This window comes from Spea bombifrons, chromosome 7 (genome assembly GCF_027358695.1).
Source record: "Spea bombifrons isolate aSpeBom1 chromosome 7, aSpeBom1.2.pri, whole genome shotgun sequence".
Classification (NCBI taxonomy): Eukaryota; Metazoa; Chordata; class Amphibia; order Anura; family Pelobatidae; genus Spea; species Spea bombifrons.
Window position 1 is genome coordinate 2,871,801 of NC_071093.1, and position 60,948 is coordinate 2,932,748.

General features: G+C 45.7%; 6 protein-coding genes, 2 long non-coding RNA genes and 3 other non-coding genes across 11 annotated transcripts in view; 4 read left to right on the forward strand and 7 right to left on the reverse strand.

Annotated features, from left to right (window-relative positions):
- LOC128501634 (probable hydrolase PNKD) overlaps positions 1-15,037 on the forward strand; it is a 24,392-nt gene extending 9,355 nt beyond the window's left edge. The window contains exons 2-9 of the mRNA XM_053471187.1: positions 1,633-1,748; positions 2,944-3,056; positions 6,397-6,455; positions 7,813-7,905; positions 8,767-8,930; positions 11,059-11,145; positions 13,720-13,835; positions 14,108-15,037. Of these exons, the coding sequence (XP_053327162.1) occupies positions 1,633-1,748; positions 2,944-3,056; positions 6,397-6,455; positions 7,813-7,905; positions 8,767-8,930; positions 11,059-11,145; positions 13,720-13,835; positions 14,108-14,281 (922 nt within the window). The 3' untranslated portion in view covers positions 14,282-15,037. The remainder of the gene's footprint in view (positions 1-1,632; positions 1,749-2,943; positions 3,057-6,396; positions 6,456-7,812; positions 7,906-8,766; positions 8,931-11,058; positions 11,146-13,719; positions 13,836-14,107) is intronic.
- Positions 15,038-20,507: 5,470 nt separating this feature from the next.
- CATIP (ciliogenesis associated TTC17 interacting protein) lies at positions 20,508-25,898 on the forward strand. Its single transcript, XM_053471498.1, has 10 exons — positions 20,508-20,532; positions 21,041-21,112; positions 21,663-21,863; positions 22,097-22,152; positions 22,350-22,436; positions 23,516-23,680; positions 24,721-24,842; positions 24,977-25,053; positions 25,282-25,370; positions 25,456-25,898. Exons 1-10 carry the CDS (start codon positions 20,520-20,522, stop codon positions 25,666-25,668), a joined length of 1,095 nt encoding a protein of 364 aa, XP_053327473.1. The 5' UTR covers positions 20,508-20,519; the 3' UTR covers positions 25,669-25,898.
- Positions 25,899-26,666: 768 nt separating this feature from the next.
- LOC128501126 (uncharacterized) lies at positions 26,667-27,438 on the reverse strand. Its single transcript, XR_008355022.1, has 3 exons — positions 27,414-27,438; positions 27,011-27,123; positions 26,667-26,729 (listed from the first exon to the last, which is right to left on the reverse strand). It is a non-coding gene; the product is annotated as an uncharacterized LOC128501126 (long non-coding RNA).
- On the reverse strand, positions 27,212-27,324 carry LOC128502505 (small nucleolar RNA SNORD89). The gene has a single exon (XR_008355136.1). It is a non-coding gene; the product is annotated as a small nucleolar RNA SNORD89 (small nucleolar RNA).
- Positions 27,439-28,043: 605 nt separating the features above from the next.
- LOC128502020 (uncharacterized) lies at positions 28,044-28,629 on the reverse strand. Its single transcript, XR_008355080.1, has 2 exons — positions 28,460-28,629; positions 28,044-28,155 (listed from the first exon to the last, which is right to left on the reverse strand). It is a non-coding gene; the product is annotated as an uncharacterized LOC128502020 (long non-coding RNA).
- LOC128502506 (small nucleolar RNA SNORD89) lies at positions 28,259-28,370 on the reverse strand. Its single transcript, XR_008355137.1, has one exon. It is a non-coding gene; the product is annotated as a small nucleolar RNA SNORD89 (small nucleolar RNA).
- Positions 28,630-29,101: 472 nt separating the features above from the next.
- LOC128502508 (small nucleolar RNA SNORD89) lies at positions 29,102-29,214 on the reverse strand. Its single transcript, XR_008355138.1, has one exon. It is a non-coding gene; the product is annotated as a small nucleolar RNA SNORD89 (small nucleolar RNA).
- A 371-nt stretch (positions 29,215-29,585) lies between these two features.
- On the reverse strand, positions 29,586-30,431 carry LOC128502325 (histone H2B 1/2-like). The gene is made up of 2 exons (XM_053472088.1): positions 30,209-30,431; positions 29,586-29,879 (listed from the first exon to the last, which is right to left on the reverse strand). The coding sequence occupies exons 1-2, from the start codon at positions 30,311-30,313 to the stop codon at positions 29,697-29,699; spliced, it is 288 nt and encodes a 95-aa protein (XP_053328063.1). The 5' UTR covers positions 30,314-30,431; the 3' UTR covers positions 29,586-29,696.
- A 1,990-nt stretch (positions 30,432-32,421) lies between these two features.
- LOC128502150 (histone H2B 1-like) lies at positions 32,422-33,584 on the reverse strand. The gene is made up of 2 exons (XM_053471882.1): positions 33,453-33,584; positions 32,422-32,694 (listed from the first exon to the last, which is right to left on the reverse strand). The coding sequence occupies exons 1-2, from the start codon at positions 33,570-33,572 to the stop codon at positions 32,488-32,490; spliced, it is 327 nt and encodes a 108-aa protein (XP_053327857.1). The 5' UTR covers positions 33,573-33,584; the 3' UTR covers positions 32,422-32,487.
- Positions 33,585-36,388: 2,804 nt separating this feature from the next.
- On the forward strand, positions 36,389-45,859 carry SLC11A1 (solute carrier family 11 member 1). The gene is made up of 15 exons (XM_053471340.1): positions 36,389-36,517; positions 37,640-37,740; positions 39,026-39,148; positions 39,406-39,525; positions 39,701-39,807; positions 40,254-40,324; positions 40,815-40,882; positions 42,321-42,476; positions 42,798-42,956; positions 43,159-43,245; positions 43,577-43,696; positions 44,389-44,538; positions 44,680-44,753; positions 45,097-45,250; positions 45,625-45,859. Exons 1-15 carry the CDS (start codon positions 36,496-36,498, stop codon positions 45,745-45,747), a joined length of 1,635 nt encoding a protein of 544 aa, XP_053327315.1. The 5' UTR covers positions 36,389-36,495; the 3' UTR covers positions 45,748-45,859.
- A 3,859-nt stretch (positions 45,860-49,718) lies between these two features.
- Positions 49,719-60,533, forward strand: CTDSP1 (CTD small phosphatase 1). Its single transcript, XM_053470924.1, has 7 exons — positions 49,719-49,975; positions 56,829-56,974; positions 58,029-58,130; positions 58,491-58,547; positions 59,247-59,339; positions 59,542-59,727; positions 60,393-60,533. The coding sequence occupies exons 1-7, from the start codon at positions 49,909-49,911 to the stop codon at positions 60,519-60,521; spliced, it is 780 nt and encodes a 259-aa protein (XP_053326899.1). The 5' UTR covers positions 49,719-49,908; the 3' UTR covers positions 60,522-60,533.
- The last annotated feature ends 415 nt before the right edge of the window (positions 60,534-60,948 follow it).

Below are 60,948 nucleotides of genomic sequence, written 5' to 3' on the forward strand. Positions count from 1 at the left end.
TTATTACTCTTTATTTATTAAGCGCTAACATATTCCGTGGCGCTGCTTACACATCCAGATAGAGCAGGACTGGAGGATCCCGGCCATAAGCCGCCATCCAGCCTTATGGATTTCTTTCGTGATTAAGGGAATACAGAGGTAGAACATGCAGTAAATGCCCCGGCATCGGCTCATCGCGGCCCCCATAGGAATGCCTCCCCCGGGGTAGTTGCTCTCGGCCGGGTATCCCGCTGCTGGGAGTTAAGATGAAACGTTAATTGAAATTTGATGTTAATTACATCATAGAATAAGGCGAGGGCTCGAGAACCCCAGAGCTGGAGTTACCGCGGCGGGTAGATCGCCTCCTGTGGGTAATAACAGCCGTCTCCGACAGAATTGTCCTCAACGAATGTTAACCCTCCAGCTGCCAGACTATTACAGATGTAGTAATTCAGATCTGCAACTCTCATCACAACTCCCAGCCAGATATCACCTGCATGGCTGAGCATTATAGGAGCTCCCGCTGAGCAAGAACCAAACAGTGATGTGTTGGCCACCTGTATGCAGCTAGTGGCCCAGAGGTTAAAACACTAGCCAAGCAGACCTGGCACTGTAGATAAGAATAGATGGGGACATTTTCCGGACGCTTTGGGGATTATTTCCGTTCATTATAGTGTGGCAAAATCGTGACTGTCCCACTCAAAGCGGGGCAGTTGGAAGGCATGCAGTGTGGATTTATGTGCAATTTTTAACCATAGCATGCTCTTGTATGTATGCCCCGGCCCGCTCATTGGAAAGGTCCAGCCATGGGATTAGACAGGTTTCCTACAGTCGGGGGTTAAATGTTTTAAATGCCCCTTGTCCAGCATCCTAATGGTTAACAGGAAGCTAGTCACACAAATTGTTGTTTTTTTCTGTTAAACCGCTGCGCATGATTCCAGAATTGGGCACATTGTGAACTATTTTGTGGGAAAGGAACGGCCGGCTTCGGTCAAACAATTGAACAATCCCTTACGTAATAAATCACAATGAAGCATTGAAGCTAAAGTCCCCCCCCCCCCGCCCCCCATCACTTCTCTTTCACCCCCTGGAGAATTCAAGAATGAAACCCATAGACCAGAATTATTTAGCGTCGAGTCTTTAAAGATATCCCTTCCAGATGGGAAGAGGTGTGATAATTGTCAGTTTGCGATATGATAGATAAATGGAACAGCCTCCCAGCAGAAGAGGTAGAGGGTAATACAGTGAGGGTATTAAACATGCATGGGATAGACATACGGCTCCTGAATCTAAGACGAGACCAACAACTGATTAAGGTTTGAGTCTTTACAGCAGGAGATGTGGGGGGTCTTATAAAATCCCTGTCTCTTTAAAAATTGATTTACTTGGAATTTAAAATATGTAGCTATTTCCTGCTGTTTCTATACACATTATCGGGGCTTTTAGGGTTGTAGAACCCTGCGACCCCCTCATACCCAGCAAACATTCTCACCTCCTAGAAAAGAGGAGCATCAGGGCAGGAAAGAGAGACTGGCCAAACTAAACAGGGACACTTGGGTGGTATGACTGAAAATGTTCTGTTTAAACTGATTATATGTTTTTTAGAAGCTGTTTTGTTTCTCTGTTGCTAATGACCTTCTTTCCGCGTTGCAGTTACAGTCTGTACACGCGGACCAAGCTGGGCTACCTATTCTACAAACGGCAACTGAAGAAGGCCAGAGAGCGGTATCCTCACGGTCACTCGTCCACGCAGGCCATCGTCTTCAGCGGTGAGTGGCTGCATGCGCTGACCGGTCGCTGTCGCTGCGCATGGCATGCACGTCTGCACGTGGAGCCGAGGAACAGGGTTATTCTTATTCTTCCTGCTATAGAGAGAAGACGCGGGGGGTCCTTGGAGGCTCCAGATGTCTTCAGTAGCCGACAGGTGCTTCCCCTGGAAGTGTATGAGCTCAGAGTACACGGACGGCACTATGTCAGGTTCATGGAAATGTAATATACCCCCAGCGCTGTATATAATATTACAACCCCCCAGCGCTGTATACAGTAATATAACCCCCAGTGCTGTATACAGTAATTATAACCCCCAGTGCTGTATACAGTAATATAACCCCCCGCGCTGTATACAGTAATATAACCCCCCAGCGCTGTATACAGTAATATAACCCCCAGCGCTGTATACAGTAATATAACCCCCAGCGCTGTATACAGTAATATAACCCCCAGCGCTGTATACAGTAATATAACCCCCAGCGCTGTATACAGTAATATAACCCCCCGTGCTGTATACAGTAATATAACCCCCCAGCGAAGACCCCCAGTGGGGAGACTCGCACGTTTGCAGCTTTTCGGGGCTGTATTGCAGGCGCAGGTTACGTTGTTAATTCTGTTTTTGCTGCAGCTTGTAAATGTCTTAATCTCTTGTTAGACCTGTTTGGTTCGGGGAGACGTTTTAAATCGCAAGACATGCAAATAATTACTTCTACGGTAACCATGACTTTTGATTAAACCGCAATCAATTCAACATCGAGGCGCGAGAGATCCAAAGGGAGGGGAAAGCCCCGCCGGGTGAAATACTAACGAGTTCTCAGCACTTTGCAAGTTTACTTAAGATAGCGTATTTTTTTTTTACAGCTACTTCCTTGTGTTCTCAATCCCCTTTTGTTCAGTGCGGAATGCGCTGGATCACCGGGAGAGACGGGGGGGGGTGAAATGCACTGAATCACCGGGAGAGCCGGGGGGGGTGAAATGCACTGGATCACCGGGAAAGGCAGGGGGGTGGAGGAATGCGCTGCATGATTATTCCTCCCCATTAAGTTATTTCTCCCCTGATTAATTCAGGTCGCCTGCGAGATATTTCGGGACAGGACATTGATAGGGACAGGACCCCCTGCGCCAAACATCTCCCAGCTGGCGTTATATCTGGACACTAACTCTGTGCTGTGTTATTTTGTGTCTGTGTTTCAGGGGTTAAAGTGGTGCCCATTCCTGTGCTGTCCGATAACTACAGTTACCTGGTTATTGACACGGCGTCCAACGCGGCCGTAGCCGTCGATCCGTCCGATCCTGTCGCGGTTCAGGTGAGATCGTCCGCCTTTCCCCGCATGTCCGGGCTGCGCTTACCGTGTGTGCTTAGCAATGGAGGCGTGATAAAAACATACCCACAAGGCACTGGGGGGGACGTAACGTGTGTCCAATGGTTAAGGTTTGAGTCTTTACAGCAGACTCTTTCGTTAAGAGACGCAGGAAGGCGTCAAGGAGGTCTCAGAATGCAGAAAAATGGAAAAAATTATAATTTCTAGGAAACTTTATTTTTTTTTAAAGCAAAGAGGAAATATGGTGAATAATTGACAAAATAGAGAGCTAACGGCTTTCTTCTGAAGATATCGGGAGTCCCGGGAACTGAATTATTCATAAGCGGAAGCTTCAGCGCGGTCTGAATGGGCTGTAGATGTGGATCGTCACTAATTGACCCAAAAATTGTATTTAATAAAAATAAAGAAAAAATTATTATTCTTATTAGTAGTATTATTAGTGTTATTAGTAGTAGTAGTATGATTATTATTATTATTAGTAGTAGTAGTATTTGGCCAGTTAATAGGCAGTTGCAATAATCCAGATGGTAAATCACAGGGGCAGATTTGTATATTAACTATTATTATTATTAATTATTACTATTATTACTATTATAGTTTTTAGCCCCTAATTGTAAAACTGCTCCACATCGCCCTCCGATCTTCTGGAGAATATAGAACCGGTGATCTCGGTATAAGAGATAATCCGCGATTGGATACCTGGGGGATATTATCCCGAGCTCCGCGCTCTCCCGCTGCCCCATCGAACGCCCCGGGGTTGGGTATCTTCTGCGCGTCGGCTTTGGGAACGGATCCCAGAACGGATCTCGCTACAATATCTGTTTTTAATCCCAGTCTTTAGCGGCTCGGGAAACAATAGAGTTCAAAGCTCAGAGCTCGGAAAATCTCACGCGGCGGCGAGGAGAAAAGGGAAAGCGAGCGGCTCCCGCTGACAAGAATCCTGTTTGCTTTGGCCGATGCATTTAACCCTTTGGGCGCACAACATTCCCCCGTAGGGCCGACGCGGACAACCATTAGCGCTTCAGCCATCGCTTAGACTGCAATTCCCACGATCTGTAATAAGTGTAGCGACGCGGTGCCACATGTATGTTATATGTAAAATAGTAAGGGTTAATATCACTTTAAAGAGACGCCCTCGTGTTCCGGCTGACCGTTTTAGTAGAAGCTGCAGCTCCAGAGCTCCGCAGCCCAGTGATTTTTGTTGGCAACACTCGCTGAGCCAACGCAGAAGTGACCGGCGGTAGAATGCAATGGCAATTAGTTGAGGGGGGGGGGTTGGCAGAAACCCCTCCGTGCATTTATTAAAGGGACACGGTGGAAGTTTAAAGGGGCCTCTCGGCCGTCATGCGCAGTAAAGTGTCCCTTTAAATAGCCGCAGGTTTCATAGTGAGAGCTGCAGGAGGCCAGTGACTCTCCTGAGTATTGTAACCCCATTGGTTGATAGACCCCCCCCCGGGACCCTCTGTAATTGCGGGCGAATGAGGAAGTGGTGACATTGGATCGGATCCCCCCAGTTTCCGGTCCTCTGATCTCCGTTGAGTGACACCCCGGCTGTCTGCGCCTCGTTGTTGTTTTTGGATGGACCCGAGCGATGGTGCCTCCCATCCCGGCTTTGTAGTTTTTATCCAAGAAGTTAAATCAGAATAAACACAAAGCACCGGCCCACGGGAGGCAGGAAGGAGCCCTGCCACCGAGCCGCGCATGAAAGGGAGGCTATGATAAATTAACTGCTGGGGGGACGGGGTGCGGACGGAGATAATGATGAAAGAGAGCAGAGCCTGGGAGCGTAGAAAGGAAAGACCTTAATGAACAATAGCTTAGCCTCCTCCCCTGATGCCCCTCTCTCCTCCCCTGATGCCCCTCTTTTCTAGGAGGTCCGAATGTTTGCTGGGTATGAGGGGATCGCAGGGTTCTATGGCCCTAAAAGCCCCGATAATGTATATAGAAACAGCAGGAATGGCTTTATAAATGAAAGCAGCCTCCTGAGAAAGTACTTTTTTAAGCCTAGCAAATTTTTAAAAAAAACTATAATTAAGGAGAAGCTGCAGCTCCTGAGCTGCACCAGGATGCCTTCCCTTTGGTTTTACATTTTACTCCGAGCCAAATTTTACTCTGAGCCAAATAGCTGAGGGTGGGAAGAGAAGCAAATGCACGTGGGGGGGTTCTGCAGACCCCACAAAAAATGTCAAGGGACCTCTCAGCTGGCCCTTTATCACTCCCATCACTCCTGTGCTCCAATGGCCCTCTATCACTCCCATCACTCCTGTGTTCCAATGGCCCTTTATCACTCCCATCACTCCTGTGTTCCAATAGCCCTTTATCACTCTCATCACTCCTGTGTTCCAATGGCACGTTGTGTTCGCTGATCCAAGTTGAAGTTTAAAAGGCAGATTGATGGTTAGAAAACCCTTTTTGTAATTATGTTACAGACATATATACAGACATGTTACTGAGTGACCCCAAACTTTTGAACAGTAGTGAATATTGGGGGAAGCGGTTAATTTGATGGAAGGGCAGTCATGGTCCACGGTGGGGGGGGAGAAGGAATGTGCGAAGATAATAAAAACATCAATGGTTTGAAAAGACGCTTCTCGGGGAGGAAAGGTTCTTTGTTCCTGGCGGCTGAGACGCGATTAGGAACCCAAGAGCTTCGATCGCTGCAATAAAATTATTTTTAAAAACATAAAATAAAGCGATGAAGCAAACAGTCTGGCCTCGTGGTTCGCTTTGTGACCCCATCCTAGCAGGGAAGGAATCGATAAAAATGGTTTCGCCGACGCGGAGCGGCTGTTTGTGTCGCACGGAGGCCGGCAGATTCTTCCAGTAAATCAATAAAACAAATATTAACTCTTTAATAGCCCAACACTTACAGACTATTGCAGGAACTTACAAATGTCGTCAGCCAAGTGCTTCTAATAAGATCATTGTGGAAACCGTGACTGGTCAGGAGGGAGAGATATTCTGAGCGGAGTCACCTGTATTCAAGCAGGGATTCCAGCTGTGATATAGCAGGGAGATAAGGACCAGTCGGGATGCTAGGATAGCATTAAATCAGAGGGGAATATGGAGGAGTCGTCTCCAGACTCCCAGCATCTGCCCCATTCACCCTGAGAACCTGAAATTGGGGTAAAATCCCTGAAAATCTGCCCATTTACCCCAAGAGCCTGGCAGCAGTTATACGCGCGAGATACAGTTCTTTCTCTCCGCTAATAAGAATGCGTATTAAAGTGTCCCTTTAAGTGAAATAATCTCGTCGTTTTTGGTTTCTTTTCTGCGTAACGTTGTTACTGAGTAACGTGATCATCCGTTTTATCTGCCCCCCCAGAGGTACGTGGACCGGGAAGGAGCGACTCTCGAGGCGATCCTCTGCACTCACAAGCACTGGTAAGCCTCAGCGGTCTCCGGAATTCAGCTCCGTGTCGCTAATTTGCCTGTTTAATGTTTGACTGTTTTGCCCCCGGGGCAGCTCTTACTACACATGTTACTGGCATGAGAAGGTTTAACCTATCGGGCGCTGGCGTGAGAAAGAATTCTTGCAATGAGTTTAAACTCCCCAAGAGAAGGGGGCAGAAATTGCAATTGCCACGGGGCAACTATACATATCCAATCACAAGTAGTAAGTTCTGTTTCCCAGCATGCTGCATTCTGCCCCAGGGCCCCCCAACATGCTGGGGCAGAATGAGGCATCCTGGGAGCTTGTAATTCTTCATTCTACATCCACATTGTTCACAGGTCATAAGATTCCATAAGCAGGACCACCGGAGCTGCCATTGGGGGGATATGGGGCCCTCCCTGATCTGACGAGGGGCCCTCTCATTGGTCCGTTTCTGGACCTTTTTGGGCTTTGGGACCCGGGCAGCCCCTTTAGGTTTGTATCGGCCCCCAAGATTTCTGATGGCATCTCTTAGGGCCACACACCCTTTCAAAAAAGTGTACAACGCTTTAATGTGGGGTAAATTCCTAATAAAAGGTGTTTTTGGGTGTTTTGTGCTGTGTAGCTTATTATTTAAGTCATGGTCGGGTTCTATCGCATCAGAAGAACTGGAAAGTCCTGTAGATCTTCTCGGCTCCGGAAAGACGCTGGAGCTTCGTGGATTGTGGTTGCCGGGAAGGCAAATACACGAGTTCCCGCCGACAATAAATTACAGGGCAGTTCTCCTAAATAAACACATTTGTCAAAACACGTTTCTAAAATGAGATCACATAGTAGCGCGTTTTCTTTTCTCCTATTCACATCCTAAAGTGGAGGCTCAGATCTCATCGAAGAAACCGCTCTGGGATTACAACTCCCATCAGCCCGTTTACAGTTAATGCGAGCCCTGGGTCTGCCCGAAGAGCTTCGCTTGGATCTGAGGATCGCGGAATTTAATAGAAAGAATTTTGTATTTAGAAACAAAGTCTGGTCGCTCATTGCAAGAAACCTTTTAGGTCCAACCTGGTTTGAACAAAAAATACACAAAAATGTAACAAAAAGGGGGGTGTGACCTTTTAAAAATGATAAATAAAATAATTTAAATAATAATTAATAAAATGTAGCAAAATATAAAATTTTTAAATCTATGTATTTTTTTAAATGCCCTTTCTACAGTTTAGAAACCCGGTAGTTGTTATTCATACGCAGCGCTGAAAGATATTCCGGTTTGTACGCAAAACTTTTTTTATTTTTTTTTTCCCTTTTTTGTTTTTTTTAAGCTTAATTTAATAATTACTACAAATTTTCGACTATGTTCTTCTTCTGCAGGGACCACAGCGGTGGCAACAAGGCGCTGAAGAAGCAGTACAAGTCCTGCCGCGTGTACGGGAGCGCCAACGATGACATTCCAGAGCTTACCCAGTGAGTGACACCGGGAACTGGGGCTACAACTAGGGACCCCCCAACCAATGTCTCATTTTAACCCTTACTGGCCCACCCTGAATAATAATTAATATTAGTAAAACATGTGCACTCTATCAGGTCATCTCTTTTGGTTGAGATGGTCCATTTGTCTACCCGTATCCTACCTAGGCAGCTTTATTTTACTGAGAGGGTAGTAGATAAGTGGAACAGCTTCCCAGCAGAAGTGGTAGAGGGCAATACAGTGAGGGGATTAAACATGCATGGGATAGACATACGGCTCCTGAATCTAAGACGAGACCAACGACTGATTAAGGTTTAAGTCTTTACAGCAGGAGAAACGGGTGATTAGACGGGGGCCGGATGGGGCCGATCTGCCGAGTTTCTATGAAAACCCCGAAGCTTTGAGAAAACGTCTGTATTCTGGGAACATAAAACCCAGATATCTGTGATACGATGTAGGCTGACGTCTTGTCATGAAGCAGAAAGGCAAATGATAATAAATTAGTGAAACCCATCATTTGCCGCGGGGTGATGGGAGTTATCTCCATTGAAACGTACAATAGGTTTGCTTCAGTAACGATTCCCGGAGCCTCAGACGCCTGTAATTTACATCTTTCTTTCTTCTCTAGATTCTCTTTATAACAGAATGAATGCCGATGCTCGGCAAGGCGCTAATCTTATACATTTTATCTCAAGGACCCCAAAAAAGTCTCCTTCTCTAAAAGAAAACCCTTTAAAAATAGAAAAAAAAATCATTTTCTACCTTATATTTTCCTTTTTGTCGTCATTGTACAACGCTACGGTATATGGTCTTCCTTTATTATGAATAATAATAATTCCTTTGTCATCTCCTCACAGCCCGCTCTCAGACCGGGAACATATAACCGTCGGGAGGCTCCAGTTCCAGGCTTTTTTTACCCCGGGCCACACCGTGGGGCACATGATTTACGTTTTGGATGGAAAGTCCGGAGACGGACCGGATTGCCTTTTTTCGGGAGATCTGCTCTTTCTTGCCGGTTGTGGTGAGTGACAACTTTTCCTCGTTCTTTTCTTGACACTTTTTTCTGCCCTGCGTTCTATAGAGGACTCTTTTATTTCCCTTTAATTGTCGGGCGTTTGAAGAATTGAATAACTATCTCTAGATTGTAAGCTCCTTTGAGCAGGACCCTCCTGTAAGTCAAATTGTTATGTTATATACTACTTCTTTTTAACCCATTGTACAGCGCTGCGGCATATGATGGCGCTATATAAAACAATAAATAATAATAAAAATAATATATTTTTCTACAAACCAAGTAAAGGAGATAAAGTAGAAATAAAATCGTATACATTTTTTTATTGATCGTTTCTTCCCAGTAAATTACGAACAGCTTCTCCTGCAGAAGATTTTGGGAATAAAGAGAAGTATTTGTAGCATTTGTATTCACCATGCAAACCGATGGAATGTTCCTGTCGATTGGATAATTCCATAGGTTGCTATGGAGATAAGATCTCTTTTTTTTTTTTAACGTTTGCCCCGGGAATTAATCTTTATAAATAATCGGCTTCATTCGGTTTAAGGTGTAAATCTAGTCTAATTTTGTTGCCGGAACCAGTTTGGAAACCAGCATCCTCGTCTTGAAGGAATTTTATTCCTACAAATGGGGGGGGGGGCAACTTGGCTAATACTTGATTAGGCCAGTCAGGGCAAAGGCAAGTAAGCTGGGGTAATTTCCTTCAGCTGCCACATAACTGGAGCAGCCGTCTGCTGGAGGAGACAGTATATAAATAAAATAAAACATAATAAATAATAATAAAAAAATAAATAGAAAATAATAATAAAAAATAAAATGCAAAATAAATCAATAGAAAATAATAATAGAAAAATAGAAAATGAAAAAAAATTTAATAAATAAATAAAAAATAGTATTCATTTAAAATCCTTATATTATAATTAAAATGATCATTTCATGATTTCAGAGGCTTCTGATAGCAGTTTATGATACAATGTTTTTGTTAATGAACCAGCGACAGTCTAAATGCAGAAAGTGTATCGCGATGGGGTTAGGGCTCAATGACCGTCGGCTCACGATATCCCGAACGGAAAGCAGCGTAGGAGGCCATTTATTGTATGTTGGAGCCTCCGTCGTCTATCCGCTGCCCCCCCACCTCGAATCACATAGCGCTTTGCTGATCTGTATTTTTTTCCCTCCTTTATACTGAAATCGCTCGGCTGCTGGAAGGGATCTAAGCCGTTTCTCATCATCTTCCCTCCCGCAGAGGGCCGGCCTCGGCATTCTGCAATAATGAGCATTAAATCAGGGGCTTAGAGTCTTCAGGGTCTGCAGTGAATAATTGAGACGGAACGTCGCGATGTGCGCACGGCTGAGAGCTGCTGAAATATCAGCTCAGACATAGGACTCGGAGTGATAGGACGCTTGCTCCAGAAAGAGCCAGAGAGCCTTACAATCATCTGGTACCCCAAAGACTTCACTTATTTTTCTGGATTAAAAGAAACAATTTGCAAAAAAATGAGATATTTAATAGACACTCGCACTAGGAATCAGGGTTAGGCTTTGCTATTTTGTTTTGCATTAAAAGCCACACATTTGGTTTGATCTGTGTTCGTGTGCATTTGTTAGGGTTAGAGCATGGGGATATTTAGATTTCATGTCTCTCCGTGCCACTGCTGAGAGTCAGCATCGTGGATCCACTACGCCCTTAAAACACAGTGTTCACGCAAAGTCTAGTCCATTTAATATCTAGGTCTGAGCGCCAATAGCTTTGTGTATCTCAGGGGCAAATAGCATTTAGTTGGCTAAATAATTTTGGTTACCATTCCCAACACCACTAACCGCCCAGCCAGCTAAGGTTTTGCAGACCACCAGCAACCAGGCTGCGGATGAGATAGAAACATGGAATTAGACAGCAGATAATAACCGCTCGGCTCTTCCCGTCCGCCCAGAATATCCTCGTTGACAACACAAAAGACGCTGCCCTCCCTCGGCTCTGAGAGCGAACGCATTTGGTTTTGTTGCCATGGCTGCTGCTCATCCACCCCGCTGATGGCTGACCCTGCCGGGCGGTGGTGTCACGCAGAGCGAGCGCGCTCTCTTTGGGCCAGGCTTGCTGGTCTGCGTTCCCTGGGCTCATTGTCTCCTCTCTCTGCAGGGAGGATGTTCGAGGGGTCGGCGGAGACCATGCTGGCGTCGCTGGATACCGTGGCTTCCTTCGGAGACAGCACTTTACTCTGGCCTGGTACGTAAAACGCGAGACGTCTTCTATCGCCTTCATGTCTCGGAACGCTAAGAATGGAGCTTTACTGACCCCTGAAGGAAACCGAGCGAAACGCATCGGAACGTCACGCTTCAGGTGCTGCGACCGCTCTGCAGGGAGTGGGAAATGCCCAATGACCCCCGTTATCTGCACCACGTTGAACGGTTTGGCGTCACTTGTTTCCTTGTTTTTGAAAGAAAAGCACATTTTGTCCATTAAAAGAACATTATTTTTAATAGAATATATTCATAGGTGTACAGAGGCCCTTTATCACTCCCATCACTCCTGTGTTCCAATGGCCCTTTATCACTCCCATCACTCCTGTGTTCCAATGGCCCTTTATCACTCCCATCACTCCTGTGTTCCAATGGCCCTTTATCACTCCCATCACTCCTGTGTTCCAATGGCCCTTTATCACTCCCATCACTCCTGTGTTCCAATGGCACGTTGTGTTTGCTGATCGTGCAGATAAACATAAAAATAACTCAAGCGATGGGGGGTTTCGGTTCTGATTTCAGGAATTGTTTTAGTCCCTCCAGCAGAAAACAGGTTAACACATAAAATGATATAAAATATATATAAATTTGCCTTTCCATATTTTTACATCTATTTTTCTACCTCCATATGGTGTTTTTGCCCTAATACCCCCCCAACAAAAAAATCAGAGATCAGATCACGCTCGTTTGGCATAAAACGTTCATTAAGTGAATCCGGAGGGTTTTCTGCCAGGAAAAGACATCTGTGACTTGGATCGACGAGAAAGATGGGGAACGGTTTCGATTGACACGCCGCAGAGGAAATTATTACTCGTATTCTGGGACTAAAAAAACAAGGGGGTATCAAGGCAGCGCTGCAGGGGCAACTTCTAATATTCCATTCCCCGTTTCGAGACCCGAGGTGCGGTGACATGAGGCCAGACGCAGGAAAGTCGAAGGTCAGGGCAGGAGGACAGACGCAGGAAAGGTCGAAGGTCAGGGCAGGAGGCCAGACGCAGGAAAGTCGAAGGTCAGGGCAGGAGGCGCAGGTTTCAGAAACAAAGGCAGGCGAGGATTTAGGAAAATGGCTATAAGTGCATTTAAAGTGCTGCCCCCTGCAGTCCGTAGGAGGTATAACCTGTGTACAAAACTCATTTCTGGGAGCTCATACCTCTCACATACTGCAGGGGGCAGCACTTCACATGTACCGATAAGCAACATGTGACAAATACGCATGTCCCGGAACAAATGGTTGAAGTCCTGTCTCTGTCCGCTAGCCTCATCTTTCCCCCTGTGGGTCCATGCGCTTGCCCTTTCTGATTAATGCCCCTTTTATATTATATTATTGCCCTTTTACAAATGACACATGCCCCCTAAGATGAAGTATTTCCCCTGTGACATTTACAATGCATTGGCACCTTGTTGTCTTTTTTAATTCCCGTCCTAATTATGGGGAGACGACAATACCTGTGATTTGTATCATTCATAAGAACCTTGTGATATATATAACTTATTAGATGAAGATAAAACACGAGATTGATGTTTCCTCAGCTCATTCAATTAAAGTGAAACAATGTAAGTAATCCTGAATAACGGGAGTCCTAATTGTTTCCGCCTCTGGGTAATCTCGGCGGCCTCGGCAGGAGAGCGGATTTTTCTGGGTGACAGATGGGAATTATCATTATATCCGACGTCTGGGAGATGACTGACAGCTGATTAAATTAATTGTTAATATGCGGGGTTTTTTGTGCCTTCTGGTTTAAAGCTGTGGATAACAAATATGGCTTGAGATTGAGGACCCATAGGCCTATCCCTTTACCACTTCTACTGAGAGGCTGTTCTACTTGTCTCCCACCCTCTCAAGTCTCAAACCCCAGTCCCGAGATTTAATTTGTGCGTATAAAAATCAAACTAATTAATTAAATTGAGCTTATTTAGACTCTACTTAATATACTTCGGGGGATGGTCACATGTGAGATAAAGCAATAATTAAGTCCAGCGCTGAAAACCATCTGCCGCTTGGGTCGTTATCATTTTTAATTAACGATCCATTTTTTATTCAGATTTAAATTTTTCAAAGCAGATGAATAATCTTTTTTATGCAAATTTTCACTTGTTTCCCATGATTCCGCAATGCAGATTGCGTCGGAGTCCTTCCTGTCCAGCAGGAAGTTGTAAGGTGCTTCCTGGGCTCCCCCTGCGTTGTTTTAGGTGACGGCGCATGAGCCTCTAGCGCTAGCAATGTGTCTCATTGATAGCCTAGAACATTACAGATCCCTTTTACTCTCGAGATTGCCAACTGTGCGTGAGCCCCGTGGTTGGCAAAGCGGGTATAGAACCCCCCCACACACACTTATCTCATACATGGTGATAGCACCTGTCTGATACCGCTGCCTAATATAATTATACCAACAGTATTGATCTCTATAGTAAGGGTATAGTGTTAGAGTGGCTGTCTTTATATGTGTGATTGTATGGTGTTAGTGTGTGTGCGTGTGTTTATATGTGTAATTGTATCGTACCCCCACGGCTGACCCGCTTGCACACCGTCCACTGACGCCTGTTTGCTTTTTCTCTCTAGGCCACGAGTATGCGGCGGACAATTTGGCTTTTGCAGCCGCGGTGGAGCCCGAGAACGCTGCTCGGGACAGAAAGTTTCAATGGGTTCTACAGAACAGACAAGCGAAAAAATGCACGGTGAGAAAAAGCAACTTTGGCTTATACCTCCCAAGTGCCTCTGCTTAGGAGAACCAGTCCCTCTGTTATCCAAATGCCTGTGTCCCTATTCCCTTTCCTGATGCCTCTCTCTTCTAGGAGGTCAGAATGTTTGCTGGGTATGAGGGTATCGCAGGGTTCTAAAGCCCTTAAAGCCCCGATAATGTGTATTGAAACAGCAAATTATTTTATAATGGAGCCCGGGTTATCCTATGATCCTTTCCATTCTTTACACGTTACTCTCCTCCTTCCAGTGTCCATCAACCCTCGGAGAAGAGAAGGAATATAACCCGTTCCTGCGGACGCACTGCAGAGACCTGCATCTGGCTATGGACCTCCAGAGAGGCGCCGACGAGGACTGGAGTCACTTCCGCGCCAGAATCCTGGAGGAGGTACGGAGGAGAAAAGACCTCTTCAAAGGAAGATAGTCCTCCCCGCAGCCCGACAATAAACATGGAACCCGTGTCCTGAAACATCCCTCACGGTTTACCCGCCCCGACGTTATTTTTTCGCTTCCATGTGTGTAAAGAGGTGGAAATGGCCGCGTCTCGGTGACGTTCCTCCTGCCCACCACCTTTACACAGTCAATGTACCTCTTAATGCTTCCGGAATCCAGATGTCACCAAGAACGTTTATTGCGGACAATCTGGATAAACTAATTTCTCATGGGAGAGTCCTCCAATTGTCGAGTATTTTTAACCCGCATCGCGCTTGGGTTCAGATGGCACTAAAACGCGGCAATACTGACTCCACTCATGGGTTAAATTCCTGCATAATCCTATAATTCACGCTTACTTCTTCATACATTAAACTGCTGCGTATACAACATACATCATACAGGGCCAAATAAGAGAGCCAATCATCTCAGAGACGGGGCAAGAAGCAAATTTACGTTGTAACACTTAAATGGAATCCTGGTCAAGTGACATGGGAGACAGAATAATCGGGGGCCACTCTATCCACATTAAGGCCCAAAGTCATTACGATTCATATACTAATGGAACAGACCCAAGGATGGCAGCCGCCGGCACGCACCGTCCAAGAACTTTTGGCTCACAGCTCGGACCGTCTTATTTTGCCGTTTATTGAGACTAAAAAGAAATGATCGTGTCGCCTAAATGGCGTTTGGAGTGGGCAGATTTGGCATTAGAACATCTATATAGCAAATGTATAGATCAAAAGAATACTATAAATGTGTGTTTGATCTATACATTTGCTTGGGGTTTTTTATTTAATGGTTCACGTACACAATTAATATAGGTGACTAATTATTCTATCCGCTCTCTCTGGTACACGAACATATACCATCCCCCAAAAATGTGAAGGGGGTCCCTGCGCCTGGGGCTTCCGCAGTCGTCGGGGTAAAACCTTGATGCCGACATTGTATCGCTTGTAGTGTTTGCGTAGCTGCACAGACTCGGTTAGAGCAAGATCTGCTCTTTGGCTGTCAACGGATGGCCGTTATCGCTCGGATGATTGGATCTTAATTATTAAACACCAAAAAACAGTTACCTGCGCACCATCCCAAATCCCAAAGGTTTTCCGTGACGTGGCAGGCGAGCTTCCCCTTTAAATGGCCATTGCAGTGAAACTAAAAACCTCCGTTTGTCTAAATAAGCATAGGGAATTGCGATAGTGTGCAGGTAACTATTTTTTTTGTGTTTATTCTATGTATTTTGGGTTGATGAATACTATAGCGGTTGCTGCCGGCTGAGAGTGATTGGAGTTTGAGTGCAGGGCTTTCTCAAAGTTTGCTGGAGTTACTGAAGAAACCTGATTAATAATTGCCGTATTGTCCTGATTATAGACTCAGAGGCCCTAAGTCTCCTGGCAATACGGTTGTTTCTTCCGCCTCTCGTTTTCTCTCAATGTCTCCCTACCTTCTCCGCCGGCCGCCTCTGTGTTCTGTCTCCTTTCCCGCCGCTCCGCTTCTTCTCTTGCCTCTTTTTGTTCTCCTGTCTTCTTTCTTCGCCCGCTTCTCCCTGGTATCCATGGCTCCCGGAGCGCTTCCTCCAAAGAGGGGAGCCTCCACGCACACGCTCTACCCCTATGGGAGGAGCGGGGGAGAGGCTGTCCGTGATATATGCCCGCCGGACAGCAAAAGGGCCGGAACGGCTTTGCGGAGAAAGAGAAGAGTTTCTGCGCCTCTCTCCGCAATATTCTCGCTGAAAGAGAAACAGAGTGAGCGAGAAAATAACGGTTTTACCCTTCTACTAAAAAGTATTTTTTCTTTAAAAAACTAAAATTTCTTTAAAATGGTACCAAACTATAAGGGTGCCCCTATAATCGGGACAATACGGTACTGTACGGAAACAACATATAAGATACCGTTAAAGCTGGAAGAAAAGGGGTGTTTATGTAACAAGGGGTTAAATGCTTTAGTTCTTAAATCTGCACTAATTGGTATTAATACACTAGTGTTTAATATATCGCCATTACGTGGCGTTATGTCGGCAGCGCGTGGTACTCGCCGTGGTTCTCCCCACTTTTAACACTAAAACAGAACAATACAAGTTAAAATAATATTTGTAGACTTGGTAAAAAACCAACGCAATTTGTGTTATTATTTTTATTTTTGTTTTACAAATAATTCATTTTCTTAACCGGATCAACTGTTTATGAGGAGCTTTCCTTCGAAGGTCGGACGATTCGGCACAGAAATGATCGATAAACAGAATTTCTCAAAACTAGCCTTTTTGCAGTTCTAAATTGGGTGGGAACAGCTTGTTTGAATGAAAATGTTGGGAGCTTTGAATGTGAAATGTTAAAGCGTTTCCCGATTATTACTTAGAAACATGAGTGATAGGAGGGGAAAGTAATGGGTTAATTGCAAAATGCGTGGGGTAAGATATTTTTTTTGCTGCTCCAGCCGCACTCTCCTTAATCTGGGGCCCCTGGTTATGACATCATATCCCAGCGCTCTGCTTTTTAAGGACGTGCGGCGCGGGTGGACTCTGCACGGCCCTCCGTAGTGTTAGCGGGCCGGTTGGGGGGATCGGCGCTCTCTCTTTTAAGCGGCCTATTGAACGACGGCGCTCTAGAGAGACTGATTGCCCAAAAAGCCAACTGGCTCCCTGTTTCGCGGCAGTGGGGCCACCTAGCCCCTGGACCTGCCGTCCGGAATACCCCGCGGCTCGTAGAGGGACGAGTCTCCACTTTTAACGGGAGCCCCGCGGGGTTTGTATGGGGTCGTATCTAACTGGCGGCTAATAAACAGAACAAATCAAGACTATTCATCGTTTACCGAAAGACACTGCTGAGCCCAAACTTTCATCAGGACTCAGAGGAGTGTATAGAGTAACAAGTCTTTGAGGCATCATTTACACGGGCACTGGATCCTTCCTGTGCTCCTTCCATGGGTTCCTTTGCATTGCATCACTGAGCAGTATCCAGTCTAACCTGAGAAGCCCCGTACGGAATACGCTGGGGACGTGTATGGCAAATTATTGTAAATTCTAACAACAGAATATGAATTTAAATAAATGTTAATTAATATTTTAATGAATATTGATTAAATTGGGTGACCATAATATTTCTATTAAAAAAAACGGTGCAAACCCCTTCTCTGTACAAAGACATTCTTTATTTTTATTATTTTTTGAGCTCTGACACTAACCCTTAGTTTTGATGCCTCCGCTGCCCTCCTTCCAAGTCCCCCCCCCCCCAGTTTCCGGAATGGCCTGTGGGGTAGTTTCGAAGGATCGAAGCTCGGTCTCTATATTCGGTTGGGATGTATCGGGTATTTTCTGTGTCTCGTACTTTGTGTATGATTCTGTGCCGTTATACAGGTGTGTACCTGCGCGTACCTGGTCGGAACGTCTGACTTCGTGATGTGCGTCTGCTTAAAGTGCACAAATAAAGAAAAATATTGGTATTCTATGTAAATAAATGTAAAGGTCTGTGTGATTCCCTGATGTTTACATGGAGACTCAATAAAGCTGTGTACTATAACTATGTGGTGCATTGTGACTGGGGTAAATTGGGGTGTCGGGGGGCAGCATTGATCAATGTGGTCACACCTGGGTAGGCAAAAGCAGATTCCTTGCCGCTATTACAACAGTGGGACAGTATAAGGTCTGTCAATACAGAAGGAGAAAAGGGATCTGTTCTCAAGAGCTTACAATCTATTAGGGGTGGAATGAGACAGAAGACGAGGGGCTGGTTGAGAGAGGTTTATGTGTCAGGAGTTTAAATTTAATTTTGGAGATGATGGGAAGCTAGTGAAGAGAGAGACACACAGTTTTTACCCATTTAAAGCAAAATTAAATATATAAAGTACTATATATATTTAAAGCTGGCGTTAAATTAACGTTAAATGTCATCTTTTTTTTTTACAATTTAAGCTTTTGGATAAAAGCAGGCAAAAAAGAGGAATTACAATCAGAAGAGCATTATAAAAGGCAATTATTTTATTTATTATTATTATCATTATTAGAGCAATGTCCAGCTCCCCGTATTCATGAATAGCCAGGGAGCTGCAATATCCAGAGCGGCCACTAGATGGAGTCGCCCGAACATTTTACCAGGTTGCTCTGGAAACGGTTACCATGGAGAGGACGCAGCCTGTAGTTCTGGTATTGGAGAAGGAGCCCGGGCCAGCGACAGGCGGAGGTAAATATGGCTGCCGGGAACCCCAAATAACCCCTTTCATTAAGGTATTATGGGGTACTTTAATACAGAGGGGCTATCAGGAGGCTCACTACAACCCCTATGACGCGCAGTCAGTCAGCATGGAAGTGGCAGGCCCTGGCAAAGAGCTGTGTAATGATAGAGAGTGACGTCACTCGCTCCCTGGAGCCCATTTGAGTTGCCTGAGAGTGATGAGAGTTTGCATTCTTTCTATAATGCCATACATAGGCTGTGATAATCTGGGTTAACCAATTCCTTGCCAAGTGGGAAAGCAATAATTACTCAATCACACGCATGCTATACGGAGCAGCCATTCATCAGGAAATAATCCAAAATGCACACAGATCAGGAGGTTTTAGGTACATAAACAAAATTAATATTTATTTTACTAATAATAATATTAATAACAACCAGAGATTCTGCAATACTTTACAATTCTACAGTCAAACTCCATAAACTTCATTTTTTGTCCTTATCCGCAAAGTAATTTATACTAAATTATAAAAATCATTTAGAATTTAATAATATATCCTGATTCTTAGTATTATTCCTATTAGTCTAATAATTAATTGTATTAAGATGATATTCCTCTTGCAGAATATAACGACGCTATTTATAAATAATAATAATGAGTAATAATAGATATGTTAACCCTATAGGGGTGATATTTATTTGCGCTGACCGATTTTTTTCTTTATCGTGTAATGTATATTTCAGTAATACAATTTAATGATAATAATAATAATAATAATAATAATAATACCTTCATTATGCATAATTATTCTTTTTTTAGTAGCGGAATTATTGTTGTAAAAATGGCCTTTAATGTTTGCGGGGGAGCCGAGTCTGAAATATAAATCTCATTTAGCAGATATTTCTTTAAAAAAATGGAGGCATTTCCTAATACAGAGGGAAAGGAGTCGCCGGCGCCGACGGATATACCGAACGCTGGCCCGGAGGCATCGGAAACTGGATCTGACGCAGGTGAGCGATAACATCGGAAAATAACTCATCCCAACTCCATACTTTAGACATAATTTATCAATCTTAATAAATAAATGAATCAGTTGGTTTTTTTTGTGTAGAGAAAGAAAGTCCGGTCTCCGCAGATGTCCTGACCGGAGTCCTGGAGTCCAGCGATGTTAAAACCACGGCAGGTGAGAGATTTCGCCTCCAATCCCTACAGTTCTGTAAAAAATTAAATAAAAATGATTCACGATGAGTGAAGTGAAACGTCTCGCGTTTAGAAGTCTGTTTGTGAAATCTCTCAACATTTTTTTTTTTTAAAGCAGTTGTAGTTTTTCCCCCCATAATATAATGTTTCTAGGCAGCTGCATATCAGCCATTTGTATGATTCTCGCTCTGTTATCTGATCCCCGATCTACTAAACCCCCCGACTCCTCACGAATGGGGTCTCCAGATAAAGAGAATTTATTGGAACAAATACAGCGCTGGGGGTTATATTACTGTATACAGCGCTGGGGGTTATATTACTGTATACAGCGCTGGGGGGTTATTATTGTATACAGAGCTGGGGATTATTACTGTATACAGCACTGGGGGTTATTACTGTATACAGAGCGGGGGGTTATTAATGTATACAGAGGGGGGGTTATTGTATACAGCGCTGGGGGTTATTACTGTATACAGAGCGGGGGGTTATTAATGTATACAGAGGGGGGGTTATTGTATACAGTGCTGGGGGGTTATTACTGTATACAGAGCGGGGGGTTATTAATGTATACAGAGGGGGGTTATTGTATACAGCGCTGGGGGTTATGCTTATTTCTTTTCATGGGACTTCTGTAGGTAGCTGATTCTCGCTGTCACTGAGCTCCATGTTCGGGTGCAGAGCGTTCAGAGAGTCAGGATTTCTTATGAAATTGCTTATTTTATCTGTAAGCTCCATTATTTCGGTTAGTAGAATTTAGGAACGGTAGTATTTTGAAAAACAATAAATCCACTTTAATAAACAGAATAATAATATGGCATCGGTTTTATTTAGAGACCTCGGTGCTAACAGGAGCCACAAGAGTGATGTTTGAAACAGGTGAGTGATAACTGGAAGGTATTTATTTTAAGACTGATATATATATACATATATGCACTACCTTCAAAAAGTTTGGGATCACTGAGCTGTTTTTGCGTGATGGGAGTGATAAAGGCCCGTTGGAACACAGGAGTGATTTGAGTGATAAAGGGCCGTTGGAACACAGGAGTGATGGGAGTGATAAAGGGCCATTGGAACACAGGAGTGATGGGAGTGATAAAGGGCCATTGGAACACAGGAGTGATGGGAGTGATAAAGGGCCTCTGTACTCCTATGAAGAGATTCCATAAAAAATCTGCCGTTTCCAGCTACAATAGTCATTTACAACATTAACCCCGTCTGCTCTGGATTTCTGATCCATTCCATGTTAATTTTTTGGACAAATTTTCTTTGAAAAACAAGGACATTTCTACGTGACCCCAAACTTTTGATCTGCAGTGTATCTAATTAGTCTTTTGCGTTTGCTTCACACATCATAGAATATTCTTTTTGATATTTTATTTTTCAGGTACAGAGAAACCTTTGCCCAAAAATGTCCCGATGGCCACTCCAGAGGCGATTGAGTTTATGTCCAGCGTGGGTGAGGGATTCACATTTCTTTATGCTATTGAACTGCTTATATGTGATGCTTTTATTCTGGAGCATGAAAATACTTAGCGGGTATCAAATGGAACAACAAGCAGTCCCTGAACCAGGGCCGGACTGGGGATGCATTATTACTATTTTTATCACTGGAGCTAAGTCAGGAATTCTTTATTGTTTCGGGACCCCAGAAGTCCAGATGTGTGACGTGTAGTAATGTACAGTAACCACTAGGCGGCAGTACTGTGAACTACTTTGTTGTAATGCAAAGAATACCATATCTCCCAACTGTCCCTGTTAAGAAGGCCCATTTTCTCTCAGCAAGGAAAGGAAAGAAGGGGCCACATATCTCTTTAGGGAAAGTGGCCCCAGAAGAAGAAAATGGGGGCCCGGTGGTCCAATATCGTCTTACAAAAGGCCAACCTCCTAGCTTCCAAGTTAACTCACATCGATAGCTGCCAACAGGTGACAAAGTCTTGGTGTAGGCTTTCAGGCCCAGCCTTATTGCTTGATGTTGATATATATCATGTTTTTTCTCACCCCAACAGGAGAAGAGGAGCTGGGCCTTTGCCTGTTTGCCGAGTCCTTATACACGGTGTCTGACCTCGGAGAGGAATTGGGGTCCTTCACGGTCAGCGTGCAGCCTGCGTACTACGAGCTGGAAGGATACGAGCATGAGAAGTGCTTCCTTGTTCATGCCTCCAGCCAGGGCTCCGTCGATGGCGTTCCGTGCGGCACCTCGATAGTTGGTAAGTATGCCTTTTAACCCCTCAGCTACTGGACATGGAAACTATGCCCCACACACAGGGCTGGTTTGCGGTGGGGTCAGGCTAGGTCGCCAGCATGGTTTCTTTAAGTGGTTGCAGTTTAGGATATTACTGACTGATACTGAAGCCCAGCTAACGATACATGTGTGTCTCTCAACACGCATCATATGTTTATATCTTCTGTTCTCACTGTTTTTGGGTTTCATTTTTTGCAGGCTACGTTTCGCAGAAATTAGAAACGCTGGAGCAGCATCACCACGAATATATAAAGGTGCAAGCAGCTTTGCTTTTAAAAGCATGGAAACAAAACCTGCCAGCAGGTCGGCCCCATTCGGCCCCCGGCTTCTCCTGCTGTAAAGACTCAAACCTTAATCAGTCGTTGGTCTCGTCTTAGATTCAGGAGCCGTATGTCTATCCCATGCATGTTTAATCCCCTCGCTGTATTACCCTCTACCATAATTTTTACAGGTTCGGGGGCATTGTGTGGATAAGAAGACTCACATGCGGAGGCAAGGAGACCGGCTGGTGATTACGCGAGTTATTACGGAGGGCGAGGTAAGAAGCTGCTACATGGATGTGAAATTTCTGTACATTAACCAAAAAACATCAATAACTCAAAAAGGACACAAAATCAATTAGTAGAAAAAGGTAAAGGAATAAAAATGTGGATCTAGAGTCTGCGGGATTCAGCACTAAACCCCAAAATGCAGAAATTGCAGAAAGTTCCGGCCCCATTCGGCCCCCGTCTAGTCGCCCGTTTCTCCTGCTGTAAAGACTGAAACTTTAATCAGTCGTTGGTCTCGTCTTAGATCCAGGAGCCGTATGTCTATCCCATGCATGTTTAATACCCAGTATCCCATGCATGTTTTATACACAGTATTACCCTCTACCACTTCTGCTGGGAGGCTGTTCCCCTTACCTATCGCCCATTTGGCGTCACTTTTATGAAATAAAATTCCACCATTGTTCTAGACAAAACGTCAGGCTTTTTCAGAGGGGGACGGGTCACGTATTCTATAAGAATATCCATTTTCCATATTACTGACGTGCAGACGTTGATACTTTTTTGAGCCTGAAATAGCTTCTAGCAGCCAAACTCGATCGCAGAGGGACCCTTATAGCGAGTCAATTTTTAGGAGATCTCAACTGCAGATCAGGAGTTTGATTGAGCAAGGACAATAATGTGATTTAACCCTTTGTGCGCCTCTATGTGCGGGTCAGCGTGTGTTATGGGATGACAGCAGCATAAGTTATAAAACATAATTACCGCTGGGTCACATGACATCACATGATGTGACCCTATCGCATTCCCCCCCTCTGCAAGTGGAGTGTTCCAGGTCACGGCAATGTGATGTATGTGCAATTCTGCTATGATGTCACTTTGAAACAAGTTTCATCATCATCATCAAGTTTCAAATCACACGTTGATATCGGTGTAAGTGTCTGTGAACCGAGTGAACGTTCAGCAGCACAATGCGGGATTCCAGTTTTAGCGAAAGCTCTTGAGTCGTTAACCCTTGCCGTGAATGCTGAGTATTAATCACATGACCTTTTCTATTATATGGGAATCTATAGGTTTCTTCCCCGACCCCGAAAAAGCAGCCGGCGGATAACTTGTGGTTTTCTCTCCATAGAAAGTGCGAAATGAAAGTACTTCTCATCCCTCGAGCCTGCTGAGCGGGTGGGTTTCCGAGGCGTCCAGCCTGCTGATTATGCGGATTTTGGCTCGGAGGAAGATATCAGAACGCTTGGTGTTCCTGGCTTTCGACGCGGAGATGAATTTGTGCGCGTCGAGCTATGTGAGTTGACACACGGCGTGACGCGTTAACATCTTGACTCAGCAGCGGTTTCCAGTATATCTCCCCCCATCAACCACATCCTAAAATAACTCGATAATGAACCACATCTTGTATCCTGTATACATGCGCGGCAACGAAACCATTCTTTCAGGCTAGTTACTAACATGAAACCCTCCAGAACAACGCAACAGCAGATGGGTGCACTGTTGCCCGTACCTAGAAGCAAAACGCATAGAGCCCCCCAAGACAAATAATAATTGGAGCCCCCCTTGCATTTATTAAGTAATGGAGGAATACTCCATGGTGGTCTAGGGGAGGGAGCAGAGATAAATGCATCACCAACAAACTTGACCACATTATGGCAGCGTAGCCCACCACACCGCAGGAGCGCAGACCACCCATCCCTAGCGAGCGACATCTTGTGGTTGGCATGACCCCCTAGGCCTTGGCAGTCTAGCTCCGTATGGCAGAATATGGATCCGGTGCATTAGGACAGAGGTGTTATAGCCAGACCAGGATTTTTGGGGTATCCCAGCTTTAGCGCCAGCAGCTGAGTGAAGATCGGTGAAACGGACTAAATCACGTGTTTTGGGAGCAGGGATTTCTTTAAGAAACGGCAAACTTTTTGTTGGTTCTTAAATCAGGGGTCCGAAACGAATCAAGCACGCCGGCATTTGTTTGGCGCTGAATTCTGTGCCAATGGGGACACGCATTTGCAATGAGCTCTCAGTGCCGCGCATGTTCACAGCTTCCCGGGTGATTGGGATCTTCAGCCAGGAGCCAGAGATCAGATTAAAAAACTTTTACAGAGCAGCATGTAGCGTAAACCAGTATGAAAAGTAATCGAGGCCATTCCACCGAAGCTTAAATGCCCCAAATCCCCTCCCCAGGAACCAGATTTAACTCTTTCACGTAAGAAAAGGGTCTTGGGGGCCACACTCAGCCCAGACACGTTATCATCTACTATCAGCCGGGGACCGTAACCTTCTAAATATCTCATAAAAGAATCCATAACATATTTCTTGTTACTTATACCCCAGAGCGAGCTGGGATCGCGCACGCAGCTGATTGGAAGAGACACGGCGGAGGTTTACGGCATAGAGCATACAGTCGATTCCGACGACATCCCCGTCGCGTGGCACTGCCACTTCCTCACAGACGGGTAAAGTTACACGTTAACTCTGTGTGTGCTGGGGCCCCGGGCACATCGTGAGCGTGCGCCGAAAACGTCTTCCCCAACCGTAGGGCAGAAATTCTCAGATAATTTCTTTTAATGCCTATTTTGGTTTCTCCCAGACATTTGACAAGTCGGGTCCAGATAGGATCGCCCGTTTATTTTACGCTCACAAAGATGCCAATATTATCAGAAGCAGGTAAGCCGGATCTTCAAAGCATGGTGATTAAAAATGCTAAATTCTGTTGAATTTAACATGTTTGTAACCGTCTGCAGCATCACAAACAACGTTCCCGGAACAAAGTAACATCCTGCTGTGATCATTTGTCACGTGACAATAGCAGGCACCAATAGGTTATTGCCATAGACACAAGAAAGTTACACGGTGGAAGGAATAATTTCTTTTTTTTTTTTTTTTTTTTTTAAGAGGAAAGTGACCCAAAACCAGTGTTCGAAAAGAAGCCTCTCATTTGGCAGGAGGACATGCAGTTACTTTCTGAATTCCAGGACAGAAAGGTACGTGAGGGTCCGCGACAAACATTTGCCCCACGAATTCCCCAAACCTCGATTCATTCTCACCTCTCAAACTCTGCTCTCGCAGGAGGAGCTCGTGGCCGACCATAACACCTACCTCCGCCGGCACCCCGAAATCAAGATACTCCTCGCAGATTTCATGCAGTTTTTACTCCTGCGGAAGCCTGATGACATCATTACATTCGCAGCAGAGTTTTTTGGACCATTCTCCACAAACCAAAGACGTGGAGACTCTTTCCTGTCATCCCGCATCTCCAACCCGTTCCGGAACGAGAAATAAAAGGAAATAAAGACTTTAAACTAGAGGCGGCTTAACGCTGATGAGACCTTTATCGTTTTACTTAATCTATTTAGCTACGCCTGTAGGTGGAAGCTCATGTAGATCAGACGTTAGCAGCTACACGAAGGACAACTCAGTCTCTTGTTAATGAACCAAAACCTTTATTTTTGAACATTATAGGTTACAGCTGCCCTTTGTTAATAGGAACGTGATACACTTCAGTCATCAATTTATAATAAAAAGTTTGTCAGCATAGGTTTCTTTAGATGGAGATAATCACTAAGCAACAAAGTAGGATTCAGGAATAACCCCCCCCCCCCCCCAAAAGCTGTGCACAAGGTGCAGTCTGACATCACACCGCAGCATTCTTACAACAAACTGATCATTTAAAGTCTAAAACTAACAGTGAAGTCAGATCGTGGGATAACACCACAGAGCAAGTACCGGCTCTTCCTCTGGAATAAGTCGACCCAGCAGGGCTTTGAGGTACAGGGGCTTTTAATCAGTGTCTCGTGGCAGAGGCACAACGTAGAGGCCCTGTCCAGCACCCTTGACTGCCATTTTAATACATAAACAATTCAAGGGCCAGGAAATAAGTTGGCACAGGGCCATAATCTGAACTAAAGGGAACGCAAGACGTTCCCAGCAGAGGTGGTAGAGGGTAATACAGTGAGGGGATTAAACATGCATGGGATAGACATACGGCTCCTGAATCTAAGACGAGACCAACGACTGATTAAGGTTTGAGTCTTTACAGCAGGAGAAACGGGCGACTAGATGGGGGGGGGGGGCGAGCTGCCGGCAGATTCTGTTTCTATGAAGATCTGGCACACTTGTACTGTAAAGATTATATACTTTAGTTACGTAAGCGAGACCCAAATGATTAATTGGAGGAATTAGCAAAACAGAGGTAAAGCTGTAACATTTTCATCTATGATCATTTACAGGTAGTATTTCTCCTCCACTGTCGTCACATGATTCAATAGTCAAAGCAAAGGGCCTCAGGTGGACAGAGTAAGGTAATCCAGCCGCTGTCCCATCTTTAGCTGATCCAGAAGTACCTAGAACAAGGAGAGAAAGTATAAATCATTTACAGAAAAGGAGTGATCAGGAATGGTTTATAAATCCTTGTAAGAGCTAAAATCCCTTTTGCACAGGTGTGAACTGAGGTCAGTTTTGATTTCGCTTCTAGGAGTTGAAGTCATTGCGCCCCAGATGGGGCACTTCGTTCGGCCTTTTGTGTCATCATTCCTCAGGGACCTGCGGCTCGTAGCCTCCCGGCTCGTGTTTGTAACAAACTAGAGGCTTTTACCATTTATGCTCAATTTGACAGATTTTATACCTTTCTCTCGAATCTCTGCTGTGTATCGGAGCGGAGCATCTCCCCGTCTTCCAGAGGACTCTTCCATGCATCAGCCCGACGAGCGATCCATCCTAACGGCAGCCACTGGATCCCTGCGAGAGAATAAGTACAGTCAGGGGGGGGGGGGGGTCTACGACAATAACCAGATCCGGGGTGAAGACCACCTTATCACAGAGAGCTGCTGGGTCAGCCAGGATTTCGCTTCAAGGAGATTTGTCATGGCACCCCTCTGTAGAGAGCAAACTGCCCAGGGGGGTGCTGCAATTCGGCCTTTTTGGTCATCATCCCCAAGCAGCAGAAGGGCATTTAGTGACCCCGAGGGGCCCCGCAGCCTCCCCACCCTCATCAGCCCCTTCTGTGTGAAGAAAGGGATCCTACTCACCACCAGCATGCCGGCTCCCGCCTCAAAAGTGAACCCCAAAATTCAGGGTTCACTTAGCCAAAACTGAAAATGACCCCCCCCCCCCCCCCACACACTTTTAATAAAAGTTACACACCAAAATTGTACAAAAAATTATATATTATGATTGTTAACTGCAATCTCAGGCATACCCAGATTCCAGCATGTACTGGTTGGCTGGGCATTGTACCGGTATTTGTCCAATTTTAGTGTGTAACCATCAATATGACTTGGCATGATAGGAGTGTGATTGCTAACAGCAAACTCTTTTTATACCCAGGCAACCAGTAAATGCTGGAACCTAGGCATGATGGGACTGATTGCTGTTAGCAATCACACCCCTATCATCCCAAGTCAGCCAGTACATGTTGGTACAGGGTGGCTGTGAGTGCAGACCCCATACTGCTGGCAGCATCAATACACAAGGGGGCAGCTAGCCAGGTTTCAGCATGTACTGGCTGACTTGGCATGATAGGAGTGTGATTGCTAACAAACTTTTTATACCCAGACAACCAGTAAATGCTGGAACCTAGGCATGATGGGACTGTGATTGCTGTTATCAATCACACTCCTATCATCCCAAATCAGCCAGTACAATACCAGTACAATACCTTTCTCATGAATCTCTGCCGTGTATCAGAGCGGAGCATCTCCCCGTCTTCCAGAGGACTCTTCCATGCATCAGCCCGACGAGCGATCCATCCTAACGGCAGCCACTGGATCCCTGCGAGAGAATGAGTACAGTCAGGGGGGTCTATGACAACCAGATCCGGGGGTCTATGACAATAACCAGATCCGGGGTGAAGACCACCTTATCACAGAGAGCTGCTGGGTCAGCCAGGATTTCGCTTCAAGGAGATTTGTCATGGCACCCCTCTGTAGAGAGCAAACTGCCCAGGGGGTGCTGCAATTCGGCCTTTTTGGTCATCATCCCCAAGCAGCAGAAGGGCATTTAGTGACCCCGATGGGCCCCGCAGCCTCCCCACCCTCATCAGCCCCTTCTGTGTGAAGAAAGGGATCCTACTCACCACCAGCATGCCGGCTCCCGCCTCAGGGAACGTCCCGGAGATGATGCCCCATCCTTGCAGAGGGAGCACCCGATCCGGTGCGTGGTACCGGCCGAGGGCGACTGATCAAAGAACAGGAAGTCGCAGCGATAAAGCGTCACCCATAACCACGTGCTCTGCCGCACAGCGCCCCTGGATGCCAGTACTGCTGTTTAAAAGAGACGATCTACCCACTCGTGGTGATCAGAGTCAGATCACGTGACTGCAACTGTGTCACGCCCACCAAGAGTCAGCCGAGATACCCCCCTCACACCTTTGAGATGCAGGTCGGGTGGGGGAGGGGAATTTAGCAGTTTCTTTCTGTAAATTATTTGTACAGTCAGCGACTAAAACCCGGTACAGAGAGCAGATACAGACATGGAGCTGAGGCAGTCACTTATTGTACATGGTGGGGAGATTATATAGGGTCTTATATAGCGCCATCATATTCCACAGCGCTGTACAATGCACCAGAAGCTTTGTATAGTTTGTAGTGTGCCAGGCACGGGCGGTAGTCCCATGGCGGTGTCCGGCCCTTCCCAGAAACGGCATGGGGCAACATTCTGCCCCTGCTGGACTGTTTCGGGGTCTATAATAAAAAGCCCCCCCCCATCACAGAGAGCTGCTGGGTCAGCCAGGATTTCGCTTCAAGGAGATTTGTCATGGCACCCCAACCATAGAGAGCAAACTGCCCAGGGGGTGCTGCAATTCGGCCTTTTTGGTCATCATCCCCAAGCAGCAGAAGGGAATTTACTGACCCCGGGGCCCCCGCAGCCTCATCAACCCCCTCTGTGGGAAGAACGAGATCCTACTCACCCGCCTCGGAACCTGCCGGGGGAGATCCTTCTCCATGTAGCGCGGAAGCTCCGCAGACCCGTTCAACAAGCAAGTCGGCTCAGATCGAGCAGTTATTGCCCCTTAAACCGCTGTCAACAGCAACCTCTTTAGGTTTTAATTAAACTGATTCAAATGAATCATTTCAGGATCTCCAGAGGACGCCCAACCAGCTCTGCAACATACTCAACCCCCCCCCCGCACACCTTCCATAAAGATAAAGAAAAGTGTAAAAATACACATTTATTTAATTATAATTTCACAATTTATATTTCAGTTCCTCTAAAAAACCTAAAGTGAAGTCAGCAGAATGAGATACGGGCTTCAAACTGCAAGAGGATGGAACCCCCCCAGAGTCCACGGCACAAGACCCCCCCAAAGTGGTTCACCTGCCGCCCCCCTGCGCTCCGAGGGCAGATTGGATCTCGCAGCTGGTGATGGTCTTTCTCGGGTTGTAATGGGACAGCCTGGCAGCTTCTTCAGCGACACCGGCCAGTCCGTCACCTTTCACCAAGTCTCCATTCAGAAGCTCCACGGCCTTCTGATACCGGCTCTGATCCGGATGGACCTAGAACATCAGACGGTCACCAGCGCACCACCCAGGGGCAACACAGTGGGATTTCCCCCGTTCTGTAGGACCAATTGGCATCCAAGAAAACCTCGCCTTGTGCAGACCCAACTAATCCCTTCTTGCAAGGAAATCACCCCATAATCAGCCATTCAGAACTAATCATTAAGTCAACCCTTTAAATTCTCACAGGACACATGGTTTAGTAGATAATGCCCATAGGGGAATCAGTTGCTACAGATTCAGGATTTTAACCCCCGCACAATCTTATTCTTTTTGAAAGGGTAGTTCCCGGGTTGCCGTCGGCGGCAGCAGTTCCTCCGATTTACCTGCTTTAGGACTCTGTAGACACGTTTAGAATATTCCTTTTTTGATTTCTCTTTACCCGCCGCCTTCAGGGGCCGCTTCTTACCACCAACACCAACCGCTTTCATCTTTAGTGCTCTACCTGGAACAACAAACACACAACACCGAGACCATGAACCGGTAACCCAACCTCTAAAGCACCAGAGAGGTAGAAAGCACCGCTGACCCTCACCAGGGGCATCTCCTCCCCAGTATTTAGATTTCCTGACTCATTAATCTAGGGATTCAAGTCTCTTTGGGTAGAAAAGATCCAAACATCTAGCACTTTTTCTTAGTTTACTAAGAGTGCTATATAAGTGGCACAGTCTGCCAGCAGAAGTGGTAAAGACTGATACAGTAAACATACACGGGACAGACGTTACAGAGACAGCCAAGCTGACTAATGATATATCAGATCAAACTTTCAATTAGGTGGAAAGTTTATTATTGCGACATCAGACTACTACTGGAAGACTCAGCAACACTCTACAAATAACCACTTACCCCAAATCACCAGCAACCGAGCCCAAAAACCACACTGCTGCTTCACCGGATAAAACTACTGCGAGAATAACCCTTATATACCCCCCCCAATCACTCAATCAACGGCACGGGGCAGCTGGGAGCCGTTAAATCAGTGAGACTGCGCATGCCTGATGTGATTGCGTTAACGGTTCACCCTTTGATTACCGGGAGCCCAGAGGGTTAATATAGATCTATATAATCTATGGAGCTTCTTCTATAACAGTAATATATATAATATAATATATAGTCTGGGAGTGGAGATATCCCTGCTTGACAAAAGGTGTAGGGATTACTGGGTAGGTAATTACTCCACCTGTGGAGGTGGAGAAGGAGAGACACTTTTGGAGAAGATGGAGAAGGCGAGACACTTTCCCCCGTGATTGAATTCAGGTGAATCCATGAGATTGTTGGATGTTTATTTGAAACACCATGATTTATAGGTGAGTTTGCATTAACTATACATTATACAGGGGCCGGTCACTGATTTATCTATACATTATACAGGGGCCGGTCACTGATTTAACTGTACATTATACAGGGGCCGGCTCACTGATTTATCTATACATTATACAGGGGCCAGCTCGCTGATTTATCTATACATTATACAGGGGCCGGTCACTGATTTAACTATACATTATACAGGGGCCGGTCACTGATTTATCTATACATTATACAGGGGGGCGGTCGCTGATTTATCTATACATTATACAGGGGCCAGCTCGCTGATTTAACTATACATTATACAGGGGCCGGCTCACTCATTTATCTATACATTATACAGGGGCCGGCTCACTCATTTATCTATATATTATACAGGGGCCGGTCACTGATTTATCTATACATTATACAGGGGCCGGCTCACTGATTTATCTATACATTATACAGGGGCCGGTCACTGATTTATCTATACATAATACGGGGCCGGCTCGCAAACAGCAGAATTCTGGCCCTGGGTTCTGCCCGCCGCGTTCTCTGCGTCATTTAGTACTCCGGGTCCAAACGTCTTCTCTTATTATTAACAGAGAAATGCCAGAGGAAGCCCCCGTACTCCAGGAATTCAGCTCGTGGAGACCGCCGTGTCCTGCTGTGCCCCGAAAAACCCTCCAGGAGAATAAAGTAACAGATCGGATAAGAGTTTGTGTTTATTGTAGATTAATATATATTTAATCCGCACTCTTATTTGGCTCCAACACCAAAGACCCGTTTACCCCTCTGCAGAGACCCAATCCCAGGTGTTAGCTGTTGCCGGATCACCACTCCCATCATGCAGTCCATGTACAGCCAGCAGCAACAGGGCTTACACCTGGCTACAGGTAGAAAGTGATAGACAGCCAAAGAAATTAATGTCATCTACGGGGTAGTAAGCATCGTACTCCCCATACAAAAGTCCCTTCTAAATTGGGAAATGGGGGGGGGGTTGGGGGAGAATTACAGTTACCCCCATCCCACCAGAGGATCCATGTAAGTGGGGTGCATGGTTTTCTTCTACATTCCTTTATACCCCCCGCCAAACCCATGGGGCATATTTGATTTTAATAGCACCATCACAGCGCTGTAAGTGCTTCTGCTGAGCATGGTGACCTGGGGAGACCCTCACCCACTAAAGACCCCAAAGACCACTTCTCCAGAGAGACTCCCCACCCTCCGCTCCGGCAGAGAAACAAACGCAGGATTAAAAAAGAAATACATTAACTTTTATTTAAATACAAGATATAAAACGGCACAAAGTCTGAATTAGTTAGTCGTCCGCCTTCATCTTCTTCGGCCCCTCAGGGCCGCGCAGGTTCAGCAGGACCCGCCTCAGGGCAGATTGCAGCTCCTTGGTGGTAATTGTCCTCCTCGTGTTGTATAGGGACAGTCTGGCGGCTTCAGCGGCCACCCGAGGATAGAGCCCTTTGGCCACCAGATTCTTGGACAGGCGAGACACCCGGACCCCGTGACCGGCCTGCGAAATAAAAGGGATTTAAACCAAGCACACAGAATGGGAGACGGTTTTATGTCGGATTGTTAGGGCTCAATAACTAAACATGAAGTCAAGGAACGGTCACCATTTAACACATTTATATCTCGAAGCCTTTAATCTGCAAAATCATCATTTAAGCGGAGACCACGTGAATTTGTTAACGGGAGGCATCATGAGATCTTACGACAGGTGCGCTGCGGTAGACAGTTTAAGACATTTATTGCTTTCAATCTGTGGCAAACTAGAATGGCTCGGTCTTAATCACCCAGCTGGACAGCAACTAATGAAAAAGGTTTTTACCCATTCAATGGAAATTGGCATAAAAAGACATTAAACGTTCAGATGGGAAATTTATATTCCCCCCCCCCCCACACATTTAAAGTTTGACAGGACTTTGATAGCTCATTCAGTACTAGGAAGTTGATAAAAGTCAATGATCTGAGTGATGGGAGTTACACTCCACGGCACCTGGTGAGCTACGCAAGTCTAATCCCTTTCTGAACTGTGGGAAAGACTCTGCATTCTGGGATTAACGGCTAAAGACCCTCCGTCTGCAGACGCTGAGAGCCAGAAATCCCATGGACACGAGACCTGGGGCAACACGCCAGCTGGGATCTACACACCTCCCGTGTGTCCTGTCCGTGTGTTCTACAGCCCTAAAAGCCCCGATAATGTGTATAGAAACACCTTTATAAAGGTATAAATATCCCCCTCCCCAAAAAACATTTGCAGCCACTCACCTGTTTGGACAGCCTGTAGATAAAGCTGGAGTATTTGCCCTTGGACTTGCGCTTTCTCACCACGATCACCCTGGGTTTGATGATTAATCGCATCTTTTTGGCAGCCGTAGAGCACTTCATCTTTGTTTCTAAGAAAAGAGTTCCAAAAGATTTGGTGATAACAGTGATTGGAGGAAAGTTATATATATTTACACCCCAGGTTATTTTATGGACACATTTCCAGTCCCCCCCCCCCATTTATCTCCATTACTACAGGAGAGAACATTTGCCCACTAAGGACTTAAGAAAACACTCAGACCCTTAAACCAGAGTACACCGGGTCTTAAGCACTTTGGATGGGATTCAAGTCCTTATAAATCGGGCACTCTGGACAAGTTATGCATCAGATCCTCATATAACCCAAAAAGCCAAGAGTTACAAATACATTCTTCACACAAAAAAACCAAAACACAAACCCTGAACCTGACAGAGAGGCACTCCTGTTATTTTATGTCCCATCAACAGGGGGCAGAAGCCCAGAGGGTCACAAGAGCAGCAGCTACAGCACTAGTTACAGAAACCGATACAGTTTCAAAGGTCTTGGTACAAAGTACAGCAAATGTATCAAAGACCGTAAACAAAAAAAACACAGAAAAGTCCCACCAAGTCCCACCAAGTCCCACCAAGTCCCACCAAGTCCCACCAAGTCCCACCAAGTCCCACCAAGTCCCACCAAGCACCTCAATCAGGTTCAATGCACAGGTATCTGCAGCCACCCCCAGAAGGCTGTTATATAGGCAGGTAACGGAGTTAAGCAGGCGTCACCTGGCTGGATGAGCCCCACCTGGTGGATAATTTGCCCTTTCTGGGAGAAAAAGAAAATGCGGATCAGATTACTGATTCTTTAGATCAAAAGTAGGAGAAAAAAACCCAGTTGAGACCGAAGACAAAAATATCGCAGATACGCATCGTTAGTAAAGCAGGGTGATGCGGCTCCCTGACACCCGCGGGCATACCTGGTTTGTTTTGTAAATGGCACAGAATGCACTTTATTAACCCATCGAGAGGATTATTCACTGAGAGGTGATGGCTTTCTCCTGCAAGAAGGGCTGCGGAAGATAGGTTTACACTGGCTACATTTGGTGCTGTCCCTTTTGCATGGTGGGTGGCACTGCAGGACCCCCCATGTGCATTTGCCCCTTTTCCACCCCCTGTCACCTCTAGCCCTGGCTCTGGGAACACCACTGGCGGGGTCTTTGGGGGAGCACTTTACTGTCACTGATTGGTTATCTCTTGGAGCCAATCAGTACCAAGAATCGTCAGACCACGGAGAAGGAGGGCAACCAAAATAAAAGTATCTCGAGTACCTAACAGATAAGTTAATAGTCCAAAGTTATCATGCCAAAAATATATGAATTCATGCAAATCCTAATGTATATCACATAGGGTCAAAAGTATCCAAAATCAGAATATGTCCCTCGAATCATTTCATTCAGAAAATGAGGCTCTCTTGGGAAAGGCTGCCTGCAGAAGAGACACCAAAAGGTTCCACAGGTCGTCTCTTCCACGGGAGCGAGCGGCCACATTAGGCTGCCTTCTCCATCAGCCGATCGTTGACTAAACGTATCAGACGTTACTTTTGAGATACAAGGCTGGCAAATAAAAGATTAAATGTATCCCGTTCTCTGCAAGAATACTTTGTTTAATATTAATAAACATTTTTAGTCTCAAACTCACCAAAATTATTTTATAGTGAAGTAGATGAAATGATCAAACTGTGAGTGATAACCCAACATGGGATGAAGAAATCTCATTGGCAAAAACTCAGAGAAATGACCCAAGGAACTAACGAGTTATACACCCGATCCCTCCAGCAGTCCCCAAAGTTGTCTTTCTCGCATGCTTCTACATGTTGATCCCATTTCATATTGTTGTTGTTGTTGTTGTTGTTGTTGTTGGAGTTCGTTTTCATGGAAACATTGTGTCCATACATAATAAAAGATCTAGATTAGGTCTGGCTGGCCACCTGGCACAGCGGGCGAATGCCCCGCACTCACCTGATCTGAGCCTAAAACCTGCCGTTGGCTGCACCCATCGTGTCATCAGACCCTTCTCCATGACCGAGGTCCCCGGAACGGCCGCTGGGGGGGCGCTGATTTAACAGCCAGACATTCTTTTTACTGAGTCAGACGGAAGATACGGGATCAGCAGAGAGCTGGTACGGCCGGATTTGGCTGACTGCCCCGTGTCAGCTCCTGGCTCTGAGAGGTCACCCTTTACCCCAATTGCCCCAAACCTGGTCATCTGCGCCAGTCCATCCACCCTTAATACAATGACAAGGCTTCCCAAAGCCTCCAAGACACGGTCCTTTCATGCGCTGAGTCTCACCTGGATGGTAAAATCAGATAAATTGAATCTAAAAACCCTCCTGGGGGGTTCCTAGCTGTCAGAAAGAGAAGGGCACGGGGGGGGGGGCTCAATACATAAATATAGCAAGATCTTAATGTGAAAGTTATCATGCACCTAAGGAGTTAATAAAGAATAAACACAATTATCATTTTTTTATAGTCTATTTTTTTATAGAAACAGAACCTGCCGGCAGATCGGCCCCTATCCGGCCCCCATCTAGTCGCCCGATTCTCCTGCTGTGAAGACTCAAACCTTAATCGGTCGTTGGTCTCGTCTTAGATTCAGGAGCCGTATGTCTATCCCATGCATGTTTAATACCCTCACTGTGTTACCCTCTACCACTTCTGCCGGGAGGCTGATCCACTTATCCACCACCGTCTCGGTAAAGTCAACACATAAAGTATTTTTAGTGCATCTCTCGCAGCTGAAGACTTGTCACCCTCCACCTATAAACCTCTGAGATGTCTGTCCCCTTTCTTATAGTGAAAGAGGAAGTAACGTTTCGGAGCTGATATGAGAGACGGGAATTTCCTCATTCAGCCAAACAGCAGATGAGTTACAGACTCCGGGCTACGAGGCTCTAGTATCTGGAATGCATTAATCCTCCCGCCGGCTTTCGCATTTGTGAGCAGAACCCAGCTGGGACACGGCAGGAATGGGATCCCGGGGGGAGGCAGGTGAGTGCCTTATTGCCTCATTGCCTGATAAAATGTAATATCTGGCTGTAAAGGGACTCTCGATTTTATTGTGGGTTATCGGCACTCGCAGGGCCCGCTGTCAGCATCTTTCTGGGAATGCAGGAACATGTTCTTGGTGAGCAGATAAACTCTCGTCAGTATTAATGTGGAATGCTGCTAAACTAGAATGAATGTTCTCAACCTCCCGTCAGCTTCAGGTCTTCCAGGTTTCATTATCTGGATATTATAACAAGTTTTACCGGAGAAGAGATCGGAAAACGTTTCCTTATGAGCCGTTTAAACATTAATCCCCAACTCGATGAACAAACCACTCTGTATAAAGATAATGCGCTGATTTATGTGTTTTTCCCCCACAAATCCATGAGAAAATGGAGGATTTAGTAGAGGTTGATACCTTCCGTTGGACTGATATAGAAAAAGGTGTACGGTTATATAGGCTTTTGTGGTCTCAGAGGTCTCTTCTTCATATCATCTGGAGGGAGGGCGATGTATCTGGTGCCACCCGGCTCGCGGGCTCAGCTTAAATAAACAAATGCAGAATGACAAACAACAGCATACCGTGACAATTTAACTCTTTCAATGCAAGAGGGTGGTAGATACTTGGAACAGCCTCCCAGCAGAAGTGGTAGAGGGTAATACAGAGAGGTAATTTAAACACGCATGGGATAGACATACGGCTCCTGAATTTCTGTTTCTACATCGTGCTGCCCCCGTGAATTAGGAGTTACGTAGATTTATGTCACAGTTACCGGGGGGGGGGTCTTATCGTCGTATGTGAATGAATGTGATTATGTTTTGTTTTAGAACGTTGATACATTTAACAAAAACAAACATAAACAGACATCAAAACAAATATAAGAAAACATAACAAGCACTCGGCGCTGGCCGTGTTATTATCAGCTATAATGAGCTTCTGCCGTGGCAGCAAAATACATGAAAACAAAGCGAGAATTCAGCGAATATTCAAAAAAACAAAACCCCACCTGCGGGATAAAAACCGGGGATTCCGTGACGGCTCCGCAGCATAGGAATGATGTAAATTTGGTGTAAATTTGGTTTTTAGTCTGGATTTCAGAGTTCGATGTTTTTTTTTTTTTGCAGATTTACCAAGAAACAGAAGCTATGGAGCCGTTGAAGCGAAAACTGAGGAGGCCGAAGGAACTTACCTGGAGGAGAAAATCCCCATTCCCAGCGCGGGCAGGGTGAGTGCGAGCAGACAGAGAGACAGAGTGAGTGTGCGATGCAGAGGCTGAGTGTGCGATGCAGAGAGGCTGAGTGTGCGATGCAGAGAGGCTGAGTGTGAGATACAGAGAGGCTGAGTGTGCGATGCAGAGAGGCTGAGTGTGCGATGCAGAGAGGCTGAGTGTGAGATACAGAGAGGCTGAGTGTGCGATGCAGAGGCTGAGTGTGCGATGCAGAGGCTGAGTGTGCGATGCAGAGGCTGAGTGTGAGATACAGAGAGGCTGAGTGTGCGATGTCTGTTGCATTGTCCCTTCCTAAAGTTTTGTTCATTTGGGCAAAGAACCTGGGAGAACAGGTTGGGGTGAAGGACGTCTCCTCCGGTGCGCGGATCATTTAATCCCCTCACTGTATTACCCTCTACCACTTCTGCTAGGAGGCTGTTCCACTAATCTACCACTCACCCAGTAAAGTTAAAGTACGTAATACAGAGCGGATAATGTGTGTTATAAAGGGTAGATTAATGTTATACAGAAGAAGTTAAGGGAAGGGTGGGGGTTAAAGGGGGTTGGTGGGGGTTTTATGTAAAACTGACAATGAAACAATAACCACCAATAGTGGGAAATAAATGATGTGAAAACCTTGCGCATTCCTCATTGGCTGAGACGTTTTGGGTTGCCCCGCCCCCGCGTGGAATGTCGCTCAGTCGGTGTCCCCGTGTGACCCGCGTGTAGATCGTCACCATGTGATAGAAAAACGGCTTTGATCCAGGGATGTCATTTTTGAAGTTCAAAGATAGATGCTGCCGGTACCGGTCCGTGCGCTGATCCGGCTTCGTGCTGCTCCCCGTGGCATGCTGTTTGGTGGCCTTTCCAGGGAAGGGCTAGCAAGGGGGGCAATAGGGCAATACCCCCCCCAACCCCCCCCCAGTCAGAACTGATTAAACAGTTTTGGGCAACGATATGAAACTTTTTACTGCATTTTGCTTGCAGTTCCACTTATAGCCACCAGTTAACAAAGTAACAAAGACTGTTGGCAGCACTTACATGACTGGATCCGTTTTATTGAATTTCTAGGCATTCTGTAAATGTGTTAAGGACAGGACCAGACGGCGCACTTTGAGGCTATAATTGCAAACTAAGAAATGTAACCCTTTAAAGTTGATTATTTTTTAACCCCATGATACACCATGATTCCTCTCTACCACTTCTGCTGGGAGGCTGTGGCATTTATCTACCTCCACCCCTTAGATTCCCTCTAATGATAAAAATAAAAATTTTTCATCTGTAAACGCTCTTTCCGTATCAGCCTGGCTTCAGCTTCCGGAAGCTCTGGGCGTTCACGGGACCCGGATTTCTGATGAGCATCGCCTACCTGGACCCCGGGAACATCGAGTCTGACCTGCAATGCGGAGCCATCGCTGGATTCAAGGTGATCAGGGAGACAGATAATGCACAAAACGCCATTTAACACAATAATTCCGAGGGGGGATTATATTTCTGTTACATTAAATGGTTAACCGCTTTGGATCCAAGCGTCCGCAGGGGGCGGGGCTTCATTATATAGATTATTATATAGGATCATATATTATATTAATGCTGCATAGAATAGAATAAGAACTGTGGACGCTTCTCTCCGCCGTCACCCAGCCAAACACCGTAACGAGCGCTCTGTCTTTTGATTGTCAGCTCCTGTGGGTCCTCCTCTGCGCAACCATTCTGGGCCTTGTGTGCCAGAGGCTGGCGGTGCGGCTGGGGGTCGTGACAGGAAAGGACTTGGCTCAAGTCTGCCACTCGTACTACCCCAAGGTAAGGGCCTCGCCCCGGTTAAGAACAACTAAAGAGTTAACACGTTAAAGCTGCTGTTCCACTGACTCTGCTCCACGTGTCTGTCACGCTGTGCTGCTCCCTGGGGGGCAGTTATGTCTGCGTTGCACTCTCTGTTCCTCCCGGTCTCTGTCACTTCTGCATTTTGCCGTTTCAGGTCCCTCGGTGGATCCTGTGGGTTTTGGTGGAGTTGGCCATCATTGGGTCCGACATGCAGGAGGTTATCGGCACAGCGATTGCGTTCAGCCTTCTGTCCTCCGGACGGTGAGACCCCGCTTCACATTTTGTATCATGAGACCACCTGCGACTCCATAAAAGAGATTAGTCAACCATTTCTCCTTCCGCTCTACTGCTTCCAAACATAGCATGCTTACTAACTCCTATGGCACCAACAGACTCTGCAGCGCAGTACAATGGAGAGGTACTGATGAGATTTCCTGGCTGAGTGGGGGCCCTACTAGGAGCCACATCGTGTGGATGCCGACTGTGGCCCCATTATTGTTAAACAAGTTAAATGATAAATTCACAGAGAGTCTATACCTGGGCGAGAGCCTAGTGACTCTGCGCTAGACCCTAGAGCTTACACTCTAGAAGATATGCGTGGTCGTGGGGGTGCTGAGGTTATTCCAAGACAGAACATGCACATCACATACAAGGCATACTGCAATGCACGGACAGTATAAGTATTCTTATTATCTTATCCTTTGTAGGATCCCTCTCTGGGGTGGAGTTCTCATCACCATCGCTGATACTTTGGTATTTTTATTCCTAGATAAATACGGTGAGTTTATGAAAAACCTGAAACACAATGTCCAATATGTATTTCAAAATAGCAGCCGGGGGGTTAAAGATTTTTATATATTCATACCTGAGCTTCTAAAAAAGAGGGAGGAAAGGGGAGGAATAAGGGCGTCCAGGGAGGAAAGAGGGGAGGAAAGGGAGACTGAGAGACTGAAAAAACTAAACAGGGACTAAAAGATTTATTATTATTATTATTATTATTATTATTATTATTATGTATTTTTATCATTGTAGCTGCTTGTAGGAATTGGATTTTATTCGTTCACTGAGTACGGAGCCAAAATCCTATCACATTAATCCGAGAAAACCCTCTAATTCATTAAATTAATTTAAGTGGCTAAGTTTTGTATGAAAGCAGCAGACATGTAGAAGGACTTTGGATCTCAGAACTGGTTCAAATATTTAGTATTTTCTGCCAACCTTCATTTATCTCAATAACTTCAACAAACGGCACCTTCCACCCTTACCAGGTCTCAGGAAGCTAGAAGCCTTCTTCGGCCTCCTCATCACAATAATGGCAATCACGTTCGGCTACGAGGTAATCTACCTTTAAGGGGTTAATCATTAAAGGGGTCTTCCGGTTACGCTATGTAAACCCAGCGCACATGGGGTTAATGCTGTATATGACGTAGCTGGAAACAAGGCGCATAGAAGCCTTTATCACTCCCATCACTCCTGTGTTCCAATGGCCCTTTATCACTCCCATCACTCCTGTGTCCCAATGGCCCTTTATCACTCCCATCACTCCTGTGTTCCAATGGCACAAACGTTGTGATCGTTAGAAACCCTTTTGTAATTATGTTACAGGCAGAAATGCCCCCCCCCCGGGTTAAGCGTATTTGTACGATGACTGCAGTCTCGGTTGTCCGGTGGATCGGGGCAGGTTTTCCTTCTTATTAGGCTCCAGCAAAAACTGAGACCACCTGGGTATGATGTCATACATTGGCAGTGATGAGGTGGTTCTGTGGAAGGAACCCACGTGATTACTTCTTCCCACTTAGTTTGTGCCGGATTTATCGGACCCGGCGACGGCGCCAAACATTTCAAGTTACCAAACACACGTTGCAAAATAGTCACAAGGGTTTGTCTTCCTTAAACATCGATGAGCCAAGAAACCTGCTGGTTCTGAGTCACTGTCGTGGCTTCTGGCGCTGTGTGGTAATACATTGTTTCTTTAACGGGGATAATATCACTCCCATCACTCCTGTGTGCCAATGGCCCTTTATCACTCCCATCACTCCTGTGTTCCAATGGCCCTTTATCACTCCCATCATTCCTGTGTGCCAATGGCCCTTTATCACTCCCATCACTCCTGTGTTCCAATGGCCCTTTATCACTCCCATCACTCCTGTGTTCCAATGGCCCTTTATCACTCCCATCACTCCTGTGTTCCAATGGCCCTTTATCACTCCCATCACTCCTGTGTTCCAATGGCCCTTTATCACTCCCATCACTCCTGTGTTCCAATGGCCCTTTATCAAATGTCCTTGTTTTCCATGAAAGCAGCTCAGTGACCCCAAACTTTTGAACCGTAGCGTATATTTGACAGATGGCAGGCATGACGAGAATTCTCTGGGAAGTTCCCACGTATGATGGCAGGACTTACATCGTCCAAAAACAAGTCTTAAAACCTGTGAGCCAATGGAGCCCTTTCCAGAAGTAAAACCTTATAATAAGTAGAATGGATGGTATCGGGGGGGGGGGGACTGGAAACGTGGCCAAAAGTGGCAAGCTGATTTACAAAGTAAACATGGTCCATTGAAGTCACCGTGACCCTGCTTGGAACTGGTCCAAGTGAGTCTACAACCTACTAGAAGGGGTTTTCATACCAGTATGGATGACAAATAGTTGGCACCTGATTGTATCCCAACAGGGATGCAGTCCAGACGAGACCAGGTGGCCACAAAGTCTTGATGAGGTCCAAGGTGAAGGAACCTGTATGATGTTTCTCAGACGTTCTTTGTCTTCTCTCCCAGTACGTGGTGGTCAGGCCCAACCAAGTGGAGGTGATAAAGGGTATGTTTTACCCCTACTGCTCGGGCTGTGGCTCCCCAGAACTACTTCAGGCTGTGGGGATCATAGGCGCCATCATTATGCCACACAACATCTATCTGCACTCCTCTCTCGTCAAGGTAGGTTGCCATATCGCGCTTAAAACTGAAGTGAAGGCAACTGGTAAGATGTTACTGCAAGACTCTTCTTCACATCAAGCCAATGATAGGGAAACGATGCATCAAATCGTCTGTAGAAACGTTCTTTTTAACATAAGGCCAACGCGGTGACGTCTACCGCATGTTGCGTCGAGACTTCTCTGGCGTTCCACCGCCCCAGATGGGTTTTACAATCTCAGGAGCATCGGTCTTCACAAATAGTTCAGGCGTTTCCAAGATGGCGGCCACTTTGAGCTCCAAACCATGCCTCCAGCAGCCTGTATTAATGACTTCTTTCCGCAGTCTAGGGTTGTGGATCGCTCAAGAAAGGAGGAGGTGAGGGAAGCCAACATGTACTTCATGATCGAGTCGAGCATTGCCCTGTTTGTGTCCTTCATCATTAATCTCTTTGTCATGGCTGTGTTTGCAGAAGCCTTTTACAACAAGACCAACCAAGACGCCGTGAGTTAAACGCTTGGCTCTCTTATAAACTTTGGGGTTTTGGGGAATCTGTAGAACTTTTTAACGACCCGACTTTGCTCCACGATGGAGAGCCGGCTCATGTCTTCCTGCGGGAGAAGGTCACTCCATAGAACGTTTGGTAATGGAATGGATCCGAGCTGTAACGGTCTCAGTAACCGTCTCCGCTTTGTGTTCTTCTCAGCACGACGTTTGCCTGAACAGCAGCAGCCCCCACGCTGGAGTCTTCCCGGCCGATAACAGCACCTTGTCCGTTGACATCTACAAAGGGGTCCGTAAACTGCCAACAACTCCCAGAAACGTGCAGAAATTATTATTCCTTACGGTCATCGCTATTTCATTTAACTCACTTTACCTGGAAGATAAAATACTGCGCTGTACACGGGAACGTCGGCGAGTATTGACAATGCTAATGAAGTCCCGCTTATGTAAAGAAGTCCTTTCCTGCATATGCTTTCATTAGTCAGATGGTCCCTCTAGGTGTTTAAGACAGAGACATTCTGTTGTTTAAGGCTAAGGATACGGCACGATATTTTAAAAGCTGTTTTTAAAGGGATACTAAGTATCATTATTACTCGCTTCTTCTGTCTCTCCCCGCGCAGGGCGTTATATTGGGCTGTTTCTTTGGACCGGCTGCCTTGTACATCTGGGCGGTGGGAATCTTAGCTGCCGGCCAGAGCTCCACCATGACCGGTACCTACGCCGGACAGTTTGTGATGGAGGTAAATGTGCTTCGTAATGTTAAATCATCAATTTACCAGCCTTATACGAGACCCAACATCTCATCCCATAAAAGCTGGTTCACCTGTATTCAAGCAGGGGTTTCAGCTAGATTTGTTTCGAACATGATGTAGTCACTTCCAGACTTTATGACCCCCTGAGAATCTAATAATTTACCCCAAAATTGGGGATTGCTCTGGAAATCTAGGACAGATGGCAGGTATAACATGTAAGAAACTTTCGCTGTTGTGCCCATAGCTGTCATTATACTATAAGCGTCATCAGAGAGGAGCAGCTTAATTTCTGGGGTGAAATCATCAGAGCAGGGAAGTTGGTAGCTATTGGCTGCCCCTTGAGGTTGCGGTGTAATGGCTCCCCCTTGTGGCAACTTAGTAAACTGACAAACCCAGCAGGTTTTACATCTGTGGCGTGTTTTGGGAGATACTGTGGGGATACTCTGCGGATACTCTGGAGATACTCTGGGGATACTCTGGAGATACTCTGCGGATACTCTGGAGATACTCTGGAGATACTCTGCGGATACTCTGGAGATACTCTGGAGATACTCTGCGGATACTCTGGAGATACTCTGGGGATACTCTGGAGATACTCTGCAGATCTTATAACCCCCGCGCATGTCACAGAGTCCCCAGGCAGCGCATTTTGTTGGGGTTAATGATCGTTTTTCTTCTAGGGCTTCCTGAACCTGAAATGGTGCCGGTTCTATCGCGTGCTGTTCACCAGATCCTGCGCCATTATCCCCACGGTGTTTGTGGCAGCGTTTAAGGACGTGGAGCATCTGACCGGGATGAACGACTTCCTTAACGTCCTACAAAGTATCCTGGTAACGAGACGGCAACCGCCTGGGGGGGCAACATGTTACATGTGATGGATAATGCATGATACGGGGCCGCTAACACTAAAAATGGCCAAAGAGGGGCACTTTTATTTTCGCTCTGACTTCAGCTCCTAATCTGCCTTCCAGCTGCCCTTCGCTCTGCTCCCAGTCCTGACGTTCACCAGCATGCGGCCGCTCATGCAGGATTTTTCCAACGGCATGTGAGTCACGGCGGCGAAAACGCGCATGATCGGCATTATATACAGACAGCTGTATGTAACGTGTATGGACAGCTGTATGTAACGTGTATGGATAGCTGTATGTAACGTGTATGGACAGTTGTATGTAACATGTATGGATAGCTGTATGTAACGTGTATGATAGCTGTATGTAACGTGTATGGACAGCTGTATGTAACATGTATGGACAGTTGTATATAACATGTATGGACAGCTGTATGTAACGTGTATGGACAGTTGTATGGAACATGTATGGATAGCTGTATGTAACATGTATGATAGCTGTATGTAACATGTATGATAGCCGCGTGTTTTCTGCCCGCAGCGCGGGGAAGTTGGTGGCCATGTTGCTCATCGCGTTGATCATTGCCATTAACCTGTATTTTGTGGCGGTGTACATCCCCACCTTGGAGAATGTCGGGCTCTACGTCTTCGTTGGGATCATCATCTTGCTGTACGCGGCGTTCACGCTGTACCTGGTAAGACATTGAACCCCCAAACACACGCAACGTGAGAGAGTGACCCCTCACCGGTCACCTGTGTTCAAGCAGGTGTCATCAGACGATGGCATATCAGTGAGACACCATTTGTAGATTAGTAAAGAGGGGTATTTTACCCTGTGAATCCCTCGGGGAGTAACAAGCAAACTACCCCAGAAATAATAACCCAGCCATACTCTCTAAAGTCTATGGAGGAACGGACTTCATTAGCATTGCCATAAAGCATCAGCTCAGTGTGGGAAAGTCACCCAAAATATCATAAGGCTGTAAATGGTGGCCGAGCAGTAAGTGTGGGGGAGAATAAAGTCCGACGTGTAAACGCATCCCCTCTTTGATGTTTTTCCTCTTTATAGTTGTGGACCTGCTGCCTGGCGCATGGTTTGGGCTTCCTGGCTTGCGGGAAACACACGCAGTTTTCTTACGGACTTCCTGAAGAGACGCAAGAAGAATCCCACAGCTCGGGAGCCGTGCAGTAAAGACCCCAAAACCCTCCGTCTGCTGTTCCTGGTCAGCGAAGCTGAACTTTATGGGCTTTCTTCAACCTAATTTACCGTTACTATGTATTTGTAATAATTCCAACGAAGCGACGACGCTCGGGTCTCTTCTTTACCCGCAAGAACCGATGATCTCCGGCAACCGGTTTTCAGAATTTGGTGGAATAACGGAAGCCAACGTTTCCTTTTTACCCAGAAAAACCCAAACTCTTACCTTCAAACACTAAGCGGTTAGAAACCCAGACAAGAGGAGGAGGACAGCGTGTCAAAAAATACAAATAAAAACACTGTCTATTTCTGTCAATTATATAACAATAATAATAATAATAATTAATAATAATAATACGGTAATAATAATAATAATAATAATGTAATAATAATAATATATTCCATAAATCCAGTGCAAAATGATACCACACATTATATAATTCTTGGTTGGCATGAATTTACTGATAAATTATTATTATTATTATTATTACTATTATTATTATTATTATTCTCACATGAGAATTTTACCATTAAAAGGTAGTTTGATGAAGGGTTTTAGCTTTTGTAGTTTGACTCAAAAGGGTCGATTAACAAATCTGGGCAATTTATAAGCTTGAGGGTCGACCTAAAAGTAATAAAACTTATGGCTAAAGTAAAATCAGATGAGTCAGGAGGGTAGATATAATAATTTGGGGTGCCCTCCTCAAAAAAGTACACCTTCCCACACTGCTCCTGGATCTTTGTACACGCGCGGCTTCTTCTGGACATGGTGAGTGTGGGGATGAGTGAGGGTTCCCTGTCTAGACCCTAAATATCATTCAAACATTACAGGTCAGCACAGATTGCATGGGGGGATAGCGCAGGAATTTAAAGGGTCCGAGCAAACAGGGGCATAACAAGAAACCGCAGGGACCCCGGGGGCCTGGGCTCTGCCGACTTCACTAAGCAGCATGTCCTATATTGACGGGTTTGTCCCCCAAACAGCTTCTCGGTGCCATATTAGCCCCCAAACAGCTTGCCTGAGCCATCTTAGCCTCTAACCAGCTTGCCTGCCGCTGACAGCCCTCTGATGATTATTCATGAACGGCATTTAAATTAGAGGGAATCTGATATTTCGAATCACTCGCAGGACCTGTACATTCGCAGCAAAGACTTCTTATGCAAGAAAAATTAAAGGGATCGAGTCAGGGGGGGAAACTTTTTACAAAAATGTTAAAAACGTTAAAAAAAATTGAGATTAGGAGGTATTTCAAGATGAAAAAAAAACGCTTCCAGGGGCCCGATGGGTTAATGCTGTATAGAAAGTGTTCATATTGTTTGGATGCAGATGTACAAAGCCGACCACAATCAACGGAGACTTTTGAGGTTTCATTTCCTTTAAGAGGAGGCATTTCTAGGAACTTTGCTAGAATCCGGGGAGATTTGTAAGGATTTTCCAACGTAAACATCTGGCCTTTCTGCAGAGCACCGGCAGCTTACAAAGTGACAATTTCAGGATGTTTCCCTATAAAAATCTGATTTTTGGGAGATTTTTTTGCAGAATTTAAAGTCAAGAATTAAAAATAAAAGCGCGTTATCTTTTCCATAACATCGGGGCTGCCCTGTGGCCCCTAGAGGCTCTGCACATGGCCCTGAATGTAAAATCATGAGCGGGGCCATCTAAAGCCCATCGTTCCTGCCACAAACTTTGTATAGGTGATAAAATTCCCATTTCTGAATATTTTTATGGCACTTGTTAAGAACCCCATATTTAAATTGTACAGCGCTGTGGAATATGTTGGCGCTTAAGAAGTAGCCCTGGCCAGTAAGCAGCGAGGGCCCAGGGGAATACTGAACCCCAAGCGCTGCGGGCCCAGGGGGTGTGGGCAATTTGCTGACGCTCCCTGGGTTTGGAGTTGCACTGTTTGGCAGGCAGGCGCCGGGGACCTGTCAGTGCAGAGGCCTCAGGAGGGGCCCCGGCTCCCCTCGCCCTCACACACCATGCACTCACACTGCCCTGGCTGCCTTTGCTGCCGCCCCACACCTCAACTGGAGCTTTGTACTTTGCAGACGGTCCCTGAGCAGTTTCAAGGCTCCCCACAGCCAAGCTCTCCTAAAATACAGCAAAGACCTCTCCCTGGAGGCTCCTGGGGCCCCTGGGTGCCCTCCTTTAGGACCCCTGAGTGGGAGTGCACCCCACCTGGTCACTGAGACCCTGAGCAATACATCAGCCCCCTTTACTTGTTTGTGTGAAGAATGTCAGTGTTCTTAAAAGGGCAATATTTTGGGTGCTGTCCCACTTTCATAGACTGTTTTTTTTCAGTACGACTGGCTGCCGCATTTTAATGAACACTATCAGTAATTAATTACGCATGTGGACTACAACTCCCATGATGTTCAGCCAACCCACTCATAATTCCAGCAAAAAAGTGGTCTTATCACCATAACAACATAACCTTTTAGGTGTCCCATGAGCAGGGGTCTCTTCTTGGTCCTCCCGTACTGTAACAGCACTATAGAATCTGCGGGCTTTCAAATAATGTAATGTTACCGGTTACTATAGCGATGGCACCAGTTTCAAACTTTGCACCAGATTCACTTTCGTAAAACACCCTTAGTCCACAGCTATGAAAACGCGTGTGGCAGTGGGCTACAAATCCCAAGATGCTCAGGCAGCCAAAGAGTCCGATGAGACTTTGATCGGTTTATTCGATGAGTTTTAACCATTCAGCAAATCAGAAGGTTCTGTTTGCCCTTCTAAGAGGTTCCGCAGCAGCTGTCACAAGGCACGCGCTTTATGGATTTATGTGTTTAAAGCGAGTTATTAGCATTGATTGGCTGGTTACCGTGTAATAAAGGACTTATTAAATGTCCAGATAATCAGAAATTCACCCACAGACTGTAAAACCAGAGGAAAAAGTTAAAGAATGCTCTTGCGGGAGTTACCATGGAAACGTTAGGTTTTTAGCCAGGTTTGCTGCGATTCCTGCAAGTGTAAAAATCAGATTGTTGATGTTGGGACATACATGACTTTTCCTGAAACGCCATCCGTGGAAAGGTTATTTTATTTCTGTGGGGCATTCCACGGGGCGGAATAATTTTTACAGGGCTTTTGCCACAATGGCGGGCATCTGTAATCTGTATTATAACCGAATTATCAAGGTTTTTTTTTGCACTGGGCTGTGCAGGCAGTGAAATAGTTAATGCAAAATGCTTTTATGAAACCCCCCAAAGAAGAAGAATAATGTGGTTTATTTACCCCGTTTAATTTATAAAGGAAAGGAGGAGGAAAGAAGGGCATCAGGGGAGGAAAGAGTGGTATGGGAGGAAAGAGGGGTATCAGGGAGGAAAGAGGGGTATCAGGGAGGAAAGAGGGACAACAGCGGAGGAAAGAGGTGCACAGAGAAGGAATGTTTCTCCAAAATATGAACAGTTTTGGGGTACTCCAGTGTGATGCTCCTGCGTCAAAAAACTGCTCTCAAACCATTAATATGACTCATCTATAATGTGATTTAATTAAACTGAATGTTGTCCAATTCTAATCATTTTGAAATCAATATTCGCCGCAATAGAATTTATGTGATTGGCTCTGAAACGGTTAATGTTTGACTTTTCTCAGAATCAACCTATTGCACCATATTTTACAGCTAAATTGGCTTAATGATTGCCCTGCTTACTCTTGCCTATAACTCCGCCCATTTTTTTCCAATTCCTACACTTTTTTTCTTTTTTTATATTCTCCACATTATCATTTCTGATAAATTGAATGAGAATGCATATTGATGGATCCTGGCACTGAATGTGTTAAGCGTTGAGCCCTAACAGCCGTGTGTGTGAGAGAGGGGAGTGAGCGGCCCCTAGAGGGAGCGGGAGGTATCGCCGCTTTAATGGGGCTCCTTGAAACCGCCCCTGGGTTCCATGTTTGTATCAGAGATTGTGAGCAGAGGAACTCCATGTTGTAACAAAGTTTCCAGCAATCTCCCCTTTTTTTTCTTTTTTTGTTTTCCCCTCTTTTCCCTCCTGTCGTTTTTTTCTCTGCCCCCCATCGGTCTCCCATGCCCTCCATCCTCTCCCCTTCTCCCTTTTTTTTCCTTATTTGTTCATCTCACCCCAAAGCCAGAGGGAGGAAGAAGTGAAAGTGCTGGCAGGAGGAGATTCGAGCTCTGGGGAGGTGTGATGGACAATCCGTCCATATTCACCCAGGTCAGCCGAGAAGATGTGAACTCTCCCTTGCAAGAGAAAGGTGAGGGGGCAACATGGGGTGGACTCCCAGCCCCCCAAGTCTTGGGCACACAGTCTGCACATGGCAAGTGACATGTTCATGTCATGTTATCCTCAGATTTGCATGCAAACACCCCCCACCCCCCTCCCTGCATGGTGTGTTTAAGGGATCAGGCGGATTACTGGGATCAGGCAGATTACTGGGATCATTTGTTGGATTTCCAGCTGCTGGGGCATTGCAATTTGCCCTGCGAACCCCTGATCCTTAATGCCCCTAACCGGGATCTGAAACCATACATTGCCTTCCACGCTATATTGTGGCTGGTTTAATGACGCCTCCCGGCAGCGAAAGGGTTAATATGGTAAAGGTGATCAGGGGGCTAGTAAAGTGGCAACTGACAGATTTCTTATGGAGCCTGTAAGAAGGGGGCGGGGCACATTAGAAATATGTCACAGTACCCCCCCCCATGTGGTTATAGAGGCTCATTCTTTACCCCCCCGGGGCCCCATCTTACTGCCTCCCTGCTTAAATGCCTTCACACTCGGCTCTGGGGTGTGAAGGGTTAAAGTGTGTGATATTTTATACAGTAGTTGGCAGCAATCTGGTTACCGTTTTAAATGACAGTCCGGGATAGGAACACTTCTGGCATGTAAAGGGTTAAGTTTATAACTTCTCTTTTTTCCCATTTTTATCTTGTAATTATAATGTTATTTGGGAGGAACCGGTGATTATTTTTGTTATTGCTGCAGAATACAATTTATTAAAATGTTACAGCGTTCTGTTTGTTATTGTTATCATTGTTGTTGTTATTGTTGTTATTGTTGTTGTTATTGTCATTATTATTGTTGTTGTTACTGGAGTTCCTGGAAGTGTCGGAATTATATCTGCTCCTTAAGGTGGACATTTTTTAACCCTTTGAGCAGCAGAAGGTATGATGTCTTTATTTAGTGGCGCTGCTCTACTCAGACAAAACATCAAGGAAGCATTACGTTACTGAGATGGTGGTAGATAAGTGGAACAGCCTCCCAAAAGAAGTGGTAGAGGGGATTTAAACAACGATTGATTAAGGTTTGAGTCTTTACAGCAGGAAAAACAGGCGACTAGACGGGGGCCGAATGGGGCCGATCTGTTCGTTGTAATTGTCCTCTCTAGTGTGCTAAGCAAATAACCCTTCACACACCTGTCATTTTATTGTTTCCCATGAAAGACATAAAAACAACACATAACATTTTCACAAGGATTCTCTTGTTTCCATGGCAGCCACCTATCCGTGCCGGCTTTTGTGTCACCTGTCAATTAATGGTTCCCAGCAGAAATCATGTCCTGTCCCTGTGTACCGGGAACGGTTACTCTAACGCGGCATTTGGTCTTGAAAGTATTTTGTTCTTTGTTGTTGTTTTTTTTTTTTTTACTGCTCCGTATTTCTAGATTTATATGAAGTCGGAAAGTACTGAGCCGCGGTAGGGGGAGGAAAATTCTGGAACTCCCTGCTGTTATTCGTTGATTTATATAGCGCCATCATACTCAGCAGCGCTGTACAAACGGGTAAACAGGAGAGTGTAAGCTCCTTTGAGCCGGGCCCTCCTCACTTGTTATTTCTGTAAGCCATATAGTTATGTTATATACTATTTGCTATGTCCTGTCTACCCATTGTACAGCGCTACGGAATTTGTTGGCACTATATAAAGCAATTACCGTAATAATCATTTAAAAAGTAGTGCTTCTCATAACAATTTGGACAGAAACAAAAGGCGAGGAGAGTCTTGTTCAAAGGAACTTACAATCTAGAAGGTTGATCTCTGTAATGTTTAGGTTGGGGGTCCCGTCGATGTCGCAGCGTAAGCAGCATTCGCTAAACCCCCAAATGTTTTGCTGCCTCGTGTTGGTATCCCTGGCTGAACTGAGATCGTTGGAAAGAGTTAGGAAGGTGTGATAGAAACGCACCTCGTTTCTGCAATGGAAAGACCTTTTAAGGGTTAAAACCCCATTTTAATGGATCCTGTTCTGGATCAAGCGATCCCATTTCTGATTCCAGCTGATCTGCCGTTGTTTTAACCCTTTCTTGCTAATTTGACAGTTGCCACACTGATCAGCCCTAATTTAACCCTAAACATGTGGTATCCGGTAAATTAGAATTAATGTTTTTGCTGCCTCGGCATATTGTGATGTTTTCAGGGTTTTTCAGACCTGTCACGTTTCCCTGTTGTTCTGGATGTCACTTTGTTGCCAACAGCTGCTGGTCAACTAGTAGTGACCCCTACTCTGGGCATAAGCCAGGTTGTTTTTACTGAGAGAGTAGTAGATTAGAACAGCCTCCCAGCAGAGGTGGTAGAGGGTAATACAGTGCGGGGATTAAACATGCATGGGATAGACATACGGCTCCTGAATCTAAGACGAGACCAACGACTGATTAAGGTTTGAGTCTTTACAGCAGGAGAAACGGCCGACTGGACGGGGCAGATTCTGTAGGTATTAATGCAGGGTAGTGATACAAACTGTGATTAGACAACAACTCCCACAATCCTTAGCAGGTACTTCGTTAAGGGTCTGTGTCTGTAGTATTTATTCCTTGAGTGTTGGTGCGCTGGCCGTACATTTGACCGTTTTATAGATTTCTAAACTATGGATCATAATAAGTATTTATTGTAGTTTTGAAATAGTGATGATGGTGTGAAGCGAAGTCACATGTTTACTAAAGGAGTGGGAAATGCATAGAGAAGCCTCCCGATAGAGGTGGTTTGCTGAAACAGTGTTGGAATTCATGGCCACTATCCGGGTATTTTCCTATCTGTGTTGGGTTATGCATATAGTGCAATTCTGGGGTAAAGTTGTAAATATGGAGCAGTCGCCATGGAGACCTGGTGATCATGATGAGAGGCAAAGTCCAACAGCAACCCCCCCCAAATGTAAATAAAATCAGATGATTACAAATTATTGCACTTTTGGTGACCGTGAGGGCCAGCGAGGGCCTAACCCAGATCACGGTTTATATGTATAGCTCCGTTTCCTATTCCGGAGCTCGGGGGCTAGTGGGCCATCGAGTCAGAGGCTGCGCAGAGCGTTTCGCATTGTAATACTCTGCAGCGCACGGCGAGTCTTGGGGGCGCTTCATCGTGCGGCCTCCCCGATGGACGATGCAGAGCGGTTTCTAAGTACTTTCTTTATGGGTTCTTTGGCTGTGAGAAAGAGCACCACCTGTCTTTAGGAGAAGCTGCAGCTCCCCCTCAATGGTCGGATTTTCACACCAGTTTGGCTGCTTAAATCAGCCAATCAGGTGCAGGAAAGCGCTGCATTTGAAACCAGTGGGAGTGCTTTCTGCGCATGCAGGCGGGTGGTCTCCTTAGACCCCCTGGAACTTCCACGCAGCGGTGAGTATTGTGCGCATGCGCGCTGGCCAGCAGGAATTGTGTTCAGCTGAATGCGTCTCCTGTAAGCTGTTAGGGGTGCAAGCAAAATGCGTCGGTGGGGATGCTGATGAAACCCTCCATGCATTTGAGAGGAGAGGGGGTTAAAACATTCAAGGGGTGCTCAGCTATCATATTTAATAAAGTGTCCCTTTATTGCACCAACATTCCGCTTTCCAGTAGAGCAGAGTCTTCTGCCGCGCATGTCTTCTGCCTGCCCCGGGTGCCCTTACATCTCGCTGTAGCTGCCGCTCCTTAGTTATGAAGCCGCGGGATGTCAGTAAACGCCTCGTTAGAGCTGCAAAGCCGCAGAATCTCCTCCCGCAGCTGTTTGCTCCGTAAACGTGTCAACGTCGCATGTCCTGTTAGTTTATCGCATTTTATTAGGTTTTACAACCCCTAGCGAAGGCCACCGACTGCTCTCTGCGCTGCTCCGTGTTTTTGTCACAGAATGCGCTGTACAATAAAGCTTTGTCAAGAAAATGCTACACTGTTTCCCATTCAGCGCTGTTTACAAACAAATCTGTTACTTTGTAACGTTTGACGTTCGGCTGCCGGGAAATCGAAGCTTTTGCGGAAATATGTGGGGTATATAATTTGTTTTTTTATACAAAAGTAATTAATAATTCGTTTTAAGTGACGTCCCCTACTTGTCTCCCCGGTAACCGAGCGCTTGGCCTGTGAGGTAAAACTACACCTGATTCTCACTTAGACAGAAGTCCGGGGGGGGGCAATTTGAAAAGGAATGTTAGGCGCAAAAATGGGGGGGGGGACACAAATGCGCAAGCAATTTTGTAACCAGCCCAGCAAAAAAAAAAAGCCATAAACAGTATATTTTATGTTTTAAGCTCTTGGGGGGGGGGGTCTTGTACAGTGGTGTCACTAGGAGGGGTGATCCCGTTTTGGAACTGTCTTTATACATTTACCCCATTTATTTGCCCCCCGGGCAGATGTATCTGATGTCACCATTACAGCTGTAGCATAACGGTGTAAATTGATTCGTTAAAATACCTTTAGCTTGTGTTTTTTTGTTTTAGTATTTATGTAATTATTCTGCAAATGTTTTAATTTTTAAAAGTTTCCCAATCCGAAGCTGAGATCTGTGGCCGAGCCGGCGTTATCTCATCCGTTTCTTCTCTCCCTACCCACACCTTTAAAACGGGGCCTGAACCACTAAACAGCAATCGGCAACTTAACAATAGAGCAGCGATAGGGTTAAGGGCACCGATGCAAATATGAGGGTCCCAATACCTGTAAGTGGGGAACGGCAAATAAACAAGCTGGGTGTCTCACTGGCCCCCGAAAGAGAACAGATTTGGCTTTACTGCAGATGGAAATTCCCGATTGGTCGCTGACCGCTTGCGCTCGTCTGTGAGATCAGAAATGTTTAGCAGTAGGTTTAAGCCTTTTTGGGCAATGACGGGGTTAAAGTCAGGCATCTGTTGCCCCGACGTAGATAACTGCCCTGTGATTCCAGAGACATAAGCAATTGTTCTAAGCCAGAGAGAGGATCTGTTTAATATTCCGGAGCCCTTCCTCGGGGTCATATCCCCTTCTCTGTGTGTATTCTGGCAGAGCTGCGGGGAACGGATATCGGCTCCAGAACAAGGGGCTCAGCTAGTTCCCGTTCCTGTCCCAGCTGCACGGCATCATGGGGGCCGTAGCTACAGAGAGGGCAATAAATGGGGCAAAAGGAGAGCTGGTTGGGGCAAATGGCGAGGGATGATGCTGAAATATTCTCATATTTGATGTTTTTTTGTTCCAGGTCGCTATTCTGTAGAAACTTGGTCTGGAGTTTGTTAATATGTTTCTTGACATTTAATCAGTCGTTGGTCTCGTCTTAGATTCAGGAGCCGTATGTCTATCCCATGCAGGTTTAATACCCTCACTGTACTACCCTCTACCCCTTCCGCTGCGAGGCTGTTCCACTTATCTACCACCCTCTCAGTAAAGTAAAACTTCCTTCCATTCCATCTAAGCCTCTGAGCTTCTAGTTCTGCTCAGTAAAATGTGAAATGTATAAGTGTCCATATAAAAGCGGTCAGTGTGGTCACCCTAGCCTTGTGCCTCATTAGTCTCCGCAGATGTTGCTGTACTGGCCCCCTGGCAGTGAATGGGTTACGGGAGTAACTAATGTTGCAACAGCATTCTTGGGAGGGGAGGGTTTGTTGTGAAGTTTCTGCTCGAGTGCCCCTGGACTGAGGTTGAACTCTGGGACCTTAAAGGGACTCAACCCCACCCAAAATTCCAGCAACCATATCGCATTTTCTCTCCTGCGCACGCATGCACCCTGAATGCATTTTCACCTAATCCTCTGTTATTGCAGAAGTTGCAATTCTTTTGTTGCCTTCCTTACAGATTTGATGTTTATCGCGCATGCTCGGTTTTTATAACACTCTGTAGTAGCCCTAATCCAGGAAAATTCCCCCGAGACTCCTAGCTCACCGAGCGCCTCACCTGCCACCGTCCTCCGCTTTAAACTGCTGCTCAGATCTACCTCCGTGGCTTCGCTGCTGCAGAGGATTTGGGTAGAAGTCTGGCGATTGCTGCATAGACGCTGCGGTAGTTTGAGACGAGCCATAGAGTAGTATAGTGCATCACTGAGTGTCGGTGTGTCACAGGAGTGATGGGAGTGATAAAGGGCCATTGGAACACAGGAGTGATGGGAGTGATAAAGGGCCATTGGAACACAGGAGTGATGGGAGTGATAAAGGGCCATTGGAACACAGGAGTGATGGGAGTGATAAAGGGCCTATGAAGATATTCCATTTGTAGCTAGGTTGGTAATTAATGTTCGGAATGGATGGGTTGGTGTTGCCGGGGGGGGGGCATCGCTGGCATGTAGATGGGGAGATAATTGATTCCGAACGTTGCTCGTCAGTTTGTAGAATTGTTTGGCATCTGGCTGTCGGCTTGAGAGCGATCTGGGAGCAGCAAAGCGCGCGGCTGATTAAAATAAAGCTTGTTAACAGAGTAAGGATTACGGTGCAGCGATCCTGTATAATCTCTAAAGAATACGGTAATCCCACCGAGGGCCCCGGGGATCACGGAGACGCGTGTTTTGGTTTCATGTTTTCAGTTAAAAGGAAAATTGCTCTTTGCTCAGACTCCCATCTCTGCCTGTACTCCCCTCACTGCCTGTACTCCCCTCACTGCCTGTACTCCCCTCACTGCCTGTACTCCCATCACTGCCTGTACTCCCCTCACTGCTAGTACTCCCATCACTTCTATTACCGCACGTAAATATTTCGGGTTTAATTTCATTTTTGTGTCACATCTCGTAAAAACGACTCCCCCCCCCTTCATCGGGTCTTTGATAATACGCCATGTAGGTTATTTGCCACCGTTATTTCACCGTGAAGATAAACGAGGCCGGAACGCATAGAACGGCTACTCTTAGGAATATATACATTAATATATAGCGGACCGGGCGCGTTAAACGAAGCCGTCTCCTCTCGCCCTCCCTGCAGGTGCTCAGAACTCCTCTAGCAAGAAACCCAGGAGCCGCAGCATCTTCCACTCGCTCTTCTGCTGCCTGTGTCACGAAGATGCCGAGCCGCTACCGGTCAACAATAACGCCCCCCTCGTGGCGGAGGAGAACGGCTCGCTCCCAAAGGTAGGCGGACTGTCGCCGTCATTCTTAAAGGACCCCCCGTGTCCGACACGTCCCAGGACGATGGACGATGCCCTCGTATAACACGGGCTGCAGAAAGGTGTATCGTTTGTGTCGTCTTTGACCAATAAAGAGATTTTTTTACATTTATTACACTTTAATTCTATTTTTTTTTAATTATTTCTTTTTTGGCTTTTGTCCTCAAATGCTAACTCTCCTGATATAAAACAGGAATTGAAACATTTGCTAGCGTCGGTGACGCTGTAGTCTGTATTATTATATGATTACCCTTTATTTACTAAGCTCCAGGCTGTTCCACCATGCAGACCTACCCCTTGTGACTTGTAGCACTGATGCTTTTTCCACCCCATCCCCCATTGTTATGCCACAATGTTTACAGCACAAACAAACAAACAAAATATCACAATCATTTTTCTTCTTTAACCTGCAGGCTTCTGGATATCGAGATAAAAAAAAAAACTATTTTATTTTGGCTGCGGCGTGAGTTCTTCTGACACTTTGCGGAAGGCCCCCCCCCAAAAAAAAAAATATAATATTTTTTACTTTATTATTCATTGGACTCATTCTAGGAAATGACTGCATTTTTGTTTAAATTTAATGTTTAACCCTTTCAGAGACCAGCGTGGGAAATGATGTGTTGATAGATTCCGTAGCATAGAAGTTTTCCTTTATTATCTGAAGAGTTTGCGGCTCAGTAAATGGGGTAAAATTGTATTAAAATCCCAGTCTGAGAGGTGATTAACTTTGCCACTCACCGGGGTATTTGGCTGTAAATAAGCAAATAATTGGTTTAAGAGATTATCCGGGATGATGTGGATCTGCTGCCCCCTTGTGGTGATTGCGTGTACTGCACCAGCTGCTCGTCACTGATACAGTAACATGGATTTAAAAAACTCTATTTTATAATCTGAATCATTGTGATTACACTAAATGCTTCCATTGTCTCAGCGCCCCACTTAAATACGAAGGCTGTATCCCATTCCCGGCCTTTTTATATTTATATAAATAAATCGGCCTCTCGTTCTTTGCTCCTCAGGCGTCTGTTAAGTATCTTCTCTCGGAGGTGAAACCGCGGGACGCGGGGAAGATCTGTGTGGTCATCGACTTGGATGAAACTTTAGTACATAGCTCGTTCAAGGTGGGTTATGCTTGTGTGCTGTTGCCAGGCAACCTGAAAGCTGAATATGATGGGAGGGGGGCAAGTAGGGCTGGAATTAAAATCACTGATCTAATTTCCATAGAAAACGAGGACCCAGCATATTTTTATTTTGCATTTTACACACATTATGGTACTTTCCAATTATTCCTATTTTGGGCCCCAAACCCCTGGCGCCCCTCTCTTGTCCCCCCTCGACACCCCTCTCTCTTGTTCCCCCCCCGAAGCCCCTCTCTAGGAGGTATGAGGGTATCACAGGGTTCTATGAAAATGAAACCAAGTGACGGCTTAATATTTGATTTTTCGCTCATCGTTTGTATCGCGTCTACTTTATTTTTGCAGCCGGTTAACAACGCCGACTTCATCATTCCTGTAGAGATCGAGGGAACTGTTCATCAGGTATTTTTTTTCCTCTCCTCCTGGTTTAGGGTTTTTGGGGTAGTTTCTCTGTCCCCCCCCCTTTAATAAAATGTTTTTTTCCCGAATTATTATAATTCATTTATTTAATATTCTCGCCGGAAAACCGGGATCTCGACGACGTCCCGGCTGGTCGGCCGCTGGGTTCAAGTAATCCAGGATAGGCTGTGCTGTCTGATTTCAGCCTATTCTCGATTACTTGGATCCAGAGGCGGCCACGAGCGGCACGAAAACCCAACCATATAAGGTAAAAAAATAAATAATAATAATAAAAAAAAAAGTTAAAAGAATATAAAACTTATCATTATTAATTTGTATTAGTAGCATGTAACCCACACTGTGTGTGTGTGTGTGTGTGTGTGTGTGTGTGTGTGTGTGTGTGTGTGTGTGTGTGTGTGTGTGTGTGTGTATATATATATAATTTTTTTTTTTTTTTTTTTTTTTTTAATAATGTTTTAGGTCCAGGAGTCCATCACAAAGTTTGACGTACGGCACCTAATGTCATATTGTGGTCTGGCTCATTATAGAAAGGCTTGGTTAAAACAAAATTCTGCTACATTTTTATTTTGATTCAGAAACTTTACAATTATTGTCAGGATTATTTTAAGTAACCGATGCCGTAGTCTATAGGAATGCTGTATTCGGACGTTTACCTGACCGTCTTCCCCCTACCTGCCCCAGGTGTATGTGTTAAAGAGACCCCACGTGGATGAGTTCCTCAGGCGGATGGGAGAGATGTTCGAGTGCGTGCTGTTCACGGCCAGCCTCGCCAAGGTTAGTCCTGAAACTCCTTTACTGGATCAGCCTTGGAAGCCGTAGTAGGTTTATTTAGCAGCCTGGGAGAATATCGTAACCCAGACCACAACGGTGCTAAAAAAACATGAAAACGGGCAAAACTGTATTTAACCATTAATATATCCCCTGGTGATTATTTCCTGCTCCTTGTGGTTAACCTGCCCCCCCTCTCCTGTTATAGTACGCGGACCCCGTGGCTGACCTCTTGGATAAATGGGGAGCCTTCAGGGCGCGACTTTTCCGAGAGTCCTGCGCCTTCCATCGGGGGAACTACGTGAAGGACCTGAGCCGGCTGGGGCGAGACCTCAACAAACTCATAATCATCGACAATTCCCCGGCGTCCTACATCTTCCACCCGGACAACGCCGTACGAAATATATTCTATATATTATAATAACCATTTACTGATTCGTATAGCGCCATCCTATTCCGCGGCGCTGTACAATGGGATATCACACAACATCAATCTATTATATAAATACTAAGGATATCGGGCCAATCGTGTAATATTTATGGTTTTAGATTAGAATATATTTATTTATTTTAGTAATATAATCCTGCCCTCTCTGGGTTCGCTTTTTTTTTTTTTTTTTTTTTTTTAGTTAAGTTTTAAAGTGCAAAAAATAAAAATCTGTGTTTTTATACTTTTTCCCGAACCATGTTCCCATTCGTACACTGCGTGGGACGATCCGTACATAGTTTGGTGATATTCCAGGCAGGTTTAGCAACAAAGTAACAACTGTAACATTTTCCTGCCAAACTGCTCTTTTTATGTTTGTTTTTCTTGTTGTTTAAATGCGTTCGCCGTCACTTTAAACCAGAGCTACTTATGTCCAACCCCCGAGGAGCACAAAGGGCAGGAACGCTCTGTATCTCTGCCCCAAAAAAAGATAATTTCATGAATTTTTAAATAAGTTGCCTATTAATAAAAATAATAATAATAATTTGTGGCCCATATACAGCCCTCGAGGACCGGAGCTGTGCAGCTATGTATTAATTTTTTTTTTTATGTTGCTTCCTTCTTGTTCTCAGGTGCCGGTGGCTTCGTGGTTTGACGACATGACGGACACCGAGCTCCTAGACCTTCTCCCCTTCTTCGAGAGACTCAGTCGCGCCGACGACGTGTACAGCGTTCTAAAGCAGCGCAGGACCGCCAGCTAATGATTGGAGGGGGGGGTGGCGGCGGGGGCTCGTGCGTACCTGTAGGCAGGTGTGCGCACGTGGAAGGGCCGGAGGGTGGCCCCAACCTACACCATCTGCTGAGAATAGATAAAGGCTCTCCTGTGCCTTCCCGTTTTCTATTTAATGCTGCAACCCTTTTGCAAGAGCAATATAAAGCCTTAGTACGCTGAACGCGCGGAAGGCAATGATGTCTGACTACCACTCCCATCAACCGCAGCCCCACTCTGGCTGACTGCGCTTGAAGGGAATCGTAGTCCCAACATTAAGGAAAGAGATGCGGGTTTGCGGTCCCTGATTTTTGGGGTCTGTTGTGGAAATTTGCTATAAAAAAAACAAATCATATGTGTATTTAAAAAAAATCTATATTTTTTAGAATTCGGTTTGCGTTGGTGACGGTAACCGGGGA

Excerpts from the sequence above, each read along its gene's own strand:
- LOC128502325 (XM_053472088.1), bottom strand. The coding sequence starts at position 30,313 with ATGAAAGCGGTTGGTGTTGGTGGTAAGAAGCGGCCCCTGAAGGCGGCG. Across the intron at positions 29,880-30,208 it reads TCTACAGAGTCCTAAAGCAG|GTCCATCCGGATCAGAGCCG; the intron begins GTAAATCGGAGG and ends CTGATGTTCTAG.
- CATIP (XM_053471498.1), top strand. Across the intron at positions 21,864-22,096 it reads GTGCGGCACCTCGATAGTTG|GCTACGTTTCGCAGAAATTA; the intron begins GTAAGTATGCCT and ends CATTTTTTGCAG. Across the intron at positions 22,437-23,515 it reads GAGTTATTACGGAGGGCGAG|AAAGTGCGAAATGAAAGTAC; the intron begins GTAAGAAGCTGC and ends TTCTCTCCATAG.
- LOC128502150 (XM_053471882.1), bottom strand. The coding sequence starts at position 33,572 with ATGAAGTGCTCTACGGCTGCCAAAAAGATGCGATTAATCATCAAACCC. Across the intron at positions 32,695-33,452 it reads TCTACAGGCTGTCCAAACAG|GCCGGTCACGGGGTCCGGGT; the intron begins GTGAGTGGCTGC and ends TTTATTTCGCAG.
- SLC11A1 (XM_053471340.1), top strand. The coding sequence starts at position 36,496 with ATGGGATCCCGGGGGGAGGCAG. Across the intron at positions 39,526-39,700 it reads GCCACTCGTACTACCCCAAG|GTCCCTCGGTGGATCCTGTG; the intron begins GTAAGGGCCTCG and ends TTGCCGTTTCAG. Across the intron at positions 40,883-42,320 it reads CAATCACGTTCGGCTACGAG|TACGTGGTGGTCAGGCCCAA; the intron begins GTAATCTACCTT and ends CTTCTCTCCCAG.
- CTDSP1 (XM_053470924.1), top strand. The coding sequence starts at position 49,909 with ATGGACAATCCGTCCATATTCACCCAGGTCAGCCGAGAAGATGTGAAC. Across the intron at positions 58,548-59,246 it reads TCGAGGGAACTGTTCATCAG|GTGTATGTGTTAAAGAGACC; the intron begins GTATTTTTTTTC and ends TACCTGCCCCAG. Across the intron at positions 59,340-59,541 it reads TCACGGCCAGCCTCGCCAAG|TACGCGGACCCCGTGGCTGA; the intron begins GTTAGTCCTGAA and ends CTCCTGTTATAG.